Genomic DNA, 72,089 nt, shown 5'->3' on the forward strand with positions numbered 1-72,089 from the left:
GCTCTCCCAGCAGGCCTGGGGATAGGCTCCTAATTACCCGCCCGAGTGTTTGACTGTTGAATGAAAGTTGGGTTTTTATTACTTTTCTGTTGTTCACATATTGTTTTGTTTTGACCTTGCACCTCCCCTTCCTTGTGGTTGTAAGCCGCCCTGAGTCCCCTCAGGGAAAAGGGCGGCATATAAATCCCAATAAATACCTAAATACCTAAATACCTAAACACAGATAAGGCTTGGCAGCAATCCAGCCTGCCAAGCTCACAGTAATGTCCTCCAACATTCAATCCTGCGTTGACTTCTGCAAAGAGGACCGTGTGCACAAGTAGCTTTTTATAGTCTGGAGAGGAGCCTAATGACCACCAGCTGAGCGCAATTACCTCCTGTAATTGGGTAATTGTTCCTGACGCCTAGTAGCTCTTCGATGGCGTGCATCCAGGAACAACTCACTACTGGCCTCCGGCTCACTCTCCCTTGTCTCCTCCCCACTGGTCCAAGGCTCAGGCGCCTCCTAATGGCCAACCAGCCTCTCTGCACCCTGCTCGGAGTCGGAACCCTGTCCAGGGTCCTTCACATCCTCCAGAGACGATTCAGAGGGCCCCTCACTGTTGGAGTCTGGTGGCAGCTCCAACAGCTCCTGCTGGGCCACAACAGTGATTGTTCAAAGTTAGAGCAGCACTGAAAAAAATAGTTTACACTCATGACCGTCGTATTCAAATGCTTGACAACTGATTCATATTTTTGACGGTTGCAGAGTCCCAGGGATCACACAATCCCCTTTTGTGATCTTCTCACAAGCAAAGTCAGATTCGTTCACAATGGGGTTACTAATTTAGCAACTGCAGCGGTTCACTTAACAAATGCGGCATGAAAAATCATAAAATGGGGCAAAACCCACTTCAAAAATTTTCTCACTTAGCAACATAGGTTCTGGGCTCAGTTGTGGGTCGTAAGTGGAGGGCTACCCGTAGTAACTAACAATTGCAGCAATTCACTTAACACCTGTGGCAAGAAAGGTTGCAAACTGGGCCCAAGCTCACTTAACAACTGCCTCGCTCAGCGGCAGAAATTTGGGCCTCAATTGTGGTCGTACGTCCAGAACCGCCTGTATATGTGCTTGGTCTTTCGAAAGCATTTGGCGTTTGGGCAACTGCTTCTTGGGAAGATGTCACATTGACCGAAGAGATGACCTCACAATAACTTCCATCTTCTTTATGACAATGAATAGATTCAGCGTTGTCTCAGGAAATTTCTCCACCACTAAGACCACATCAGATCTGCAACCCAGATTCTCCTTAGGGCAGAATTTCAACTTGCTGCTCTCCAGATGTATATTAAGCTTCAAAACTCCCCGTAGCCTCCAGGCGATCTGGCTTATTCTGAGGATTACGCATTGTCCAAAACATCTGGGGAACACCAGCTTGGAGAAAGGCTGCTTTGAGCAATGCAGGTGCTCCCATCCTGGGAAAATATCCTCTGCCCGATCTGGCCATTCGTCTCTTTCATGGAAAAGGAGAGGGAGGTTTATGTTGAAATTTGGAAATTTGCTGGGACGCATTGAGGTTTCTTTGGCTCTTTCGCTTGGCTTTCCGTAGTCCTTGACTTTACTTCCTGGCTCTGCTTCCTGGCTTGGTCTTCTGGTTCTCAAAACCACCGCCTCAAATTTGGAATTATAGAATTGAAAGGAACTGATCCCTCCATCCAGTCCAAGTTCACGCTCGGTGAGAGAAATCCAGATGAAAGTATTCGTCCTAAATGGTATAGGGCAGGTCTGTCAAACTGGCGCCCCAGTGTGTGGGGGTATGGAGATTTTGCAATATCCTTCCCCCAGGAGTGGGGAGGGAATGGGGATCTTGCAGTATCCTTCCCCTGAAGTGGAGAAGGAATGGAGATTTTACAGTATCCTTCCCCCAGGAGTGGGGATGGGAATGGAGATTTTGCAGTATCCAAAGGGAATGGAGATTTTGCAGTATCCTTCCCCTGGAATGGGGAGGGAATGGAAATTTTGCAGTATCTTCCCCTGGAGTGGATGGGAATGAGATTTTACAGTATCCCTCCCCTGGAGCAGAGAGGGAATGGAGAATTTTGCATATCCAAAGGAATGGAGATTTGCAGTATCTTTCCCCTGGAATGGGGAGGGAATGGAAATTTGCAGTATCCTTCCCCTGGAGTGGGATGGGAATGGAGATTTTACAGTATCTCTCCCCTGGAGCAGAGAGGGAATGGAGATTTTGCAATATCCAAAGGGAATGGAGATTTTGCAGTATCTTTCCCCTGGAATGGGGAGGGAATGGAGATTTGCAGTATCCTTCCCCTGGAGAGGAGAAGGAATGGAAATTTTACAGTATCCTTCCCTGGAGTGGGATGGGAATGGAGATTTACAGTATCCCTCCCCTGGAGCAGAGAGGGAATGGAGATTTTGCAATATCCAAAGGGAATGGAGATTTTGCAGTATCTTTCCCCTGGAGTGGAGAAGGAATGGAAATTTTACAGTATCCTTCCCCTGGAGTGGGATGGGAATGGAGATTTTACAGTATCCCTCCCCTGGAGCAGAGAGGGAATGGAGATTTTGCAATATCCAAAGGGAATGGAGATTTTGCAGTATCTTTCCCCTGGAATGGGGAGGGAATGGAGATTTTGCAGTATCCTTCCCTGGAGTGGGATGGGAATGGAGATTTTACAGTATCCCTCCCCTGGAGCAGAGAGGGAAGGAGATTTTGCAATATCCAAAGGGAATGGAGATTTTGCAGTATCCTTCCCCTGGAGTGGAGAAGGAATGGAAATTTTGCAGTATCCTTCCCCTGGAGTGGGGATGGGAATGGAGATTTTACAGTATCCCTCCCCTGGAGCAGAGAGGGAATGGAGATTTTGCAATATCCAAAGGGAATGGAGATTTTGCAGTATCTTTCCCCTGGAGTGGAGAAGGAATGGAAATTTTACAGTATCCTTCCCCTGGAGTGGGATGGGAATGGAGATTTTACAGTATCCCTCCCCTGGAGCAGAGAGGGAATGGAGATTTTGCAATATCCAAAGGGAATGGAGATTTTGCAGTATCTTTCCCCTGGAGTGGAGAAGGAATGGAAATTTTACAGTATCCTTCCCCTGGAGTGGGATGGGAATGGAGATTTTACAGTATCCCTCCCCTGGAGCAGAGAGGGAATGGAGATTTTGCAATATCCAAAGGGAATGGAGATTTTGCAGTATCTTTCCCCTGGAGTGGAGAAGGAATGGAAATTTTACAGTATCCTTCCCCTGGAGTGGGATGGGAATGGAGATTTTACAGTATCCCTCCCCTGGAGCAGAGAGGGAATGGAGATTTTGCAATATCCAAAGGGAATGGAGATTTTGCAGTATCTTTCCCCTGGAGTGGAGAAGGAATGGAAATTTTACAGTATCCTTCCCCTGGAGTGGGATGGGAATGGAGATTTTACAGTATCCCTCCCCTGGAGCAGAGAGGGAATGGAGATTTTGCAATATCCAAAGGGAATGGAGATTTTGCAGTATCCTTCCCCTGGAGTGGAGAAGGAATGGAAATTTTGCAGTATCCTTCCCTGGAGTGGGATGGGAATGGAGATTTTACAGTATCCCTCCCCTGGAGCAGAGAGGGAATGGAGATTTTGCAATATCCAAAGGGAATGGAGATTTTGCAGTATCTTTCCCCTGGAGTGGAGAAGGAATGGAAATTTTACAGTATCCTTCCCCTGGAGTGGGATGGGAATGGAGATTTTACAGTATCCCTCCCCTGGAGCAGAGAGGGAATGGAGATTTTGCAATATCCAAAGGGAATGGAGATTTTGCAGTATCTTTCCCCTGGAGTGGAGAAGGAATGGAAATTTTACAGTATCCTTCCCCTGGAGTGGGATGGGAATGGAGATTTTACAGTATCCCTCCCCTGGAGCAGAGAGGGAATGGAGATTTTGCAATATCCAAAGGGAATGGAGATTTTGCAGTATCCTTCCCCTGGAGTGGAGAAGGAATGGAAATTTTGCAGTATCCTTCCCCTGGAGTGGGATGGGAATGGAGATTTTACAGTATCCCTCCCCTGGAGCAGAGAGGGAATGGAGATTTTGCAATATCCAAAGGGAATGGAGATTTTGCAGTATCTTTCCCATGGAATGGGGAGGGAATGGAGATTTTGCAGTATCCTTCCCCTGGAGTGGAAAAGGAATGGAGATTTTACAGTATCCTTCCCCTGGAGTGGGATGGGAATGGAGATTTTACAGTATCCCTCCCCTGGAGCAGAGAGGGAATGGAGATTTTGCAATATCCAAAGGGAATGGAGATTTTGCAGTATCTTTCCCCTGGAATGGGGAGGGAATGGAGATTTTGCAGTATCCTTCCCCTGGAGTGGGATGGGAATGGAGATTTTACAGTATCCCTCCCCTGGAGCAGAGAGGGAATGGAGATTTTGCAATATCCAAAGGGAATGGAGATTTTGCAGTATCTTTCCCATGGAATGGGGAGGGAATGGAGATTTTGCAGTATCCTTCCCCTGGAGTGGAAAAGGAATGGAGATTTTACAGTATCCTTCCCCTGGAGTGGGATGGGAATGGAGATTTTACAGTATCCCTCCCCTGGAGCAGAGAGGGAATGGAGATTTTGCAATATCCAAAGGGAATGGAGATTTTGCAGTATCTTTCCCCTGGAATGGGGAGGGAATGGAGATTTTGCAGTATCCTTCCCCTGGAGTGGGATGGGAATGGAGATTTTACAGTATCCCTCCCCTGGAGCAGAGAGGGAATGGAGATTTTGCAATATCCAAAGGGAATGGAGATTTTGCAGTATCTTTCCCCTGGAATGGGGAGGGAATGGAGATTTTGCAGTATCCTTCCCCTGGAGTGGGATGGGAATGGAGATTTTATAGTATCCTTCCCCTGAAATGGGATGGGAATGGAGATTTTACAGTATCCCTCCCCTGGAGCAGAGGGGGAATGGAGATTTTGCAGTATCCTTCACCTGGAGCGGGGAGGGAATGGAGGTTTTGCAGTATCCTTCCCTTGCCACACCCACCAAGCCATGCCCACAGAACCGGTAATACAAAAATTTGAATTTCATCATTGGTGAAGATGCTCACCTCCCATTTGGAAGGTTGAGATTCAATCCTAGTTTGTGGCAGGTATTTCTTTCATAGAGCACAAAGAAAAAAAATATACCGTATCTCCTGCTGCTGACTCCATGTGGTGTCAGGAAGGGCATCTGGCTGGTAAATGCTGAGCTCCATCCAGTCACCTCGACTTTACCCCAAATTAAGGGATTACAGCAGTGGTGGGATTCAAACATTTTTACTACCGGTTCTATGGGCATGGCTTGGTGGGTGTGGCAGGGGAAGGATACTGTAAGATCTCCATTCTCACCCCACTCCAGGGGAAGGATACTGTAAAATCTCCATTCCCTCCTGATCAGCTGGGACTCAGGAGGCAGAGAATAGATGAGGGCGGGGCCAGCCAGAGGTGGTATTTACCTGCTCTCTGAACTACTCAACATTTCCGTTACCGGTTCTCAAGAACTGGTCAGAACCTGCTGAATTCTGCCTCTGTGGCAGACGTTTCTCTCGTGGGGCACAAAAAAAAACAACCTGCTGCAAACTCCACGTGGTGTCAGGAAGGGCATCTGGCCAGTAAAAGCCCAGCTCTATCCAATCGCCCCAACTCTACCCCGATTTAAGGGTCACAAAAAGGGAGTTACGTTCAACTGACATTTCTAATCCATAAAGACTGTTTTTAATTTTGTGCCTTCAAGGGTATTAGCAATCTCATCAAATTTGAGGTCATCTGCAAATTTGTGAAACATTCTTCCATTTCTTCATTGAAGTCATTAGTAAAACCAGACCCGGTCTCTGGCGCTCCACTTGACAGATCATTCCAGACTGATGAAGAACCAGCGATGAGTGTAATTTTTAAGCCTGCGATGTATCCACTTAATTTTTCAACCCACCCAGTCCACGCTTATTTAATTAGCTAAAGGCGGTGGTGCTCTTTACTAAAATCCCTTGATCTTCGGCCTGAAGCATTTGCAAACACACTCAGGACGTGACCCGATCGAAAATGGAGATTCAGTCAATTGAGCGGAAAAAAATTTTCCTTGACAAATCCATGCTTACCTTCTGCTTCCTAAAAAAAAAAAGCAGAAGATGTAAAAACTCCCCTCTTATGTCAAAAGGGCCAGTTTGTTGTTCTCTGCATCTTCTGTAGCTCCCTTTTTGAAGACTGAGATATACCGTATTTTTTGGAGCATAAGATGCACCTTTCCCCCCCCTAAAAGAGAGTGGAAATGTTGGTGTGTCTTATCTACCAAATGCAGCCATTTTTGGCCTCCCAAAGCCCCCCCTCCCACATCCCATTTTTGCAAAAAAAATGGAGATGTTTTTGCCTTCCCCCAGCCCCCAAAACACTCTGCAGGCTTCAGCAGGGATGGAGGGAGGAAAAAATGCCCCCGTTTTTGTGAAAAATAGAACATTTTTGGCAAAAATTGAGGTGTTTTTGCCTTCCCCCAGGCCCCCAAAGCACTCTGCAGGCTTCAGCAGGGGTGGAGGGAGGAAAAAAATGCCCCCGTTTTTGTGAAAAATGGGGGGGAAATGGAACATTTTTGGCAAAAATTGAGGTATTTTTGCCTTCCCCCAGCCCTGCTAAAGCCTGCAGAGTACTGCTGGGTGTTGGGGGAAGGCAAAAACACCTCAATTTTTGCAAAAAAAGAGAAGAAGCCCATTTTCTGCCCATTTTTTGCAAAAATTTGGGCGTTTTGGCTTTCCCCCAGTCCTGTTGAAGCCTGCAGAGTGCTCCTGGGGGCAGAGGAGGACAAAAACTTTTTTTCTTACTTACCTCTTCAAAATCTTGGTGTGTCTTTATAGTCTGAAAAATATGGTATGCCTTTCTCTAATCATTTATTGTTTCATCTTTATTATATATAATCTACTAATATTTACCCTATTATTGTGCCTCTCTTCTATTGACCTATTCCTGATTATCCATCATCTCTTACTCTTTTAAGCATCCCATTTTTAGATGATTTTTTTAAAAAATCTTCCTTTTATCCCGCTCTGTTGAAGTCTTATTTCTCTTTTTTTAATTTGTGTCTGTATGTATAGCACTTTCTCTTCTGTATCCCTTTTATCTTTTTTAGTTGCATTATTTGCACACACCCCTCACCAAAACTCCCACGTGTCTCTGCAAAGTATTTCCCTTGTTCTCAAAGATATATCGAGATACCTCGTAAAAATTCATTGCGAACATTAACAAGTTCATTCAGAGCTCTCAGATGTCATCTGACTTGGATAGGGTAATGATTCTTCTTTTATTGTGAACATTACCAGCTGAACAAGCTCTTTTTTATTATTATTATTATTATCCTTAGTCAATCTCTGCTCATTTCACCTCTGCTAGCAGCAGTTCAGCAGTTCCAATCTCACTGGCTCCAGGTTGACTCAGTCTTCCGTCCTTCCAAGGTCGGTGAAATGAGGACCCAGATTGTTGGGGGGCAAGAGGCTGACTCTGTAAACCACTTAGAGAGGGCTGTAAAAGCACTATGAAACGGTATATAAGTCTAAGTGCTATTGCTGTGCTATTTCACACTCCAAAACTTACTCTATTGTTCTGTTGAAAGAAATGTCCTTCTGGGTTCGGCGCCAAGTGGGGGAAAAGACACTGGAGACATGGAGGCTGCTTGGAAAGATGGTTTATTGTTGGACAGGGCCACATGGCTTGAGCCCTGAACAGAAAAGGTGATCACATCATCAATGTTGGTGGAGAAGAAGAGAAAAAGCTGAGGAAGGGGCTTGCTAGGCTTTTTATACCCTGTTCAGTCCCACCTCTCTGTTTCCTGTTCCTGTGTAAGAAATGTATTCTGATTGGTTGTCAGACTGTGCCATGCAGGGGGCTACTCTCTAGGCTGTTTTGAATCCAGGTACGAGTTCTCAGATGCCATATGGAGAGTTGAGTAAAAGGCCAATATTATCATGCCTTTCTGTAGCTGCTGCTGAAGTCTTTATTATGTAAAGTGGGCTAGCCTGGCTAGTCTTAATAGGCCTATTGACAAAGTGGGGGTGGGCAGGAAGCTACAGGCAATTATTCTGTCTTTTAAACATGCTAGGATATTTCATTTTTCTGGGAGAGGGCTGGATGATAACTTCCCACAGTTCTATACTATCTGTCTGGTTCTTTCTTTTCAACATGGTCCTTTTTTGGGTTGCAACTATTTGGTTAGGGACCATCCAAAATTACAACTGCAGTAAAACAAGTGATTTATAATCTGGGTAAAACCAGGCTTAGCAATAACTGTGAGAGGGATCTTAGAACCTTAAATATGAGCCATTAGTGTGCAGCGGCAGCCAAAAAAGTCAATGCAATCCTAAATTGCATTAACAGAGAGATGCAATCAAGATCAAGTGAGGTACTAATACCCCTCGATAAAGCCTTACTAAGACCACACCTAGAATACTGCATCCAGCTTTGGTCACCACACTATAAAAAAAGATGTTGAGACTCTAGAAAGAGTACAGAGAAGAGCAACCAAGATGATTAGGGGACTGGAGGCTGAAACATACAATGAACAGTTGCAGGAACTGGACATGGCTAGTCTAGTGAAGAGAAGGACCAGGGGAGACATGATAGCAGTATTCCAATATTTGTGGGGCTGCCACAGAGAGGAAGGGGTCAAGCTATTTTCCAAAGCATCCGAAGGTCAGACAAGGAATAACGGATGGAAACTGATCAAGGAGAGATTCAACCTGGAAATAAGGAAGGAGGAATTCTCTGATAGTGAGAGCAACCAACCAATGGAACAGAAGTTGCCTTCAGAAGTTGTGGGAGCTTCATCACTTGAGTCTTTCAAGAAGAGACTGGACTGCCATCTGTCAGAAATGTGTAGGGTCTCCTTTGCTGGGTGGGGAATTGGACTAGTTCACCTCCAAGGTCCTTTCCAACTCTGTTAAATCTGTTAAAAATGTAATCTATTAAAATGATTTGCGACTGGTCTTCATTCCCAAAACCATTTCAGCATCCCCACAATCACATTGCTCTTAATTTTCTTTCTTTTTCTGTCCTTTCTCCGACGGTTTCTACGTGGGAAAGGAGTGTGCTCTTTCCAGGCATCGAATCTTATTGTTTGCTCAAGGGTTTTAAGATTAGGCTAAAGTCCATAAAAGACCCATGCTCTCCGTTTGTCTGTGTTCATGAGAGAGGTTTACGCCTGCTTTTTAAACTCAACTGATGGAAATCATAAGATCCAGTGTCCATGAATTCGTAAAAAAAATATTACTGTATTCTTTCAGACAGACAATTTAATAAACTGGTTTGAAGTTAACAGTTAACTTTACTAACCACAGCAAAACTACTAAGAGCCAAGGTGGCGCAGTGGTTAAAAGCAGCACTGCAGGCTACTGCTAGATCATCAGGTCAGCGGTTCAAATCTCACCGGCTCAGGGTTGACTCAGCCTTCCATCCTTCCGAGGTGGGTAAAATGAGGACCCAGATTGTTGGGGGCAATATGCTGACTCTCTGTAAACTGCTTAGAGAGGCCTGAAAGGCCTATGAAGCGGTATATAAGTCTACTGCTATTGCTATATTAAAAAAAAAAAAAAACTCACATTCCTGAATAAAATATTTTGGAAACCTCTGAAAATCTTCTTAATTCTTCAGGAGCTATTTCAGAAACTCTGCATGTTCATTGGGGGGGGTGGGGACCCACAATTCTTCAAAATCTGAAGTAGTCCGCTTTAAAAATAATGTTTAAAAGTAGATTTTATGGGGATAGATTCCCGGTAAATTCTTGGAGAAGTATGAGATTGATTGAGCAACTTTTCAATTTAACTTGGGCATGTGTAAAATATGTGTGCATTGTATTTTAACTCCATTTTATGGGACATTAGCTTTTAATGGTCATTCTGTTATCTTTGATGCAATGATTTCAAACCATTTCTGCTTTCAATGAATTTACAGATAGGCAGATTAAAATGCTTAAATAAATAAGTGGGACCAATTCAGAGTTAATGATTAAATAACAAAAATGATACAAACATGGATTGTATAAACAGGAATATATTAGAAGTCAGATAAGTTTTTGATGGGCAGCTGGTAGTAGAACTCATATTTTTAGGAAGTCAAGGCTGCAGTGGATATAGCAATGTGATTTGTATTTGTTATTATTGTTTGGAGTGTGTGTTTAAAGTATTCAACAAAAACACTTTAAGTCTAGCTTATTTTTTTCAGTCTTTGTGAGTTTCCAATCTCAAGTACTGGGAAAATTTTCAGCCTTTATGTGTTTTCAACTGTAAATAGTAGGAAAACATACTGTTATTTAAAACATATGGACAGAGTAAAGCTCCGATGATATCTACCAGTGGTGGGTTTCAATTTTTTTTAGACCCTCTTCTGTAGGTGTGGCCTGCTTTGTGGGAGTGGCTTGCCAGCCATGTGACTGGGTGGGCATGGCCAACTTGTAAAATGTGGTGAAACTCACTTAACAGCGCTCTTGCTTAGCAACCAAAATGTTGGCTCAGAAACTCTGGCATTTGAAGCACGCAAGTCTTAAAGCTACCAAGTTACAAGACCCTTGCACCCCTAACCCGTTAGGGAAAAAAAACCTCAGAGGTGTTCAAAGTTGACAGCTTTAAGACTTCTGGACTTCAACTCCCAGAATTCCTCCTCCAGTCATGTTGGCTCAGGAACTCTGGCATTTGAAGCACGCAAGTCTTAAAGCTACCAAGTTACAAGACCCTTGCACCCATAACCCGTTAGGAAAAAAAACCCTCAGAGGTGTTCAAAGTTGACAGCTTTAAGACTTGTGGACTTCAGCTCCCAGAATTCCTCCTCTCGCTCTTCATCTTGATGATGTGCGGACGGGCAGGGGGAGGGAGCTGGAACTGGTTCTAAATGGCACTGTAGATTTGTGGAACCTCTTCTATAGAACTGGCAGGAACTCACCCCTGATATCTACAATAAAGATTTGGGGGCCATGTACAGAAATCCTTTTGTTGTATTGATTGATTAATTGATTTTGTTTTTTGGTATCCTGCCTTTATTGTTTTATCAAATAACAGCAGGCAGACCTATTCCCTTCTTTTATTTTCCTTGCAACAGCAACTCTGTGAGGTGGGTTGGGGCAGAGAGAGAATAACTGGCCCAAGTCACCCAGCTGACATTTATGCCTAAGGCAGGACTAGAACTCAGTGTCTCCTAGTGATTGGCTCAAAGTCATCCAGCCAGCTTTCATGCCTAGAGTGGAACTAGAATTTGCCATCTCCTGGTGATCGGCCAAAAGTTACTAACTGGTTTTCATGACTAAGGCAGGACTAGAACTCACAGTCTCCTGGTTTCTAGCCTGGTGCCTTAACCACTGGACTAATCTGGCTCTCAATTATGTGCTGTTAAGTCATATTTGACACCTAGCAATCACATAAAAAGATTTTCTCCAGAGACTTGAATTTTCTGATCTCAGACTATGGCCTGTATATCAGCTCTGAAAAACCTATAATATAATATTTCAGTCAATTTCTCCATTCTGAGCAATAGCAATAGCACTTAGACTTATATACCGCTTCACAGTGCTTTACAGCCCTCTCTAAGCGGTTTACAGAGTCAGCCTATTGCTCCCAACAATTTGGGTCCTCACTTTACCAACATAGGAAGGATGGAAGGCTGAGTCAACCTGGAGCCTGGTGAGATTCGAACTGCTAAATTGCAGGCAGCTGGCAGTCAGCAGAAGTGGCCCGCAGTACTGCACTCTAACCAACCATGGCTCATATCATCCAATGTTATCATCCAACAATTCCCTTTCAGAATGGTTTTTATTGTTTGGTATTTATGGGTCCTGCAATCTATAACACCAAGAAGGTGTTTGCTTGGCAAATATTGCTCTGGGTATTCAGAGGCCAGTGAGATGGAGCAATATCAGGGGTGAAATTCAGCAGGTTCTGGAAAACCAGTAGCAGAAATTTTGAGTAGTTCGGAGAACCAGCAAATGTCATCTCTGGCTGGCCCCAGAGTGGGGTGGGAATGGAGATTTTGCGGTATTCTTCCCCTGCCACACCTACCAAGCCACACCATGGCCACTAAGCCATGCCCACAGAACCGGTAGTAAAAAAAATTGAATTTCACCACTGAGCAATATGTACTTGGTCTCAGTTCTTAAACAGGTAGCATTCAACATACAACCATTTGTTTCAGCAACTGTTTGAGTTACAACGGAAGTGAAAATTTGTATTTTTGACATTTTGCTGTGCTGAGCCAAATGTTATGCCTACATTTGGCAAGTTAGATTTCTCTGCTATCTTGGTGATTCAACATGCTGCAGCTGGTACCCCAGGAACATAGCAATCCCTGGCATGATCATTTCCTTGAAATAGACGTTAGCTAACCATGGGGTTTTTAAAACCTTCGTCATTGCCACATTCCGTTCCAGGTGGCAAAGATGGGATTTTGTGCCAATACTTTGACTTGGTTTGGCTTTCAAAGTTCTGCGTGCAAAAAAATTCTTTTGAAGTCTTACTTGAGTTCCTGATTTTACCTGGATCTTTGGAAACCACTTTAGAATAGAACAACAGATTTGGAAGGGACCTTGGAGGTCTTCTAGTCCAACCCTCTGCTCAGGCAGGACATCCTATACCATTTCAGACAAATGGTTGTCCAACCTTTTCTTAAAAACTTCCAGTGTTGGGGCATTCACAACTTCTGGAGGCGAGTTGTTCCACTGGTTAATTGTTCTCACTGTCAGGAAATTTCTCCTCAGTGCTAAGTTGCTTCTCTCCTTGATTAGTTTCCACCCATTGCTTCTTGTTCTGCCCTCAGGTGCTTTGGAGAATAGCTTGACTCCCTCTTCTTTATGGCAACCCCTGAGATATTGGAAGTCTGCTATCATGTCTCCCCTAGTCCTTCTTTTCATTAAACTAGACATACCCAGTTCCTGCAACCGTTCTTCCAATATTTTAGCCTCCAGTCTCCTAATCATCTTTGTTGCTCTTCTCTGCACTCTTTCTAGAGTCTCCATATCTTTTCTACATTGTGGCGACCAAAACTGGATGCAGTATCCCAAGTGTGGCCTTACCAAGGCATTATGCAGTGGTATTAACACTTCACGTGATCTTGATTCTATCCCTCTGTTGATGCAGCCTAGAACTGTGTTGGCTTTTTTGGCAGCTACTGCCCACGGCTGGCTCCTATTTAAATGGTTGTCCACTAGGATTCCAAGATCCCTCTCACCGTTACTACTATTGAGCAAGGTACCACCTATACTGTACCTGTGCATTTCGTTTTTCTTGCCTAAATTGATTGATTGATTGATTGATTGATTGATTGATTACATTTATATGCTGCCCTTTTCCCCGAAGGGGACTCAGGGCGGCTCACAATTCAATCAGGGAAGGAGGTACAGACAGGGGGATAAAAAAGACGAGACATAACAATACAAAATTTAAAAACACACAACAACCATACCATTCGAGAAGGGGGATAAAAACTCTTTAGCCCCAGGCCAGTTTTTAAGGGCTTTGCGGAAGGCCTGGAGGGTAGTGAGGGTTCGAATCTCCACGGGGAGTTCGTTCCAGAGGGTCGGAGCAGCCACAGAGAAGGCTCTCCTCCGGGTAGTCGCCAGTCGGCATTGGCCGGCGGATGGAATTCGGAGGAGGCCTAATCTGTGGGATCTGATCGGTCTATTGGAGGTAATTGGCAGCAGGCGGTCTCTCAAGTACCCAGGTCCAATACCATGAAGGGCTTTATAAGTGATGACTAGCACCTTGAAGCGTATCCGAAGACCAATAGGCAGCCAGTGCAGCTCGCGGAGGATAGGTGTTACGTGGGTGTACCGAGATCCACCCACAATCGCTCGCGCGGCTGCATTCTGGACAAGCTGAAGTCTCCGAATGCTCTTCAAGGGCTGCCCCATGTAGAGCATGTTGCAGTAGTCCAGTCTAGAGGTCACAAGGGCACGAGTGACTGTTGTGAGGGCCTCCCGGTTCAGGTAGGGACGCAACTGGTGCACCAGGCGAACCTGGCCAAATGTAGAACTTTACTTTTTCCATGTCTTCTTTCACTTCTGGAGCAAAATGGGGTCATTCCAATGTTTCTGGAGTTGGATTAGTTCAATGACCTGCTCCAAGAAACTTCCCATTGCAAAACAGGCAATAAATATGTGAGTACGATAAGAAAAAACCCGGCATGCCTCTTTATGGCCATAAGTATCACCTCTGTAAAATATGACGGAGTTCTTTCTCAGCCAGCTCCATTCACTGTTCCTTTTTTCCCCCAGTAATTTCAAATCTTTCCACCGCTGGCCATACAGGCCCTCCTCAACTTACAATGGTTCCTTTAGTGAGCGTTCAAAGTTACAATGGCACTGAAAAATGTGACGATCGTGTGATCAAAATTCAGAAGCTTGGCAACTGTCTCGTATTTATGATGGTTGCTGTGTCCCAAGGACTCCCTCCCTCCCTCTTTCTCTTTCTCTACCTCCCTCTGTAATTCCCCCTCCCTCTCCCTGTCCTCTCTCTCTCTCTTTCCCTCCCTCTCTCTCTCTCTTTTCCTCCCTCCTTCTCTTTCCCTGTCCTTTTCTCTTTCCTTCCCTCCCTCCTTCCCTCTCTCTCTTTTCCTCCCTCCCTCTCTTTTCCTGTCCTTTTCTCCCTCCCTCCCTCCCTCCTCCTCTCTTTCCCCAGCTGGGCCGTTGATCCATTGACCTAGTCGTTGATTAAGAGTGTGTGTCTTTCCATTAGTGGTGCTCCCCGCCCCCCTCCGTTTCCATGGGACTTATTTCCCAGCAAACCCGCTGCCAGGCTGCTGGGGACCCTGGTGCCCTCCTTGGGGAAGGAAAGAGACCCGAATGGCATTCCAAGCGCCATTCATTCCTTTCCCTCCTCGACACCCCCCCCCTGCTCCTGGTTGAATGTCCCCTTCCACAATCCTTAAAACGGAAACAGACAGCAAGAGGCTACTTACTGACCACCTCTCTCCCTCCCTCCCTCCTTCTCCCACTCATTCACTCCCTTCGTCTGTCCTTCTCTCCTTTCCTTTCTCTTTCTCTCCCTCCCTATCCCTGTCCTTCTTTCCTTTCTCTCTCTCTCCCTCATTCACTCCCTCCCTCTCCCTGTCCTTCTCTTTTCCTTTCTCTCTCTATCCCTCCCTCCCTCTCTCATTCACTCCCTCTCTGTGTCCTTCTCTCCTTTCCTTTCTCTTTTCCTCCCTCCCTCTGTCCTTCTCCCCCACTCTCTCTCCCTCCCTGTCCTTTTCTCTCTCTCTCTCTTTCTCTCTCTCCCCCTCTCTCTCACTCATTCACTCTCTCCCTCTCTGTCCTTCTCTTTTCATTTCTCTCTCTCCCTCCCTCTCTCTCATTCACTCCCTCCCTCCGTCCTTCTCTCCCTCCCTCCCCCTCTCTCTCACTTATTCACTACCTCTCCATCCTTCTCTTTTCCTTTCTCTCTCCCTCCCTCCCTCCCATACCCTCCCTCTGTTCTTCTCTCTATTCCTCTTCCTCCCTCTCTCTCCCTCTCTCTCTCACTTATTCACTCTCTCCCTCTCCGTCCTTCTCTTTTCCTTTCTCCCTCCCTCTGCCTCTCTCCTTCCCTCCCTCCCTCTGTCCTTCTCTCTATTTCTCTCCCTCCCTCCCTCTTTCTCTCTCATCCCTCCCTACGGCGACCCTCCTGGGGTCGAGACGGAGCAGGGAAGCCTCCCCAAACGTCGCGCGCTCTTTTAAGGCAGCTCAGGCTGTCCATGGAGCGGCGGGAGGTGAAGCAGGCTGGAGAAAGTGAAACGGCAGAGGGCTGGGATGGAGGGAGGGAGAGGAGAAAGTGGGAGAAAGTGGTCGGAGACGGGGAGGGGGGCTTTCCTGGCCTTTGAGCGAGGGACCAGAGTCCTTTCCTCCATTCCTTTCATGCTGCCACCCCAGGCACGCATGGATTAGTTTTGGGGACCCGAGACAAGCGGCGACTCCGAATCCGCCTCGGGATGCGCAGGGAGGGGCGGGCGGGGTGCACCCAGATGGGGAGGGGAGAAGGGTGGGGGAGGAAAACCGTGACAAAAAGGCTGGGTTAGGTCACAAGGCGCCTGCGCCAGGCTGCCGGCTGCCGAGCCGTCCCCAACTTTTCCTCCGCCTGCCCAGCGCCTCCGCCTCCTTCCCCTTGGCAAGCGGGTCTCAGCCCGGAGCTCGCAGAAGGAGCGCGGCGGAGCTCCCAGCTCTCACCTCCGCCGATCGCGCTCCCTTCTTCCCTCCTCCTGCTCTTCCTCCGGCGCTCCCCTCCCTTCCTCCCACCCAGAAAAAAGAAGACCCCCCGCGGGAGAAAGGCGCTCGCCCATCCCCCGCGGACTCCCTCGCGCGTGGGGAAGGGGCTCTCCCTGCGCTCCTGGGGGAGAAACCCCTCCGGGAAAAAAAAACCCTCCGGTTTTTTTGAAAATTTATTTTGGGGAGGGGGCAGCAGTGCGGGGAAACCCCGCGCGGGATGGGCTTTCCGCGCCCACCTGCCTGATTCGTTGATATCGTCACTTTTCAACCCAGACCAAACTTTGCTTTCAGAAGCCCAGAAAACTTTCGGCGCCCTTAAAAGCTGCGGCGGAGGTAAGTGGCGAAGGAGAGAAAGAGAGAGGCATAGGGAAGGAGGGAGGGAGGGTGAAAGAGAGAGGGAGAGGGAGGGAGGGAGGGAGGGAGAGAAAGAGGATGAAAGGGAAGGGAGAGGGAGGGAGATGGAGAGAGGGAGGGGGAGAGGGAGGGAGGGGGAGAGGGAGTCTGAAAGAGAGGGAGGGATGGTGAAAGAAGGGAGAGGGGGAGAGGAGGTGAGAGGGAAGGGGAAAGAGAGGGGGAGAGAGGGCGGGTGAAAGAAGGGAGAGGGAGGGAGGGTGAGAGAGGGAGGATGAAAGAGAGGGAGGGACGGTGAAAGGAGAGGGAGAGAGGGGGTGAGAGGGAAGGAGAGAGGGAGGGTAAAATAAGGGAGGAGGGGGTGAAACAAGGGAGAGAGGGAGGGTGAGAGGGAGAGAGGGAGAAAAAGAGAGAGGGAGGCAGAGAGAGGGGGAGAGGGAGGGAGGATGAAAGAGAAGGGAGAGAGGGAGGGAGGGTGAGGGAGGGACACACACACACACACACACACACACATATACAGAGCGAGCAGGGTGGGCAGTGGGGACCGGCGCCCCCCCCCCACCCGCAGCTGAGGCCCTGGAAAGTCCCATCCCGCGAGGCTCCCGGGCGATATGGCCAGTGATCAGGGATAATGGGAGGTAGGGTCCAACCGCTATGAAAAGAGCCTCTCTCGCCCCCGCAGCCTGAACCACAACTGCAACACCCTCCCCCCCCCCAATTTGGGTTTTGCATCGAAGCCCCTCAGGGCGCCCTGAGACTTCCCACTGGAAGATCCCTCTTTGCATTGAAAAAGCAGCTGGAAGCCGCCAACAAGGAGGAATTTCCAGGGGCTGCATTTGAGGGCAAAATACCCCGATCGAAGGCGGTCCTCGCTTTCGGCCGCTACCATTGATGGTTGCCGGTGAGACTTCTGGCTGAAACAAACTTCGCTTTTCCCGAAGTGGCCATATTCGGTAATTGGAAAGACGGCTACTTGGTGGTATCAATGAAAGGTGACCAACGAATCCAAGGAACTAGACGGGGGTCAAATTTGATAGCACAGCTAATGCTCTAGAAAACAGAAAGGGCACTTCGAAAGTTTTCAGTAGGTTGGACTGAAATTAACGGGGTGAAAATGACTAGAAACAACAACAAAGTTGTTTTATCTCGTAGTTGTGCACTGCCCAGAGTCCCTTTTGGTGAACTGGGTGGGTGGGTGGGTGGGTGGGTGGGTGGATGGATGGATGGATGGATGGATGGATGGATGGATGGATGGATGGATGGATGGATAGATAGATAGATAGATAGATAGATAGAGATGTGATAAATAAGATGATAGATAGATAGGTAGATAGAAGGATAGATAGATAGATAGATATAATGTACATAGATAGATTGTACATAGATGATAGATAGATAGGTAGGTAGGTAGGTAGGTAGGTAGGTAGATAGATAGATAGATAGATAGATAGATAGATAGATAGATAGATATCATAGATAGATAGATATCGTAAGATATTGTAGATAGATAGATAGATAGATAGATAGATAGATAGATAGATAGATAGATATCGTAGATAGATAGATATCGTAGATAGATAGATATCGTAGATAGATAGATAGATAGATATTGTAGATAGATAGATAGATAGATAAATAGATGATAGATAGATAGATATTGTAGATAGATAGATAGATAGATAGATAGATAGATAGATAGATAGATAGATAGATAGATATTGTAGACAGACAGACAGACAGACAGACAGATAGATAGATTGATAGATGATAGATGATAGATGATAGATGATAGATGATAGATGATAGATGATAGATGATAGATGATAGATGATAGATGATAGATGATAGATGATAGATGATAGATGATAGATGATAGATGATAGATGATAGATGATAGATGATAGATGATAGATGATAGATGATAGATGATAGATGATAGATGATAGATGATAGATGATAGATGATAGATGATAGATAGGGATGGATGGATGGATGGATGGATATATAAAGATATAGATGAAAGGGATGATAATGATGAAGATAGCTAGATGATATAGACATAGATGCTACAATGGTGTGAAAAATGATCATGTCATTTTTTTCAATTGATGTAACTTGGAGCAAACTTTTGAACAAACTTTTTGGCAGCAGCTAAAAAAAGCCAACGCAGTCCTAGGCTTTATTAACAGAGGGATAGAATGAAGATCACATAACTGCATTATAAAGCTTTAGTAATACTGATCACCACAGTATAAAAAAGATGTGGAGACTCTGGAAAGAGAGCAGAGAAGAGCAACAAGTATGATTAGAGAGCTAGAGGCAAAAACATACGAAGAACGGTTGCAGGAATTAGGTATGTCTAGTCTAATGAAAAGAAGGGCTAGGGATGACAAGTTAGCAGTGTTCCAATATTTGAGGAGGTGTCACAAAAGATGAGGGAGCATCAGATTATCTTCCAAAGCAAGATGAGAAATGATGGATGGAAAGTTATCAAGGAGAAGAGCGACCTAGAGATAAGGAGAAATTTCCTAACGGTGAGAGTCTTCAGCTAGCCTTCAGAAATTGTGATGCTCCTCCATCACTGGAGGCTTTTAAGAAGAGATGAGACAACCATTTGTCTGAAATTGTATAGGGTCTCCTGCTTGAGCAGTGGGTTGGACTAGAAGACCTCTAAGTTCCTTTCGAACTCTATTATCCTATGTTACACGAACAGTCACTAAAAAAAAATGTTTGTAAGTTGAGAACCACTTGTGCTTTTTTCCTGCCTGTCTGAACTTACGTTCTGTATACATCTTGAATTATCCCTATATGTGGCTGCCAAAGTTAAAAGCAGTTAATCTCATAACACAGCCTTTAGCCTCCCCCGTCTGATTAAGGCAAGCATTCCCAGAATTCCTCATTAGCAGGGCTGGGAATTCTGGAGGCTGCGATGTTTAGACGGTATTGGAGCGGAGAAATCTGCAGAGACATATTTCATCTTGGATAACGTCCTTCTCTTTCCACTTACCTAAAGTTCAGGGACCCGATTTGTAGGAATTTGCATTTTTCCCCCCTTATTGTTCTTTGAATTTGCTAAGGAATTTAAAAAGCTACTTCTGTAAGATCGAAGTTTGTGTCTCTCTAATATTCTTTCATTGTCTTTTGGGCAGGACACGTATTCAGGGGGAAAATTTTTGCAGGCAAAATCTGGATTTTGCTCTTGGTTACCCTCTCTGTGAGAAAGCTACGTTGTTCTGTGCGTTATTCACCTAGCAAGACTTAGTAGGTACACCGGAAATGAAATTAAGAAGCATGGCATTAAAATTAGGAATGCTTCTTATGATTGCTAAGTCTTGAACAAGCATTCTTTCATGCTTTTAAAAACTGGCGCAAAATAAGGCACCTCTTGCCAGACGTCCATCCCTTATCTTGGCAGCTGATTGCTTGCTATTTGGTGGTATCTCTGGAATTTGCTTTTCTCCAACAGCCCTGTAGAGTAGGCCAGCACAATAGCGCAACATTGCAACGAATGTTATTAGACCAAGATGACTAACTGGCAATTATTCAGACAAGAGCATTTGCAACAATTGTCTAATTCATGCTCTTACCGCTCACATTAAATCATGCGGTTTCTTTGACCTTGGCTGAGGCTTCGGATTCTTAAATCAGAATATGTCTAGAAAATTTTGGCTTATTTGGGAATGCTTGTTTTAAATGTGTTTTTAATGAGGTACAACAGCATATTTTTCCTTCCTAGAGATAAGGGCTTTCTCCGGAAACATACGTTCTTTATGTGAACGTTTTTTGTACTTATTTTAGTTTAATTATACTAAGCCAAGACTAAAACATAACACAACACAACACAACACACACACAAACCTCAAGGAAAAACGGGCAAGTTTTACAGCTGACGTGCAATTTTTCTTAATTTCTTTGAAGGAGTGTCTATTAGTTTCCATGCAGACTGGCCTTAATATTTCCCCCTGATTTTGAGATTATTTCCACTTAAGGAGGCATGTCCTGTTTGGCCCACCGGTTTTGAGTTATTATCTGTTTGTTTCCTAATTTGATTTACACCCTGCTTTTCCAATCTGGCAAGTTCCCAAGGCAATTAATTAAATGAGCCCTTTTGGCTGAAGCATGGTGACCGTTTGCCCAGGAAATCGTTCTCTCTCTCTCTCTACTTGGTGTTTTGCTGAAGTTCTCAAAATACAGGTTTGAGAAGAGGTACTTCAAGAGTAAGTAAAGTCTCCTTCCAGTTGAAGTGGAGTTCTTGCGACTTCATGAACAATAAGGATGGTAGTCTGGAGATTAAATTGTATGATGAACAGTTGAGGGAACTAGGTATAGCTAGTCTATCAAAGAGAAGGATCAGATCAACAGGGTTGGAAACAGGGGTGGATTCCTGCCAGTTCTAACCTCTTCTATAGAAGAGGTTCCACAAATCTCCAGGGCCGTTTAGAACCGGTTCCAGCTCCCTCCCACCGCTTGTCTGCACATCATCAAGATGAAGAGTGAGAGGAGGAATTCTGGGAGTTGAAGTCCACAAGTGTTCAAGTTTGAACACCCCTGGGGTTTTCTTTCCTAAAGGGTTAGGTTTGAGGTTTTATTCAACTTGCATGCCGCCCTATTCCCGAAGGACTTAGGGTGGCTAACAAACCGGAAGGGAAGGGAACAATACAAAAGGAAAAAGAAAACAAAGACAGATAACAGTACAAAACCAGTTTAAAAGGTCTCAACAACCACACCAATTCGAGTGGGGATGGAACTCAACAGCCCCAGGCCTGCCGGAACAGCCAGGTCTTAACGGCTTTATGGAAAACCTGAAGAGTGGTGAGGGCGTGGCTTTGTGGCGTACCAGGGGAAGGATCTTGCAAAATCCCCATTCCCTCCTGATCAGCTGGGACTCGGGAGGCAGAGAATTGATGGGGGCGGGGCCAGTCACAGGTGGTGTTTACAGTTCTCCGAACTACTCAAAATTTCTGCTACTGGTTCTCCAGAACTGGTCAGAACCTGCTGAATACCACCTCTGCTGGACAACCATTTGATTGGGTAAGAAACACCTGACTTGAGCAGGAAGTTGGACTGGAAGACTTCTGAAGTTCCTTCCGGCCCTATCACTCTTTGTTCTATGACAACATGGAATATTTCTTCCTTCCAGGGGATTTTCCCAAATTCTCAGGCTAGTCTAAACCCCTGAGAATCCTTCAAGTTCTCCCATTCAAATAGTCTTTAGGTTTCATCCCGCTTATCTCCTTTGGCTGGAGAAGGGCCTTAAAATATCAGCTGCAGCCAGTTTCTTGGTAGTGGAGCAGATAGAATCTACATAGCGATGGTTGGTAGATCCCACCTTCTTCCCATTTAACTATTGGTCTCTTTTATCCAGTTGTGGTTGTTAATTGTAATGTTTTAACTTTTAATACACATATGTTTTTAATGACTCCTTAGAAAAGACCCTGATGTTGGGAAAGACTGAAGGCAAAGGAGAAGGGAGTGGACTAGAATAGAATAGAATAGAATAGAATAGAATAGAATAGATGGCTTTGATCAAAGAAAAAACAAAGACTTTTATTTCTACTTGGAAACCACTTCTGGACTTTGTGCTTGGGATGGAAATTCTAGAATGGGTGGGGCATCACATTTAATCCACTTTTGTTCTTTTCAAGGCCTTTAGGGCCAAATGGGCATCTTAAGCCTCACAACCACTTAAGGTACCCACTTCACCCTTGGTACACACAACACACCCAAACCTCTCAGCCCTGCTAGATTTTGGAGTGCAATCTTTTTGGCCAGCAGAATTCCACACCCTTGAGGTAAGGCCTGAAAAAATGTATACAGGTAGTCCTGGACTTACGACCACAATTGCACCTGTCTGACACCAGTGAAAGAGGTGAGGACTTCTTACTTACTGGATCGGGTCAGCAACCCGCAGCTCTGGAGCCGCATGTGGCTTTTTCATCCCTCTGCTGCAGCTCCCGGTCGGCACCACAATATTGAGAGGATCTTCCGGTTTGGGGAGTGGAGAAACAGGGCTTGCCAGGAGGAGACTCTATGGCAAGAGGCAGGTTTTCTGGTCAGCTCCACAATTGATAGGGCTTTCAGTTAGGAGAGGTAGAAGAAAAAGGACACTGCGCTAGGAGGAGACTCTATGGTGGGGAAACTGGACTTCCGGTGGGCTCCAGAATTGAACGGGGGGCTTCCGGTTAGGACTTTTGTGGCTCTTTGAGTCTTTAAGGTTGCTGATTCCCTGGATTGGATGTATTCAAGTAGAGGTTGGATGTTCATCTGGTTAGACATGCTTTCATTTGGATTTTTGTACCAAAGAAACATTGAATCCTCTCACCCCGGATGTATTCTTCCAATTCTGTAATTACAGTTTTAGATAATTATAGGGGAGACTTTCTTACTGGTTGCATTATAGGTAGTCCTTGACTTACATCCACAATTGAAACCAAAGTTTTTTGTTTCGAATGTGAGATAGTTGTTAAGTGAGTTTTGCCCCATTTGACAACCTTCCTGTTAAATGAATCCCATGCAGCTGTTAACTTAGTAACCTGACTGCAAAGTGGCTTCCCCATTGAAATTTGTGTGCCAGACGGTCGCAAAAGGTGACCGATTCCATGGACCCTGTAACCGTCATAAATATGAGTCAGTTGCCAAGTCAGAGAGCTCCTGGGGGCTGGGGAGGGCAGAAATGAGCGAAAAAAGACCTGTTTTTTGCCCAATTTTTGCCCCCCCAGCCCCCAGGATCACTCTACAAGCCTCCTAAAGGCTATGCATGCCTTTTAAAAAACAAAAAAACAAAATGGGCCCGTTTTTGCAAAAAATGGGCCGTATTTGGGAGTTCTGCAGAATGCAAAAACTTTTTTTTTTTAATTTGCCTCTTCAAAACCTTGGTGCATCTTATTCTCCGATGCGTCTTATACTTCGAAAAATACGGTACCTGGAGGGTCTGTGGTGCTCAAACATATCCAGGTGTTCCATTGGAGATCAAGCAAGAGGTGTGAAGGGGCAGGCAACCCAAGGGCTGGTTAAGCTTCCTCTGTGCTTCCCACAGTGTTGCGGGAAGCAACTTTTTAATCCTGATTTTCACTAGAACAATGTCCAGAGCAGTGTTTGGCAAACATGCCAACTCTTAAGAGGTGTGGATTTCATATTATTGCATTCTATAGAGCTTATGCAAACATGAATGATATTAAGGCTGCCAATACAGGAACGCTGTCATGAGTGGAAATTTGTGTTTTGTTTTCAATGTTTACATAAGTTTAATAAAAAATATTTTTTTAAAAAAGAGGTGTGGTTTTTACCTTTTAGAGTCTGTCTCTCCCCTTCTTAGCCAGCATGGTCTAGAACAGTGTTTCTCAACCTTGGCAACTTGAAGATGTCTGGACTTCAACTCCCAGAATTCCCCAGCATTCGCTGGCTGGGGAATTCTGGGACTTGAAGTCCAGACATCTTCAAGTTGCCAAGGTTGAGAAACACTGGTTTAGAACAATGTCTATGGGGGATTCTCAGTCATCCAGGTCATGGTTGTCCCAAAAATGATTTTTCGGAAAGACTTCCAGAAAAATCTTTCTGGAAAAAGCACCTTTGGGACTAATTTTTCAATGTTTAGCAGATTAAAACAGCAGCCTCCCCAAACCTTTTGGGCCTCAGGGACCGTTTCCATGGAGAAAGGTTTTTTAACCCTGGACCGGAGGGGGCATGGCTTTGCATGGTGCTTGCATCTCATGGTTAGAACTTCGCTTGTTCCTGTGGACCGGTGGCTAGCATGCCACGGATGGGTAGCCCAGTTGTCATGCCCCCATCAGAGCCTGAATCTGCAGAGGAAGACGAGCAGGAGCTGGAGCGACGGAGATCGAGGGGGGCAGAATTCTTGGCTTCAGAGGAACGTGGGGAGGAGCAGGCCAAGGCAGCCCAGGCCCCCTCAGGATTGGGACAGCTTGGGATGAGGCAGGCAAGGGCCCCTCAGGGAGGAACGGGGGCAGGATGACCGAGAGAGGGAAAGCAGTGGACATGAGGTGCAACGGAGCTCAGGCGATGAGCAAGGACTGCCGTCTCCTGATCCAAGAGCACAGAGGGTGAAGAGAAGGCAGAAACAGCACAGGCTGACCCAATGACTCAGGAGGAAAGCGCCCCACCCCTCTTTATAAGGCACACCTGGGGACTGAGATTTAAGGACATTCTGTGGGGAAGGGCGTTTGTTGGGAACAAATGCTGAATTGGTAAGAGTTTGGTGTGCCGATAAAGACATTTGGAGTTTGTAGAGCTGCTTGATTCTTCCTGATTTTGTGGAATCAGTGCCTTGTTCCTTCCTTCGTGGACTCATTATTTGTTCCTTGTTTGGTGGACTCATTTCCCTGTTCCTTTACTGGGCGCTGTGTGTGTGGGCGTTGTGTATGTGTGTGCACCAGTGGTGGGTTTCAAAATTTTTTAGAACCTCTTCTGTAGGTATGGCCTGCTTTGCGGGAGTGGCTTGCTGGCCATGTGACTGGGTGGGAGTGGCTTGCCGGCCATGTGACTGAGTGGGAGTGGCTTGGCAGTCATGTGACTGGGTGGGCATGGCCAACTTGTAAAATGTGGTGAAACTCACTTAACAACGCTCTTGCTTAGCAACCAAAATGTTGGCTCAGGAACTCTGGTATTTGAAGCACGCAAGTCTTAAAGCTGTCAAGTTACAAGACCCTTTCACCCCTAACCCTTTAGGAAAACAAAACCCCAGGGGTGTTCAAACTTGACAGCTTTAAGACTTGTGGACTTCAACTCCCAGAATTCTTCCTCTCTTCATCTTGATGATGTGCGGACGGGCGGGGGGGAGGGAGACGGAACCAGTTGTAAACGGCACTGTAGATTTGAAGAGGTTAGAACTGGTAGGAACCCACCCCTGGTGCATGCTTTGTTCTGGGACTTGCCTGGGAGTGTTTGAGGGGAAATTTGGAGCATTAAAGGGGAGTTTGAATTCTCAGCTGGCTGTGTGACTTTCATGTAGTGGTGCAATTAATTTTTTTACTACCGGTTCTGTGGGCGTGGCAGTGGAAGGATAATCCCCATTGCCTTCTCACTCCAGGGAGGGGGAGGATACTGCAAAATCTGTATTTCCACCACAATCCAGGGGAAGGATACTGCAAAATCTCCACTCCCACCTCACTCTGGGGCCAGCCAGAAGTAGTATTTGCCAGTTCTCCAAACTACTCAAAATTTCCGCTACCGATTCTCCAGAACCTGCTGAATTTCACTCCTACCTTCAAGTCTTATCCCAGATAATCACACCAATCCACGGATCGGGGCTTGGCGATCACTGGCTTAGAAAACAGGCTGCAGAAAAAACCTTTCCTTACTCCTTCCTATCAATCATTCCCTTCGCCTAAACTAACTGCCTGAGATCATACATCACACTTATCCATAATATATGATATGCTTGATTTTTGCCTAAGTGGATTTTGTCAACTCAATTTTTCGGGTCTGCAGAAGGGCCCAAAGGAGGGGGAAAGAGTGAAACCTACTTGAAGTGCTTTGTTGCCAACTCTGCTCACAACAATGGCCTTGTGGCAAACATTGCATGCGTATGCACATAGTCCTTAACTTAAAACAGTTCATTTAGCGACCATTTGAAGTGAGAACGGCAATTTTTTTAAAAATTACTTGGAGCTCTTTTTCGCATAGCATCCCCCTGGTCATGTGATCAAAATTCAGACGCTTGGCAGCTGATCCATATTTATGACGGTTGCAGTGTCCTGGGTTAGAGGCCAAACCATTAGAAAACACCCACTCTAAAAATTGTGAAACTCCTTGGAAGAATAGACAATATAATAATAACACAACTAGTCCTTAACTTATAGCCATTCATTTAGTGATTGTCTGAAATTCCAGTGGCACTAAAAAAGTAACTTATGACTGCTTTTCACACTTATGACCATTGCAGCATCCCCACGGTCATATGATCAAAATGTGGACATTTGGCAACTGACTCATATTTATGACAATTACAGTGTCCCAGGGTCATGTGGTTTCCTTTTGCGAACTTCGGACAAGCAAAGTCAGTGTGGAAACCAGATTTACTCAACAACCGTGCTTCTAACTTAATCCCTGCAGTGATTCGTTTAACCACTGTGGCAAGAAAGGTCATTAAAATGTGGCAAAAGCTCACTGAAGCACCATTTTGTTTAGCAACAGAAATTTGGGGCTCGGTTGCGGTTGTAAGCCCAGGACTGCCTCTTCGTAAAGGACGGTTGTGTCACGATGTCATAGTGCAATCTCATCATTTTGACGAGATTATAGCTCGTTGCTGATGCTCCTCAATGCAACTCTTGTCGTTTGTAAATTATGGCTTAGACGAGGGGTCGGCAAACTTAAAGACTCATGGTATTGGACCTGGGTACTTGAAAGACCACCTGCTGCCAATTACCTCCAATAGACCGATTAGATCCCACAGATTAGGCCTCCTCCGAATCCCATCTGCCGGCCAGTGTCAACTGGCGACTACCCGGAGGAGAGCCTTCTCTGTGGCTGCTCCGAACCTCTGGAACAAGCTCCCCGTGGAGATTCGAACCCTCACCACCCTCCAGGCTTTCCGCAAAGCCCTTAAAACCTGGTTGTTCCGACAGGCCTGGGGCTAAAGAGCTGTTGCCCCCGTCTCGAATGGTATGACTGTTGTGAGTTTTAAATTATATATTGTTATGTTGTTTTTTTTTAAATCTTTTGTCTGTATCCCCCTCCCCGGTTCGGGTTGTGAGCCGCCCTGAGTCCCCTTCGGGGGAAAAGGGTGACATAGAAATTTAATAATAATAAACTGAAACTGACTCAAAGAGCCACAAAGGTCCTAACTGGAAGCCCCCCGTTCAGTTCTGGAGCCAACTGGAAGTCTGGTTGCCCCACTATAAAGTCTCCTCCCAGCACGGTGTCCTTTCCCCCCTGCCAACCGGAGGTTCGGTTCCTCCACCATAGAGTCTCCTCCTGGTGCAGCATCCTTTTTCCTCTACCTGTCCTAACTGAAAGCCCTATCAATTGTGGAGATGACCATAGAGTCTCCTCCTGGTGCGCTGTGCTTCCCCTTACTCCCAAACGGAAGCTCTTCTCAATATTGTGGTGCCAATCAAACCATCGACAGGGAGCCGCAGCAGAGGGATGAAAGAGCCACATGCGGCTCCAGATCCTGGGGTTGCCAGTAAGTAGGAGGTCTCCTCACCTCTTTCAATGGTGTCAGAAAGGCTCAATTGCGGTCATGTCCAGGACTATCAGTATACATTTTTGCAAGCCTTACCTCAAGGGTGTGGAGTTCTGCTGGCCAAAAAGATTGCACTCCAAAATCTGGCAGGGTAGGAAGGTTTGGGTGTGTTGTGTGTTCCAAAGGTGAAGTGGTTGTGAGGCTTAAGATGCCCATTTGGCCCTAAAGGCCTCCAAAAGAACAAAAGTGGCTTCTCTCAAAACTGTGGCACTGATCGGCGACACGGAGCCACAGCAGAGGGATGAAAGAGCCACATGCAGCTCCAGAGCCGCCGGTTGCTGACCCCTGGCTTAGAGCAATATGCAGACCCAGGCATTTGTGGCTTACATAACTCATGGTTAAACCCTCCTGACAGGGTGGTTGTGGGAATCGGTCCATTGTTAACAGGCTTGGATTTTTGCCTGGTCTTTCTGACGTGCCAAATATCTGTCGAGTGATTTTTCTTTTCCTACTGGGCACCGAAGTAGTTCGCGATGTAACTATCACCACTGCTCCAAAACAACAATTTTACAACTGTATTCATTCAAATGGGGCCCAAGCTTCCAAGGTATACACTAGATGTGTGATCGAATCAGTTTGGTCTTTGGTTATAAATGTGGACATTTCTTTGGCAGGGCTGCATTTGGTGTCGGTGGGAAATGTATCCTTGTGGTTTGAGAATTTGAGGGTGGAACTCGGTTTATAGGTCTAATTTCGCTGGGTCTGTTTTTCATTTAGATATTTCCAGAGCGTTACATTAAATGGTACCTTTGGAGAAAAATTAATGTTTAACTTCTTATCTGAAAGACTGTAAACAGACCCAAATTCGTTCTCCAATCCATTCTCCCCCAAAAGCCTTTTTGGTTTGGCAAATAGCATGTTTTCCTTCTTTTTGGTTGCTGACTGAGGTATGCTGAAGCAATAGAACATGACAGAGTAACAGAGTTAGAAGGGGCCTTGGAGGTCTTCTAGTCCAACCCCCTGCTTAAGTAGGAAACTCTATAGCATTTCAGAGAAATGGTTGTCCAATCTCGTCTTAAAAACCTCCAGTGTTGGCTGCTCCAACAACTTCTGGAGGCAAGACATTCCACTGATTAATTGCTCTTAACAATCAGGAACCTTCTCCTTAGTTCTAGGTCACTTCTCTCCTTGATTAATTTCCATCCATTACATCTTCAGGTGCTTCAAAGAATAGTTTAACACACACACACACCCCTCTTTTGGGGGGCAGACTCTTAGATATTGGAACACTGCTATCTGTCACCCCTAAATTTCCTTTTCACTAAACTAGACATACCCAATTCCTGCAATCATTCTTCATATGTTTTAGTCTTCTAATCAGAGGTGGTATTCAGCCAGTTCGGACCGGTTCAGGTGATAGAATCATAGGGCTGGAAGGGACCTCAAAGGTCTTCTAGTCGAACCTCCTGCTCAAGGCGGGAATCTAATACCATTCCCAGTCAAACGGTTGTCCAATCTACTTTTGAAAACCTCCAGTGATGGAGGACCCACGACTGCAGGAGGCAAGCTGTTCCACTGATTAATTGTGCTCGCTGTCGGGAAAAAATTCTCCTTGTTTCTAGGTTAGATAAGAGATGAGGAACAAATGTCAAGAGGTAAAATTTGCTCTTTGAATGAGATAACAAACTATGTACTTAAAGCTGAGTGGGAAAGGAGGAATGGGATGGGATGGGACAGAAGAGGGCTAGAATAGAATAGAATAGAATAGAATAGAATAGAATAGAATAGAATAGAATAGAATAAGGAACAGATCAGAACAAAATAGAATATAGAACAGAATAAAATAAGGAATAGAATAGAATAAAATAAGGAACAGAATAGAATAGAATATAGAACAGAATAGAATAAGGAACAGAACAGAATAGAACAGAATAGAATAAGGAATAGAATAAAATAGAATAAAATAAGGAACAGAAGATAATAGAATAGAATAGAATATAGAACAGAACAGAATAAGGAATAGAATAGAAGAAGGAATAGGATAGAATAGAGTAGAACAAAATAAGGAACAGAACAGAATAGAATAGAATATAGAACAGAATAGAATAAGGAATAGAACAGAATAGAATATAGAACAGAACAGAATATAGAATATAGAATGGAATAAGGAATAGAACAGAATAAAATAAGGAACAGAACAGAATAGAATAGAAATAGAACAGAATAGAATAAGGAATAGAATAGAATATAGAACAGAATATAGAATATAGAATAGAATAAGGAATAGAATAGAATAAAATAAGGAACAGAACAGAATAGTATAGAATATAGAACAGAATAGAATAAGGAATTTTCATGCTTTTCACACTTATGACCTTTGCAACATCCCCTTGGTTTCAGGATCAAAATTCAGACCGTTGGCAGCTGGTTCCTATTTATGTCGATTGCAACGTCCCTGAAGTCGTGTGATCCCCTTTTGCGACTTTCTGACAATCGAAGTCAATGGGAAAGCCAGATTCACTTAACAACCTGCGTTACTAACGTAACAACTGCCGTGATTCACTTAACCACTGTGCAACGTTCACTTAACAAGGGACTTGGACTAGAAGACCTCCAAGGTCCCTTCCAACTCTGCTATTCTGTTATTCTGTTAAGTTGACGAGTTTGGGGCATGTGCCGTATTTTTCAGAGTATAAGACGCACCTTTTACCCCCCCAAAAAGAGGATGAAAATCTGGGTGCATCTTATACACTGAATAGAAGCATTTTTGGCCTCCCGAAACTCCACCCCCTTTGCAAAAATGGCACTGGATAGCCTTTAGGAGGCTTCCAGAGTGCTCCTGGGGGCTGGGGAGAGCAAAAATGAGCGGAAAACGGGCTGTCTTTTGCTCGTTCCCCCCCCCAGTCCCCAGGAACAATCTACAAGTTTCCTAAAGGCTATGCATGCCCCCCCCTTTTTTTTTTTTACAAAAAACGGGCTATTTTTGGGAGGTCTGCAGAGTGCAAAAACTTTTTTAAAAAATGTGCCTCTTCAAAATCATGGTGCATCTTATACTCCAACAAATACGGTATATCCATTCAGAGGATGCTGGAGAACATTCTCCACTTCGATTCAATCCCAGCATCTGGTAGGAGATCTATTACAGTTGACAAGCAAACATCACTGTCATCCATCTCATAAGATGTGAAGGTTGGTTTCTTCATTGTTAAATGTTTCCAGCTTCTATATTATATCCAATTCTTTTCCAGCTCGTATGCAAGGTCTTTTTTCAAAGAGAAGGAAGAGGAGGGGGGGGGGATCAAGCCAGACTAAGTCATTCAACTTGCCCTGCCAGCTGCTAACCCAATAATATCACAATCCTATTATGTTTGCGTGTGGGGTGTGTGTGTGCAGTTGAGCCCCATATATCTGATATGCAACTACTGTATTTGCTGGCACATAGCCCATACGCTTCCAGATAGCTTTGGGTGTTTTGCCCCCTGGCACATCTCCTCTTGTAACCCTCAAAGCAGTCGAGCTTTGGGGTAAAAGGGATCCATGAGCCAGCTGCAGTTTTGTAGAATCATTCCCATGGATCGGTTGTAATTGATATAGCTTATGTTTTTAAAAATCCCCCGTACTCCCAGGTTTTAGAAGGGGGAATTTGGCTCCCTTGGTTGCACCCTTAACTAGCCGCAGAAAAGGCTTGCTTCACTTGGCAAAGGTAGAAGAGAGTTGGGGGGTCGGTTTACACCAGTGGTGGGTTTCAAATTTTTTTAGAACCCCTTCTGTACGTGTGGCCTGCTTTGTGGGAGTGGCTTGCCGGCCATGTGACCGGGTGGGACCGGCTTGGCAGCCATGTGACTGAGTGGGCGTGGCCAACTTGTAAAATGTGGTGAAACTCACTTAACAACACTCTTGCTTAGCAACCAAAATGTTGGCTCAGAAACTCTGGCATTTGAAGCACGCAAGTCTTAAAGCTGTCAAGTTACAAGACCCTTGCACCCCTAGCCCTTTAGAAAAAAAACCCAGGGGTGTTCAAACTTGACAGCTTTAAGACTTGTGGACTTCAACTTCCAGAATTCCTCCTTTCGCTTTTCATCTTGATGATGTGAGGACGGGCAGGGGGAGGGAGCTGGAACCGGTGCTAAACAGCACTGTAGATTTGTGGAACCTCTTCTACAGAAGAGGTTAGAACTGGCAGGAACCCACCCCTGGTTTACACTCTACCGTTGGTTTTAGGAATCTCTTTCTCATCCCCATCGTGATCCATTTCCCACTACCATCTACTGTCTTCCGTGGAAAAACTGCTTCAGTTGCGAGCTGTAATGGAGATTATGGCTTTCAGACTCCGTTGCCCTCTTAGGAATTCTATCCAGGGAGTTGGTTTGGAAAAGGACCTCCTAAATAATGGCTTAAAAAGAAAGAAAACAGGACGCACAACATGCTGTCCCTTGTTGAAAATCGATTCATGGCATGATTGAGGTAGGTATATACATAGACAGACAGACAGACAGATGAATATGAGAGAGAGAGAGATGATGATGATGATGAGAGATAGATAATGATAGATAGATAGATAGATAGATAGATAGATAGATAGATAGATAGATAGATAGATAGATAGATAGGATAGGATAGGATAGGATAGGATAGGATAGGTAGGATAGATGATAGAGATAAATAGATGACAGATATCAAGATAAATGATAGATGATAGATGATATGGATAGATAGATGATAGATAATGATAGAGATAGATAGATAGAGATCGATCGATCAATCGATTGATCGATAGATAGAGATAGATAGAGATAGATAGATAGATAGATAAGAGAGACAGAGAGAGAGAGAGAGATGCGTTTCACAAAACTCAGTTCCATTGTATGCACACATCTTTTGAATTCTTCCTTTGTGCCTTCACTGATTTGTAGCGAGGTCCTGCTTTTAGGGTATTTTAGGGTGTCAGGCTCTGGAAAACCAAAAGGAGTTGTTGAAATTCTTCTAAGCAGTTTCTTTTACTGTTCCTCACCTACAGACAGAGATCTTGCCAAACTAAAGTAGAACTTCCTTCATCCTTTAACACATACTCTTGGAACTATTAGGGAGGAACCATCTTCACCAGTGGTGGGTTCCAGATCCTGTTGCAACCAGTATGGTGCAACAGAGCCCGGTGTCCACCACATGAATGTGTGCAGCACACGCTTACCTCCTGCGATGCCTCCGCGATGCTCCAGCTGCTCAGCGGAGTGTTGTGCAGGCGCCGTATGCTCCGTGTGCTGAAGCTCTGAAGAGCTCAAATACAGGTAAGGAGGGCGGGCGGGTGGACCCTCCGGAGCACCGTACAGGAACGGTACCCGGTGCTCCCGGCAGGCACTGGTATGCCCATACCGGGACCTACTGCCTGCAACCCGCCACTGATCTTCACTCTCTTTCTCCCACACAGGATATTTAAGTTGCATTGTCTCTTGCTCCTCCAGAAGGCCCTCCCTCCCTCCCTCCCTCCCTCCCTCCTAGGAATCCAGACTACATTCCGCCACAGTGAGTTATCAATGCTGGCTATACCACAGTGATAGCGAACCTTTTCGGCACCAAGTGCAGAAAAGGGAGCAGCCGCGTGTTCATCAGGGCCTCAACCCAGAAGAGGAGCTGCCCAGGGCGCATGCGCGCGCCAGAAAATGAATTTCTGGTTTCCGGCGTATGCAGGCCCGCTAGCCAGCTATCTTCCAGTTACTGGCGGGATGATCAGCTGGCTGGCACGCACTCTCACAATGGAAAACGGAAGACCAGCTCTTCCAGTTTCTGGCACGGCCGCATGCACAAAGACAGCTGATCGTTGCGCACGCATGTACACCAGAAACTTGGAAAAGGAACGAGAAATGCCATGTATGCCTGGCGACATGGCTCTGCATGCCACTTTGGGTATACATGCCATAGGTTTGCCATCACAGCTGTGTCATAACCCCCAAATAACAAATTAATGAACATAGGCCTTATTGATTGTATGAGCTTTTCACTCTGGGATGCTCCTGACCCACAGTTGGGAACTTATGCTTGGACCTGGTGGGTTCTGACATATGCCGATAGATCCCTCCCTGGACTGCAGGTCTTTCCGTTTTGTCTACTCCTAAGCCTTGACACCAGAGGTGGGTTCCTACCAGTTCGCACCTATTCGGTAGAACCGGTTCGTCAAATCTACCGAACCGGTTAGAAGAGGTTCCACCAGTGGACCCGGAAAGCAAGCCACACCTACAGAAGAGGTTCCAAAAATTTTTGAAACCCACCACTGCCACAGAGAGAGAGAGAGAGAGACAGAGAGAGAGAGACAGACAGACAGACAGACTGACACAGAGAGAGAGAGAAAGAGAAAGAAAGGAAGAAATAAATAAATAAAAAAAGAAAAAAGAAAGAAAAAGAGTGAGAGATAGATGAAAGAAAAAAAGAAAAAAGAACAAAGAGACAAAAGGAAGGAAAGAGAGAGAGAGAGAAAGAAAGAAAGAAAGAAAAAAGAAAGAAAGAAAGAAAACACATGGCTGGCAAGCCACTCCCACCAGGTCACATAGCCGGCAAGCCACTCCCACAAAGGAGGCCACACCCACAGAGTAGGTTCCAAAATTTTTTGAAACCCACCACTGCGTGACACCCACAGCTAAACTTCAGAAGTGATAATAATAAGCGATGATATGAAGAGAAGCTGGAGAGTGCCAATTTTCTTATGATCAAAATATACACTCAATCCCCCATCCCTGCCTGGGCGGGGATGGGGGAAAAGAAGATTTAAAACCTTACATTGTTTAGGGCACTTATCCAACATTAGCTGGCTGAAAATAATGGTGGGTTTAAGAATGAAAATGTACTTCTTCTTTTTCTTTTTTTTGCTGAATTGGAAAAACATCCATTTGATATTATTCATTCTGTAAATTGCGTTCTCCGTCAAGGCAATAGATGCCTGGGGGCAATGCAGAAATAATCATAAGAACTTTTATCATAACTTCGGGAAGTATTGAAGCAAAACCACAGATAAGGTCAAGGGGAGGCCAATGAATAAAGCAACACGGTGCCTTTCTTATGCAAATTCAACTCTTTAGTACATGGAGCATGTCAGGCCTATAGAAAGTGTGCAGACCTTACATCACAAAGGGAGGATGCTGTCATCATTTGGAACACTGCGGGTAATTCGCTCTGTGGCAAGCCACACATTTTACAGCAGTATCCCCCCCCCCCCCCCAAATCACATCACAATGAAAGCTACGGCATTGCGTAAAACAGTGTTTCTCAACCTTGGCAACTTGAAGATGTCTGGACTTCAACTCCCAGAATTCCCCAGCCAGAATTCTGGGAGTTGAAGTCCAGACATCTTCAAGTTGCCAAGGTTGAGAAACACTGGCATAAAACATATTGGTAGTCCTCAACTTACAACATTTAGTGACAGTTTCTTTTTTTTTTAAAGTTTTTTTTATTGAATACAAATTAAAACATTGGACGCTGTGTAACCGTCCTGGCGAAATCTATGCCATACGCGCTAGGATATAAAGTTATACATTGTAACCACCCGGCTTTTTAACATTTGATCTATTCCGTGTTTACAAATATAGAAATATCATATTTCCAACCATGTGGCTTTGTGTTTCTCTTATGCATTTTCTCTATTATAGTTTCATACATAATTCTAGTCTCCATTTGATGAATCTTAGCCATTGCCTATTTTGGGTCTTTCCTTTATTGCCCCAACTATCGATAAAATTTATTCCAGATGTGATAATATCCTGATTCATCTTTTTTCTTCAATTCCCATGTCAGTTTATCCATATACATACATACATACATACATACATACATACATACATACATACATACATGTATGTAATGTTACATTTGTGCTGATAAATAAATAAAGGGAGACTAGTATAGATCTATTTCAAGCTATTTAGCTCTCATCAGCTAGCCATACCCTTACTGGGATTTGAATCTATGCTGTATTACATATTAAGCAGTTGTGTTAACCACTAAGCCACAAGGTTCTCCTTCTTTATCAGCTGAGCCAGGGAAATAGGTATGTATTTAGTGTCACAACCCCTGGTGTGCCCAAATATGGGAGGAAGCATACTGCTTCCTTTCTCTGTCTATCGGCTCGTCACAAGAGACCATCACGACAGAAAGCCATTATTTTTACTGTTTCCTTTGTTACATTTGTATTGCATTTGTGCTGATAAATATGTTTGTGTGTGTGTGTGTGTGTGTGTGTGTGTTATTATCATTATCCCTCCTTTATTTGACTATATCCTGCATTATATCAAAGAGATGTCCAATCTAGAACTAAGGAGAAATTTCCTGACAGTGAGGACAATTAATCTGGAATGGGTTGCCTCCAGAAGCTGTGGGCGCTCCATCAATGGAGGTTTAGTCTCTCCTGCTTGAGCAGGGGTTGGACTAGAAGACCTCCAAGGTGCCTTCCCACCCTATTATTCTACGTTCCCTGATTAGGAGACTGGAGACTAAAACATACAATGAATGGTTCCAGGAACTGGGCATGGCTACTCTAGTGAAGAGAAGGACCAGGGGAGACATGAGAGCAGCCTTCCAATATTTGAGGGGCTGCCACAGAGAGGAAGGGGTCAAGCTATTTTCCAGGGCACCTGAAGGCCGGATGGATGGAAACAATGGATGGAAATTGAACAAGGAGAGATTCAACCTAGAAATAAGGAGGAAGTTTCTGACAGTGAGAGCAACCAACCAATGGAACAGAAGTTGCCTTCGGAAGTTGTGGGAGCTTTACAATGGAAGCTTTCAAGAAGAGACTGGACTGCCATCTGTCAGAAATGGTGTAGGGTCGCCAGCTTGGGTGGGGGGGGGTTGGACTAGATGACCTACAAGGTCTCTTCCAACTCTGTTCATTTGTAATATGTAGTGATGCATTATATACCTTACCACATTCCAATGAATTTTTTCGTTCTTCCCCTAGTGCCAGGGACCATTTCTGTATGTTCCATTCATTTGCGGCATTTCAAGAATTAAGCTAAGCCGCTCCAACTATTTTTGATTTAACTCCAGCTGGTTTAAATATGCATAAGATGCATCTAATGGCGATGGGTTGTTTGAATAAGCCTGACCAGGGAGTGGGCGAGATTCCCCCCCCCCCGCTTTGCTGTGGGAATTCGGATGCCTGTGGTGCTTTAGCTGCCTGGCTAATTTTCAAATTAAATTTTCATTCCCCACTCCTCTCTCTCAATCCTGCTGTTTTCATGCATTTTTTGTTCATTGCTACTGAGCAGTTGTCTTTCCTCTTGGGTATTCACAATGCTTTGACTCATGTGGCATTGATTCCACACACACACACACACACACACACACATCGCTCCATGATGAGTAGAAATGTGGGTAGCGGTTTTGAATTTCACGATGTTTGGGCAGCCTCTTGGAAATGGGCAACCCAATCGTGTGGAGGTTCTCAAATTGTGGCTTGAGACACCTCCAGGGGGGTTGCGGGCAATTTAAAAGGGTGGGACTGGGTGGGTTGCAAAAAAAAGTTTAAACATTGCCTTGAGCATCATGCGGCATTTCGGACGTCTGATTATTAATAATTTACTGCTCCGTTTTCAATAGAATAGAAGAGAAGGGAATAGGAGAAGAGAATACAGAATAGAATAGACTAGACTAGACTAGAATAGACTAGACTAGACTAGAATAGAATAGAATGGCTAGAATAGAGAATAGAATAGGTAGAATAGAGAATAGAATAAAATAGAATAGAATAGGAGAAGAGATAGAGGATAGACTAGAATAGAATAGAATAAAATACAGAATAGAATAAAGAATAGAATAGAATAGGTAGAATAGAGGATAGAATAGGTAGAATAGCGAATAGAATATAAGAGAAGAGAAGAGATAAGAGGAATAGAATAGGAGAAGAGAATAGAGAATAGAATAGAATAGAATAAGAAATAGATTAAAGAATAGACTAGAATAAAATATGAGGCTGGAATAGAATAGAGATTAGACTAGACCAGAATAGAATAGAATACAGAATAGAATATAGAATATAGAATAGAATAGAATGGATAGAATAGAGAATAGAATAGAATAGAATGGGTAGAATAGAGAATAGAATAGATTAGAATAGGTAAAATAGAGAATAGAATAGAATAGAATAGAATAGAATAGAATAGAATAGAATAGAATAGAATAGAATGGGTAGAATAGGAGAATAGAATAGAATTGGTAGAATAGAGAATAGAATAGAATAGAATAGAATAGAATAGAATGGGTAGAATAGGAGAATAGAATAGAATGGGTAGAATAGAGAATAGAATAGAATAGGTAGAATAGAGAATAGAATAGAATGGGTAGAATAGAGAATAGAATAGAATGGGTAGAATAGAGAATAGAGTAGAATAGAATAGAATGGGTAGGATAGAGAATAGAATAGGAGAAGAGAATAGAGTAGAGAATAGAATAGAATACAGAATAGAATAAAGAATAGAATAGAATAGGTAGAATAGAGAATAGAATAGAATAGAGAATAAACTAGACTAGACTAGAGAATAGAATAGAATAAAATAGAATAGAATAGATAGAGTTGGAGGGAATCTTGGAGGTCTTCTAGTCCAGCCCCCTGCTCAAGCAGGAGATCCTATACCATTTCAGACAAATGTTTATCCAATCTCTTCTTAAAAACCCCTAATGATGGAACATCCACAATTTCTGGAGGCAATTGTCTTTACTGTTAGAAAGTTTCTCCTAATTCCAAGTTGCTTCTCTCTTTGATTGGTTTTCAACCATTATTTCTTGTCTCGCCTTCTGCCACTTTGGAGAATAGCTTGACTCCCTCTTCTTTGGGGCAGCCCCTCAAATATTGGAATACTGCTATCATGTCACCCCTAGTCTTTCTTTTCTTTAGACTAGCCAAACCCCAAACCTGGAACGCAATGCAATGCAATACAATACGTGTGATTAGACACCTAGAATTTGTCTCTGGTTCAGAAACTCTCAGTGTACATGGAAAACAAGGCAATAATAATCATAATTTCAAAATAATCATAATCACAATAATGATACCAATAGAAAAGATAGTGAAACAAGAGAAACATGAATTCTGTGAAAATCAGCCCACAGCTGGATTCTCGGATTATTACCAAGCTACAGAGGGTTACTTTCAGATGAACTTCTATCTGTGAATTTTATGAAACGTTTACGTTTATCTGCCGAAATACCCTGCTGTGTCCAGAATGTTTACAGTTTTGAATTTTGCTGTGTTTAAAGCAAAATATTTTGTGGCTGGGGAGGTGTATGTGAGTGTGTGTTTGTTTGTGTGGGGTGGAGCTGGAATGCGCGATGTATGCCCTGATCCACTGAAACAGAGTGCAAGCTACACATGAATTTTCAGAGGAGGATTTCGAATGGTTTCTGATTCTTTTAGCAGTAGCTGTACTTCTGGAAGGCTGGTACACGTTACAGGTGGTCTCAGCTAACGAGCATACTTGAGTTCACAGTCTCAGTTGCAAGTTGTGAGTGTTGTTAAGCAGTGTTAGGTAAGCTCCCCATTGGGAGAGCGAGTACGTTCAGCGAAGCGTTGTGAGAGGTGTGTTGGAAAACACACAAACCAGCATACAGAGACACTGCAGTTTAAATAGACTTTTACTTTCGTGGAAATAGAGGTATCAGAGTCCATCAAACAGTCCAAGTCATACACGGATAATTCAGTCAGTCATCAATGTCTTTCAGTTAAGGGATAATCCAAATAACATAGTCCATAATCATACAAACAGTCTGGTACTCAAAGTTTGCTAGCAGTTGCAAAACTTACAATACCTCACGGCACTTTCTAACAGCCCACTTCCAAAACACTCAGATCAGATCAGCTCAGCATCTAACAAACAGAGAGCTAACAGTCGTTCTGGCTCCCTCTTATGGCTGATTGAGGAAAAACAGCAACCAATCACATTTTACAGTATGATTTAAAGAAACAGGTACAACATTGTTACATGATTTATATATTGCCAACCCAACCGTTAGATTATATTCCTAACAATACCTTCACTTAATAGTGGTTAAGTGAAGACTCTGGTCATAAAGTGAACACTTTGGTCGTTAAGCAGGCAGTGTAATCATTAAGCGAATCCATTGTTGACTATCCCTCTGCTGATGCAGCCTGAGACTGCATTGGCTTCTTTGACAGAGCAGCACACTGCTGTCTCCTATTTAAGCGATTATCCATTATGAGTTTGAGTCCCTCATTCTCGGGCCCTTGAATTTAAAGTCTCTACCTTCATTAAGTCCCAGCTCCAGGTTGTAATAACTGAAGTGGGAAGCAAGTACGGATCTATTCTGTTGCTGGTCAACCAAAACTTTATTTCTTCAGGACTGAAGTAGAATAGTTGTTAATTCTTTACTCGTTAATCGTAACACTCTTCTTCTTTCTCTCCAGATCCTTGCTCATCATGGTCGCCTTACCAGGCTTTCTCCTACTCCTATGGATAGTAAAAGGAGTTATGCCCTCGCATCCTCATGGGAAGCCAACTTGGCCAACCTACAAGGTGCCCGTCATTCTGCCCCAATTAACCATCCCTTTAGACAAGCCGCACTTTGACGCCAAAGCCCAGCTGGAAGTGGTCTCCCCTTGCGGCCCCTCTTGCCACAAGCGTTCCCCACTCCCAACGTACGAAGAAGTGAAAGATTATTTGTCTTATGAGACGTTGTACTCCAACGGATCCCGCACCGAAACCGAGGTCGGCATCTACATTGTTAGCAGGACCAGCACAGGGGGGCAGAGCCGATCGCGGACAAAGAGGCAAATCTACAGCTATGACACCAGGTTTAGTATTTTTGGCAAGGAATTCTTGCTGAATTACCCATTTTCTACTTCCGTGAAGTTGTCCACGGGGTGCACCGGAACGTTAGTGGCAGAAAAACACGTCTTGACGGCTGCTCATTGTATCCACGATGGGAAGAGTTACGTCAAGGGAGCCAAGAAGCTACGGGTTGGGTTCCTGAGACCCAAGCCGAAAGATGGCGTCAAAAGGACCAACAACAGTAGCGCTCCCGAGCCCGAGAAAATGAAGTTCCAGTGGATTCGGGTGAAACGGACACATGTTCCTAAAGGATGGATCAAAGGGAACGCTAACGACATTGGCATGGATTACGACTACGCCCTGCTGGAGCTCAAGAAACCTCACAAGCGGAAGTTCATGAAGATTGGAGTGAGCCCAACAGCACGCCAGCTGCCCAAAGGAAGGATTCACTTCTCGGGCTACGACAACGATCGGCCTGGGAATTTGGTTTACCGGTTCTGTGACGTCAAAGACGAAACCTACGATCTCTTGTATCAGCAGTGCGATGCCCAGCCGGGAGCCAGCGGTTCCGGAGTCTACGTGAGGATGTGGAAGAAACAGAATCACAAATGGGAGCGTAAAATTATAGGGATATTCTCTGGCCACCAGTGGGTGGACAACAATGGATCCCCCCAGGACTTCAACGTGGCCGTTCGTATCACACCCCTCAAATACGCACAGATTTGCTTCTGGATCACGGGGAACTACCAACAGTGTAGAGATGGATAGAGCCAATTGAGGTCCCAAAGAGGCTTCGGCGGCTTGCTGGGGAGGGGGCAGGAAAAAGGGGGAGGCACGGTGGAAAGTGTACGCTTAACTGCTCTGTGGGCACAGTTCTGTTTTTAGAAATGCCAGGCGGCAGAAGTTGACCAAGAGTTCAACCAGGTTAGTGTTTGCAAATAAGCACAGTGTCCACGCCATGACACAGATCCTGGACCTTTGCATAGTTTTCGCCTTAGGGTAAGCAATAGGTGAGATATACAAGGTTTGAGGCTCAAGCAAAGTATCTGCGTCTCTCTTCTGCACCCTCTTTTAGGATGGGCCATCGTTCACCAACGGGGATGCTGATTGTCTGGCTTTTACATCATTCATGTAGCACAGGATTGGCTAGGCCTGATGGGAGGATAACTGGACAGACACACAGGCATCTGTTCTTAAATCCAGTGACGCCAAAAAAGCAAATAGTAGATTGTGACATCACAGTGCGAGCTCTGTGCTTCTGGATGTGTAGGCATTAATTTACTTTGGGATGTCATGACACACTTTTCACCAGTCCCCCTTCCTCTGTGGTTGGAGATTTTCCAACAGTGGTGCTTCTTCTCCTTCTCTTCCTTCTCTCTCTCCTCCTCCTCCTCCTCCTCCTCCTCCTCCTCCTCCTCCTCCTCCTCCTCCTCCTCCTCCTTTCACCATTCCCCCTTCCTCTGTGGTTGGAGATTTTTCACAGTGGTCCTCCTCCTCCTCCTCCTCCTCCTCCTCCTCCTCCTCCTCCTCCTCCTCCTCCTCCTCCTCCTTTCACTATTCCCCCTTCCTCTGTGGTTGGAGATTTTTCACAGTGGTGCTTCCTCTTTTCCTCCTCCTCCTTCTTCTCCTTTCACCATTCTCCCTTCCTCTGTGGTTGGAGATTTTTCACAGTGGTGCTTCTTCTTTTCCTCCTCCTCCTCCTCCTCCTCCTCCTCCTCCTCCTCCTCGTCCTCCTTTCACCATTCCCCCTTCCTCTGTGGTTGGAGATTTTTCACAGTGGTCCTCCTCCTCCTCCTCCTCCTCCTCCTCCTCCTCCTCCTCCTCCTCCTCCTCCTCCTCCTCTCACTATTCCCTCTTCCTCTGTGGTTGGAGATTTTTCACAGTGGTGCTCCTCCTTCTCCTCCTCCTTCTCCTCCTCCTCCTCCTCTCACTATTCCCTCTTCCTCTGTGGTTGGAGATTTTTCACAGTGGTGCTTCTCCTTTCTCTTCTCCTCCTCCTCCTCCTCCTCCCTCTGTGGTTGGTGATTTAGCAATAGCAATAGCAGTGGACTTATATACCACTTCATAGGCCTTTCAGGCCTCTCTAAGCGGTTTACAGAGAGTCAGCATATTGCCCCCAACAATCTGGGTCCTCATTTTACCCACCTCGGAAGGATGGAAGGCTGAGTCAACCCTGAGCCGGTGGGATTTGAACCACTGACCTGCTGATCTAGCAGTAGCCTGCAGTGCTGCATTTAACCACTGCGCCACCTTGGCTCATTCCCACATTCCTCCTCCTCCTCCCCTATCCCATTCTTCAATTCCCAATAAGAATCAATGAGAGGTAGAAATGGGACACCAGAAGTGCTTGAAAAGCAAAAGACAAGAGGAACTTCAGCTAGTATCTAAAAAAAAAGTGGTCAACAAAATATGAACCTTTCCCTGAAAATAAGACTGGATCTTATATTATTATTTTTTTGCTCCAAAAGGTGGGTTAGGGCTTATTTTGTGGTTAGGTCTTATTTTCGGGGAAACAGGGTGTTTTAAGGCAGAATGCCATTACTTTCTCTGCTTTCTTTTTTAAGGGTCTATCAAAATATGAGATCCAAATGTGCCTTAGCTTTCTCTTAAGGGTCATGTTAGCAATAAGTCCAGTACGGTATACAAACACATATTTAATCACTGGACTCTGGGGATTCTGCAATGGTTGTAAGTGTGAAAAACAGCCATAAGTCACTATTTTCAGTGCCGTTGTGACGCCGAACAGTCACTAAATGAACATGTTGTAAGTCAAGCATGAGAACGGAACACTCTGTAATACCCTTAGAATGGAACACATGAATACTCCCAGGAAGCCTCTCTGTATTCCATGAAATCTTTTTCCTTTATTCCTAAGCATTTAGAAATGTATTGAGCTCTTCCCTGAAGCCCTCCTGCTTGGAAAGGTGTCACAGAGGGTCAGAGACAACTTGGCCAACATGAGGATCTTGTAAATATTTATAAGCCCTTGGCTAGAAATGGAAACTTGCATTGTAATTCTACTTATTTTGTAAGGATGTTCAAATACAGCACGTGTTTAACACCTTGTGTGTTTCTTGTTGTGTTTCTTGGTTCATTTCCTCATTTCCTCCTTGTGAGAAAAGTGCAGGCTGTTAAGAAGATAAGAAGAACCCGGCTACATCAAAGCAAGACCAATCTAGGGTCTTCAAGGTAGGTAGCCCACTATAACAATGGTCCCCAATCTTCCCGGCTCTGTAAACTTGCAGTGAAGGCAGCCATTGGCAACGGTGGCAGCTGTGGGAGGGGGGAGAAGGGGATGGTTTTGTACACACAACCCCATCTCAGACATGCACAAGCAAAGCTTTGTGTGCTCACTTGCCGCTTGCGGTTGTGGCCCACCAGTGGCCAGCGGAGCTGGTGGCAGATTCAGAGAGTGAGGAGGTTGGGAAGGAACGTGGCACGACAAAACCGCGCTCGACTAAAGCGCGCCCGATTAAACCGCGTCGCTGACGTCATCAACAGGGTGACAACAGCGAGCGCGGAGAAAGAAGGGCGCTTTAAATAGCGCTTTGAAAGCAAGCCGATTCAAGTTAAGGTAAGGGTTAGCTTTAGGGTTAGGTTTAGGGTTAGGTTTAGGGTTAGGTTTAGGGTTAGGTTAAGGGTTAGGGTTAGGGTTAGGGTTAGGGTTAGGTTTAGGGTTAGGTTAAGGGTTAGGTTTAGGGTTAGGTTTAGGGTTAGGTTTAGGGTTAGGTTAAGGGTTAGGGTTAGGGTTAGGGTTAGGGTTAGGGTTAGGTTTAGGGTTAGGTTAAGGGTTAGGGTTAGGGTTAGGGTTAGGGTTAGGTTAAGGGTTAGGGTTAGGGTTAGGGTTAGGTTAAGGGTTAGGGTTAGGTTTAGGGTTAGGTTAAGGGTTAGGGTTAGGGTTAGGGTTAGGGTTAGGGTTAGGGTTAGGGTTAGGGTTAGGGTTAGGTTAAGGGTTAGGGTTAGGGTTAGGTTAAGGGTTAGGGTTAGGTTTAGGGTTAGGTTAAGGGTTAGGGTTAGGTTTAGCGTTAGGTTAAGGGTTAGGTTTAGGGTTAGGTTAAGGGTGATGACGTCAGCTACGCGGTTTCATCGAGCGCCCTTTAGTCGAACACGGTTTTGTGGTGGAACCGGGAAGGAACATGGGCCAGTCCTGGAGTCTGGGGACGGCTCTGATGAGGGCTCTGCATCGGAGGCAGAGATGGGACCAGGGCCATCTGACAGTTATCAGCTGCCTTCAGAGTCAGACATCAGTGAGGCAGACGGACAGCTGGAGTCTCTTCCCAATGTGCACATGTGCAGAGCTGCCAGGAAAAGGGAACCGCTAAGGAACAAGGGCCGACTTGGGAGGAAAGGCACAGGTGGACGGTGAATGGCCCCTCCCATAGGGAATAAAGAGAGGCGAAAGGGGAGTGGAGTTTGCAGGAGACCATTCGTTCAATTCATTAGGGTGAAGCTCTGTTCCTGACTTCTTGCCAAGTAATTGCTCTCTACAGAGTGACGTTTGGCAGCTCTCCAAGCCTGATAAAGGTCTGTAGTTGTGAAATATCATGAAAGACTGTTTGCAAGGAATTTGCTGGAGAGAAATCCACTTTAATCTAAATAAAAGAGGTTTTATCGGGACAAGGAGTCTGCTTCATGATCTTGGGAAGCCTCGGCAGGAAATACATGCATAACTGGTTCCCAACAGGGTATGGACCAGTACTGATCTGTGCACCAGGGGTTGGGAATCCCTGCTCTATCACTTTGCCTTCATTTGTCCAAAATTCTTTCAAAGGCAACCAAATTAGTGGCCATCACCAGATCTCGTGGGAAGGCATGACACAGTTGAGTGAGTGATGCAATGGGCGAAGAAATGCCTCCTTTTATTTACATGCTGCCAATTTTTTGGTGACCTTTAACTGGGCGAAATGGTACATCAAAGAGCAATAGGTTTTGAACCAAGGTACCTGAAGTGGTCTAACCTATAGGAGGTGTAAAAAATTGGGGACCCCTGACTTGGGGAATTATGGCTGCTTCGGTGATTGTTGTGGCTGCTCATGATCTCCATTTTCAATGTTCTGTGACAGTGGACACAGATACTTGAACCTGGGTACTGCTGCCAATTACCTCCAATAGACCGATTAGATCCCACAGATTAGGCCTCCTCCGAATTCCATCCGCCAGCCAATGCCGGCTGGCGACTACCCGGAGGATAGCCTTCTCTGTGGCTGCTCCGACCCTCTGGAACGAGCTCCCCGTGGAGATTCGAACCCTCACCACCCTCCAGGCCTTCCGCAAAGCCCTTAAAACCTGGCTGTTCCGACAGACCTGGGGCTAAAGAGCTTTTGCCCCCCCCCCGAATGGTATGGTTGTTGTGCGCTTTTAAATTGTGTATTGTTTTGTTTGTCTTTTTATCCCTTATCTGTATCCCCTTCCCTGACTTGGATTGTGAGCCGCCCTGAGTCCCCTCTGGGGAAAAGGGCGGCATATAAGTGCAATAAATTCAATTCAATTCAGTTTCCCAGCCAATCTCACAATCCCTTGCTCCTTCCCCACCCAGCAGCAGCCACTTGGGAAGAGAATGGAAGGAGAGGAAAAAAAGGGAGGGAGGGAGGAGGTATGTAAATAAGTTAGCAAATTGATAGGTTAGTAAGTTAGTTTCCTGATGCTCTCTACTATATTCCGACAAGGAAAGTCAATGGGGAAGCCAGCAGGAAATCAGATATCGCTTCTAATCCTATTGCTTTTGGGTCACTTTGCTTCTCTGTTTAGGCAAGGAAATCCTTGTGAAATGATGATCTGATGGGACATAGGTTGTCTAATCTTCTCAACATTAAAATGTAGTCAGATTCACTGGTTCTAGTTTTGGGGGAAATGAAAACTTTCTCCTTGCCCACTTTCCCCAGGCTGCGTCTAATTTTATACGGCTCCATTCGTTTCCCACCATTCACTGTTTTTCCCTAAAAAAGAACCTAAGCTCTCTCATTCTTTTTTCTTTTGCACCTTTCCGTGAACTTTTCACCTCTATTAGTTGGCTTTTGAGGTTGTCCTTCCCAAAAAGAGCGCGTTCTGCCAAGAGGAAGATGGGCCATCAGTTGTACGATCAGAAATTCCCCACCTCCAATCCTCTTATTATAATAACATGAATGCATAATGCCTCTATTTATTGCTCCAGAGGTCCTTGGAAATTGTCCAGCTTGCATTTCTCTGGCTGGCAAACACGTCCTACTCGAAATTCTTCCCTGCCGTTGCCTTTTGTATGGCATCCCTTGATGGAGAGGCATTAAAAACCGCTCAGGCTGTCCTCGAGGAGGGAAGCATTGGAGGAGTGGGGAAACATAAGGAAGACTGACAGCAAGGCAATCGGCACAAGGATGAGGTTGACATTTCCGTAGAGCCTGAAGGAAAATCCGAGGTTTTGTGTCACAAAGAAGAATGACTAGGAACAACATACAGTCTTCCTCTAACTCAGCAGCGGAGAACCACGAGAACTTTATGACCTATGACAGTGATGATTAACCTTTTTGTCATTGCGTGCTGAAAGCATAATAGCAATAGCAATAGCAGTTAGACTTATATACCGCTTCATAGGGCTTTCAACCCCCTCTAAGCGGTTTACAGAGTCAGCATATCGCCCCCACAGTCTGGGTCCTCATTTCACCCACCTCGGAAGGATGGAAGGCTGAGTCAACCTTGAGCTGGTGAGATTAGAACCGCTGAACTGCAGATCACAGTCAGCTGAAGTGGCCTGCAGTACTGCACCCTAACCACTGCGCCACCTCGGCTCTTGTACAACACACACACCCGTGCACCCTGCCACCCTGTGCACTCCCTGGGCTCCCTTGCCCCCTGCACATGTGACTCCCTCCCCCCTGCACATGTGCGCGCACATCTACTTTTGACACTAGTACACCTCCCTGCAGCCTCCTGGGAGCAAAAACGGGCCGTGCGCAGGGGGGAGGAACATTGCACCCCTCACCCCAGCGCCATGTTTTGGACCCAGTAGGCCTCTCTGCAGCCTCTTGGGAGCAAAAATGCCCCCTCTGTGCATGCGCGCATGACCCCCACACATGCATGGCAGAGACCCGAAAATTAGCTGACTGACAGGAGGCGTGCGCACATGCGTGGAGTAGCTCAGCTGGGGTGACGGCTGGCATGCCCGCAGAGAAGGCTCCGCGTGCCACCTGTGGCATGCGTCCCATGGGTTCGCCATCATGGACCTATGGACTTCAACTCCCCAAATCCCTGGCTTCCTGAACATGGCTGCCTCAGGAATTCTGGGAGTTGAAGTCCACAGATCGTAAAGTTGCTATAATTTCCATCCCGATCAAACTGGGTGTTGTTGTTCATAGTGTGTGTGAGAGAGAGTGTGTGTGAGTGTGTGTGGTCTGGCCATTTCACATGTGGTCATTTGGAACCTTTGTTGATGGGGATGATGAGGAACGCCATATGGGATTTGTTATTTCTCACTTTTTAAGGGACACGGTGGCTCAGTGGCTAAGATGCTGAGCTTGTCGATCAGAAGGTCGGCAGTTCGAATCCCTAGCGTCGCGTAATGACGTGAGCTCCCGTGACTTGTCCCAGCTTCTGCCAACCTAGCAGTTCGAAAGCACATAAAAAACTGCAAATAGAAAAATAGGAACCACCTTTGGTGGGAAGGTAACAGCGTTCTTTGCACCTTCGGCATTTAGTCATGCCGGCCACATGACCACTGAGACGTCTTTGGACAGCGCTGGCTCTTTGGCTTTGAAACGGAGATGAGCACCGCCCCCTAGAGCTGGGAACGACTAGCATGCAATTGCGGGGGGACTTTTATGTTTATTTCTCACTTTTGTCAAATCTACTTGTTGAGCTGGGCAGTTATGCTGGTGATTTCTATGTCCTTTTGGTTGTATTTCCCAAACATGCCCATTTTTATTTGCAATCTTACTTACAACTTAAGTATCAAGTTTTGATTTCGCCCCTTTTTTCATTGTTGGGATCCTGTCATGTTCAGTTCTTCAGTTCCTCAATAACTGTACATTTGTGAAACCTGGAATGCCAAGCTTGAATTTTCTAATTATATGCATTTGGGTGCACGTTTCCCCAAATGTATGCCAATGTGTTTTATAATTTTGCCAACATTTTCCTTGCATACAAGGCATAATCTTCAAGAACATATGCCCTTTTACATAAACAGGACTATCATCAAATGGCAGACTGCGCTGGAATTTGGAAAAGTGCAAATTTCAAACGAGAACTACATTTTCATGGTTTGAGCAGGAATGAAGTTTGCACTCAGTGCCAACAACCCACATTTTTGTCCCTCATCACTTGTTCTGTCCTCACCAGTGGTGGGATTCAAATAATTTAACAACTGGTTCACTGCCCTAATGACCATCTGGGTAGGTGGGGCTCGGTGGTCATGTGACTGGGTGGGTGTGGCCAACTCAGCATCACTCACTTCGATGGGCACTTCGCCTTAGCTGTTACAATGCAATAAGGGTTAACCGGAGAGGCGGTTTCTGTAAGCAGGGCAATAAAGATTAGGCTAGAAACAACACCAGAATGTTTCCTTCCTGCCTTCCTTACAGGATTAGCCCTGCAAAATGGAAAAAAACAAAAGGAGATTTCTTTCATCAACCGTTTTTCTGAACTGCTCAGAAAGTTAACAACCAGTTCTCCCGGATAGGTGCGAACCGGCTGAATCCCACCACTGGTCCTCACTACACGTTCATCTGGATGCAGCTTGACATGGAGCAAAACCCACCTATCCTCCAATAAAACAGACCTCATGCATAGATGTGAATGCTTTATTGAAAGAACAAGATGTGGCGAACCTGGGGGAAATAGGGATACATGCGATGAGAACCAAATACAAGATAGGTTAAGATTAAGATGGATTATTCTTTGTGCTTCTGCCTTCTCCAAATGCTAAAAGAAATGGAGTCCGGCTTCCCAGCATGTGTTTGGTTTGAGAGTGAGGGCTGATGGGCAATGGGGTGGGGTCAAGATCATGTCAAGTGTTAATACCACTTTATAATGCCTTGGTAAGGCCACACTTGGAATACGGCATCCAGTTTTGGTCGCCACGATATAAAAAAGATGTGGAGACTCTAGAAAGAGTGCAGAGAAGAGCAACAAAGAGGATTAGGGGACTGGAGGCTAAAACATATGAAGAACGGTTGCAGAAACTGGGTATGTCTAGTTTAATGAAAAGAAGGACTAGGGGAGACATGATAGCAGTCTTCCAATATCTCAGGGGCTGCCACAAAGAAGAGGGAGTCAAACTATTCTCCAAGGCACCTGAGGGCGGAACAAGAAGCAATGGGTGGAAACTAATCAAGGAGAGAAGCAACTTAGAACTAAGGAGACATTTCTTCACAGTTAGAACAATTAATCAGTGGAACAACGTTGCCTCCAGAAGTGGTGAATGCCCCATCACTGGAAGTCTTTAAGAAGATGTTGGATAGCCATTTGACTGAAGTAGTGTAGGGTATCCTGCCTAGGCAGCGAGTTGGACTAGAAGACCTCCAAGGTCCCTCCCAATTATCTTGTTTTGTTATATACTTGGTATTTGTCCCGCCACCCACCAGATGGGGCTAGGGAGCAACAACAGTATATAAAGACACATATACTAAGGAATATTTGTTCCACCAGCCACTAGATGGGGATAGAGAGCCTCCCACTGGCGGGTGATGCTGGGGTTTCTGCTGCACGAGCCAAGGTGGCGCAGTGGTTAAATGCAGCACTGCAGGCTACTGCTAGATCAGCAGGTCAGCGGTTCAAATCTCACCGGCTCAGGGTTGACTCAGCCTTCCATCCTTCCGAGGTGGGTAAAATGAGGACCCAGATTGTTGGGGGCAATATGCTGACTCTCTGTAAACCGCTTAGAGAGGCCTGAAAGGCCTATGAAGCGGTATATAAGTCTACTGCTATTGCTATTGCACATGCGCAGGTGCGGGGCGCATGTGGGAGATGCGCATGCATGCATAAGTCACATGGCGCCTCCCTGCGGCCTGTTTTTGGTCCCAGGAGGCTGCAGGGAGGCCTACTAGGCCCAAAACAGGGCGCAGGGGTTCACATGTGCAAGCACGGGGGGCGGGGGGGTGACACACACATGCACAGGGGGGCAAGGCATGCAGGGGGGGAGGTTGTGCGCACATTGCATTATGGGTGTGTGTGTGTGCCATAATAACCCAATAAAAATGTACCCATACAGGAGAATATTTGTAGCTGAGGGTTGAAATACAGGGTCCTTGGTGCTCTTTGATCTGGATTGTTTTCTTGCGGACATTTCATTACCAAACTAGGTAACGTCATCAGGTAGAAAGAAGCCCTGGTGTCAAACATTGTCCATCTTTTTTCTTTAAATAATATTGTTCTATTTGAAACTATAGATGTATTCATCTCTTTTATTTTCTACTTCAGAGGTATTCCCCATCTGGTGCCAAGGCCTCTTAGCAAAGCTCTTCAGTTGGCGAGATAAAAGGCAGGGGTGGGTGGGTGGGTGGAAAACACTTGACCTCCGAAATCTTTCCGTATTCATCTTATCTTAAGCTTCTCTATCCTTTTGAACTCTTCTATTCTCGGGGCACTTCGCATTTATCAGCTCCTGATAAAGATGTCTGGTTAGGAAAGGATTTTATAGTAATGTATTTAAACACAATGACTTTAAATGGTCATTAGTTTTCACGCATTCAACATCCTTTGATGATTAGGATCATTCTTTTTTATGTTTTTCTTCTTTCCCTTTTTCCCCTTCCTTCCTCCCTTCTTTTCTCTCTTTTTCCCCTTTTCCTTCCTTTCCTTCCTTCCTTCCTTCCTTCCTTCCTTCCTTCCTTCCCTCTCCCTTCTTTCCCTCTCTCTCTCTCCCTTCATTCCATCTTCCTTTCTCTCTTTCTCCCTTCCCTTCCTTCCTTCCCTCCCTCCCCCTTCTTTTCCTTCCTCTCTCCTCCCTTCCTTCTGTCTTCCTGTCCCTCTTTCTCCTTCCTTTCTTCTTTCCCCTCCTTCCTTCCCTCCCCTCCCCCTTCATTCCCTCCATCTCTCCTTCCTTCCCTTTTCCTGTTCCTCTTCCTCCCTTTTTCCTTCCCTTCCTTCCCTCCCTCTTCTTTCCCTTTCTCTCCTTCCTGTCTTCCTTTCTCTCTCCCTTTTTCCTCCCTTTCCTCCCCTTCTTTCCCTCCCTCTCTTCTTCCTTCCTTCCTTCCTTCTGTCTTCCAGTCTCTCTTCTCCCTTCCTTCCTTCTCCTTCTTTCTTTCCTTCCCTCACCTTCTTTCCCTCCCTCCTCCCTTCCTCCCACCCTCCCTCCCTCTCTACCCTTCTTTCCCTCCCTCCTTTCTTCCTCTTTTCTCTCTTTCTCCCTTCCTTCAATCCTTCCTTCCCTTATTTTTGATAATTCAAAGCAGTGGCTCTCAACCTCAGCAACTTTAAGAGAAATGGCTTTCATCTTCCGGCAGCATTCCCAGCATTCCCCAGCCAGCATTTCATTTCTTGGAATTTCTGGGACCTGAAGTCCACACCTCTTAAAGTCTCTGTGGTTGAGAAATGCTGGTTGGAAACACTAATTTCCCTGCATTTCCTGCCACATACTGTCAACACAATAAACTCATTTTCCACAATAGGATTGCTTGTTGAAAAGGATGTAATCTAAAATCTATTGAAATCTTCGGTTTTCATAAACACTTATCTTCCTTTGCATTCAGCTGTTAATAACAGTTCTGGAAGCCAGCATGCCAAGGACTGTTGTGGATTATATGCATTTGAGATGTTTTGCTTTCCAACTTGCTTGGAATCAGTACGGTACTATTTAATAAGGACTTAGCCAGTTGGTGGTAATCAGAGTTCAGAACCTGGTCCAACTGTTGACCAGCAAGCATTTCTCCCCTTCCCATGGGTTTTCCCGACCTCGGTTGGACAACGCAAGGCGTTCAGCCAAGAGCTTTCTAAATCTGAAGCAGATGTTCCACAGAACACAGAATAAGGGAAGGGACCTTGGAGGTCTTCTAGTCCAGGGGTCCCCAACCTTTTGGATCTCAGGGACAACTAAATTCATAATTTTAAATCCCGCGGACCACTAATATGATCTGCCTAATGACTGGTTGGGTAGGGGTGGCTAGGTGGTCATGTGTCTACGTCGGCACCTTGATGTCACTCATGTCCAGGGGTGCCTCGCTGGCCTCCACTCGCCCCTTCCCTCCCAGCCCTTCCTCGCCTCTCTGCCCGGGCTCCTTAGGGCCCCAACAGGAAGCAGTTGCTGGAGCTAAGCAGCCACCAGGAGAAAGAGTTGGCAAAACAGCTCCGTTCAAATTGGATCTGACCGAGAAGGAGGTTCAGCAGAAGCACCTCAATGAGGACTACGAGCATAGGCTTTCCAAGCAGAAGGAAGACCTGTGGGAGTGCAGGGCCAGGTACCGGCGCCTGGAGGTTCAGTGGGCTGAGACAGTCAGCTAGTTCCAGGCCATGATGCAGTCCCACTGGAATAAAGCCCTCCGGCTCTTCGCCACCAGTGGTGCTTCCCTCCAGCCTTCACTCAAAGCCCTGCACCAGGAGGCTGAACCAGATCCCAAATTGGAATTTCTGCCCCGCTCCGACCCACACAAAAAGACCCCAAAGGGGGGGACTCTCTGCAGCAACACAAGCGTTCATTGCATGTATCCGGCCCAGGGGGCGTAGTTTGAGGACCCCTGATTTAGTGCAATATTAAAAATGGAAATAATTTTTCTGCAGACCACCAAAATTTTCTTGCAGACCACCAAGTTGTCCATGGACTGCCACTTGGTGGCCACTGTTCTAGTCCATCCCCCTGCTCAAGCATGGATCTCTGCCCACTGATCCCTGATTTCATGGCCCTGATTGCACGGAGATGAACTCTGCAAACTGAGAAATGGCGTTCAATGCAATTGAGTACAGGAAGGTCTCAATTTACATCACGCAGCAAACAAAAGGTTTGCTTAATGACCTCGCCATTTGCCTTACGACCATGGCACTTGCTTTCTGACTGCGGCCTTCCCTTAAGGAACTGCAACAGGAAAAGGTCATAAAATCAGGTGGCTAGAATTAGAAAGACTAATTTTAGTGTTAGATTGTCCTGGAGAAAATCGACCTTTGCAGTTGATAGGAGTGAAAACAACTCAATAGCACAGCATCAACCCTCAGACAGCATGACCAACAATCAATCTGTGCCAGAGGTGGGTTGCTCCCAGTTTGGACTGGTTCGGGAGAATCGATAGTGGTAATTGGGTGTGGGTTGCTGAACCGGTAGTGATGGCTGGCTGGCTGGCCACGCCCCTGAACCGGTACCCTTGGACACTCGTCCTGCCTCCTCGTGCCTACACACATAGGTAAGCAGCATTCGTGCTAGCCTAGCCCCCCCTCCCCACCCGCCAGTGTCTCCTGAAGTCGCCGCTGTTGCAACGTCATTTTACCAGGGGGAAGAGGGGCAGTTGTTTCAGCTCCCCTGGGCTGTCTGTCTCCGCTTGGAGCACCCGTGTTAATATTCACAAATGAGCCCCACACCAGTGGTGGGTTTCAAAAAATTTTTGAACCTACTCTGTGGGTGTGGCCTCCTTTGTGGGAGTGACTTGCCAGCCATGTGACCTGGTGGGAGTGGCTTGCCGGCCATGTGTTCTCTCTCTCTCTCTCTCTCTCTCTCCTTTCTTTTGTCTCTCTGTCCCTTTTTTCTTTTTTTCTTTCATCTCTCACTCTTTTTCTTTCTTTTTTCTTTTTTTATTTATTTCTTCCTTTCTTTCTCTTTCTCTCTCTCTCTCTGTCAATGTGTGTGTGTGTGTGTGTGTGTGGCAGTGGTGGCTTTCAAAAAAAATTAGAACCTCTTCTGTAGGTGTGGCTTGCTTTCCGGGTCCACTGGTGGAACCTCTTCTAACCGGTTCGGAAGATTTGATGAACCGGTTCTACCGAATAGGTGCAAACTGGTAGGAACCCACCTCTGCCTTCAGCCCTCCCTCCCTCCTCCTGGCCTTTCTCTCTCACTCTCTCTCCCTTTCCTGGTCGTCTTCTCCCTCTCCTACGCGTCTCCCTCTTCTTTCCCTTCACCCAGAGGAGCTCCGGAGCAGGCCAGCAGACAGGCATAGTGCTCCTCTTGCGTTCTCTTGGGTTGTTTGTTCAACCTAGCCCGGGCGCCGTAGCTGCGGAAGAAAAACAGCCTCCGTCGCTCTTTGGGGCGAGACGCAACCATGAGCTCCATGTCTGCCTCCTGCCAGCCAGCTGGTCTTTGGGTCTCTGCCGCACATGCGCGGGGGTATGTGGGGAATGCATGCGTGCATGCACGGGAGGCGGGGTGCATGTGCTGGGGTGATCACATTGCATTTTGGGCAGTGCAGTGCCATCCCGTGCCCCATTTTAGGCCTGGAAAACCTCCTGAATCAACCTGGAAGTCAAAAATGGTTGAGGGGGGCGGTGCACACACAGAGCAGCGGGGTGTGTGTGTGCGTGCATTGCATTATGGGTGTGACCATGTGCACGCGCTGACGCACACTTGCACTTTCAACATGTAATGGCAAAAAGGTTAGCCATCACTGCCTTATACCATTTCAGACAAATGGTTATCCAATCTCTTCTTTAAAACTTCCAGTGTTGGAGCATTCATAACATTTGGAGGGAAGCTGTTCCACTAATTAATTGTTCTCACTGTCAGGAAATTTCTCCTCAATTCTAAGTTGCTTCTGTCCTTGATTAGTTTCCACCCATTGCTTCTTGTTCTACCCTCAGGTGCCTTGGAGAATAGCTTGACTCCCTCTTCTTTGTGGCAACCCCTGAGATATTGGAAGACTGCTGTCATGTCATCCCTAGTGAAGAAGGCAGCTTCTCCTTGAACTAATGAATAACATTTGATCTGAGGACTTCCTGGTTCCTGCACTTACTTACTATGTTCCTTCTCTCCTTGTTTAGTTTCCACCCATTGCTTCTTGTTCTGCTTCTTGTTCTGCCCTCAGGTGCTTTGGAGAATAGCTTGACTCCCTCTTCTTTGTGGCAACCCCTGAGATATTGGAAGACTGCTATCATGTCTCCCCTAGTTCTTTTCATTAAACTAGACATACACAATTCCTGCAACTGTTCTTCATATGTTTTAGTCTCCAGTCCCCTAATCCTCTTTGTTGCTCTTCTCTGCACTCTTTCCAGAGTCTCCACAACTTTTTTACATCGTGGCGACCAAAACTGGATGCCGTATTCCAAGTGTGGCCTTACCAAGGCATTATAAAGTGGTATTAACTTTGGTTAAGTGGTATGATCTTGATTCGCATGTTAGTTTTAAACTTTGGCCTTACCAAAGCATTGCTGTGCCAGACAGTCTTGTTTTCTATACTGAAAGGGGCCCCCACTTGTCCACACTCCCTTTTCTTTTATCTTTGTTAGGCAGGCCTTGCAAACCTCCCTCCCTCCCTTCTGAGTTTATGCCGTAATCTTGCTACCTGTAGTAATGACTAAAGCTCATTTAATGAATGGGAACACTTCTTTTGCTGTCTCCAAAGGGAAGATTTCAGCGGGGGCTCTTGGCTGTTCTGCCAAGGGTCGCAGAAACAGGCAAACACGGAAGGCTGACTGTTATCTTCCTCTCTTCACGGATCTCCTGGTTCACCGCCAACTTAGCTGGTATCTTTTCAGTGTAACGGCGCTGTTTCAAATAGCCATAGCTGGAGACCGTAAACATTGGTGCTTCATAAAGAAGAACATAGCGAAGGACATCATGACGACATTCAAAGTTGGCAGTCCGTCAACTAGCTTTAGAACAATCCCTCGATCAGTGATGGCTAAACGTTTTGTCCTCGGGTGCCCACACCCATAATGCAATGCACACATGTCTCCCCCCCCCCGCGCATGTGTACATGCTCCCACCCCACCCCGTTTTGGGCGTAGCAAGCCTCCCTGCAGCCTCCTAGGACCAGAAATTAACCACAGGGAGTTCACACACACCCCGGAAGCCTGTTTTGAGCCTATCAGTCCTCCCTGAAGCCCCTTGGGATGAAAAACAGGCCGGGGGGTATGCATTCCCCCCACATGCATGTATGACCCCCCCACCCCGTATGCATGGCAGAGACCCAAAAATCAGCTGGCTGGTGGGAGGCACGTCCATGTGCAATGCACAATGCACATTGGAGCTGAGCTGGGACAATGGCTCATGTCGTCTATTCTATTCTATTCTATTCACAGAGAGGGCTCTGTGTGCCACCTCTGGCATAGGTTTGCCATCACTGCCCTAGATATTTCAGTCATCCCAAATATAGAGAAGTTTCCCAAAAACGGGAATCACAAAAACCATGAAAGAAGACAATGTAAAACGAACCGCCAACAGAATGGTATGGGGTTCACCTGCTTGAGCAAGGGGTTGGACTGGAAGACCTCCAAGGTCCCTTCCAACCCTATTATTCTACCAGTGGTGGGATTCAGATAATTTACCAACCAGTTCTCTGCCCTAATGTCCAGCTGGGTAGGCGGGGCTCGGTGGTCATGTGATCATGTGGGTGTGGCCAACTCAACGTCACTCACGTTGATGGGCGCTTCCCCTTAGCAGTTACAATGGTAATAAGGGTTAACTGGAGAGGCAGTTTCTGTAAGCAGGGCAATAAAGATTAGGCTAGAAACAACACCAGAATGTTTCCTTCCTGCCTTCCTTATAGGATTAGCCCTGTAAAGTGGGGAAAAAAGAAAAGATTTCTTCCAAAAACCGGTTCTCCCCACTGCTTAGAAAGTTACCAACCGGTTCTCCCCAATAGGTCCGAACTGGCTGAATCCCACCACTGTATTGAGCCGAGGTGGCGCAGTGGTTAGAGTGCAGTACTGCAGGCTACTTCAGCTGACTGCTAGTTCGGCAATTCAGCTGTTCGGCTCAGGGTTGACTCAGCCTTCCATCCTTCCGAGGTGGGTAAAATGAGGACCCGGATTGTTGTTGGGGGCGATATGCTGACTCTGTAAACCGCTTCGAGAGGGCTGAAAGCCCTATGAAGCGGTATATAAGTCTAACTGCTATTGCTATTGCTATTCTACGCTTCCTGGTTGAACAGTGAAAAGCTCAACTGAGACTTCATTGGATTTCTCCCGAATAAGAATAGAGATGATTGCACTGAATACTGAAATTTTTGAATACCAATAGATGGCTAGACAGTTGATTCTGTAACGCCTGAGTATTACAATAGAGGAAGGGGGAGGACAAATTTACAAAAGAAATTTACCGAAAGATCCATAATGAATTTATTATATCTCTAGTTCGCCCTCTGGTGGTTACTGTAATTTCACTTACAGGAAAGAAGTGGGCTTAGACTTGTTTAAAGGGCACCTAAGGATGCTACACTTTATGTATCTTGTTCTTAAATATTAACTATATTTAGGCAGGAATAACAGAACGAGTTTCTATTTTGTGAATGCCTCAAAAGTGGTTTTCCAGCCTATTACTCAATAATAAAGATGGATTTGGTTCCTTATGTCCAGATTACAGATTCAGAGTTGGAAGGGACCTTGTAGGTCATCTAGTCCAACCTTCCACCCAAGCAGGAGACCCTACACCATTTCAGACAGATGGCAGTCCAGTCTCTTCTTGAAAGCCTCCAGGGAATGAAGCTCCCACAACTTCTGAAGGCAACTTCTGTTCCATTGGTTGATTGCTCTCACGGTCAGAAAATTTCTCCTTATTTCCAGGTTGAATCTCTCCTTGTTCAGTTTCCCAAAATAATTTTGTTCTCAAAAAGTTTATGGGGCATCAGAGAGATGTCGCCAGGATGAATGGCACAGAACCTTAACATAATTACATGAGAGGCATACTATAAATGAAACCAATGTAATAAAGAAAATATTTAAAGATTGGAAGGAAAGCCAACGAGAAATTAATTGATAGGAGGAGAGGAGAGGCTTCTCTAGTACAAGGAGAATAAATCTGAAATGTGAAAAGTTTGTCATTGGAAGCTTTTTTTTTTAAAATGGCTAAAACCCTGGAATAATTTTACCTCGTTCCAAAAAGTTCTCATTTTTAAATTACTCATTTGTGAGTGAAAAAGCTCATGAATTTTTATGAAGCACTTAAAAAGAGCTGCCAGCTCACCTGGAATATGGAGTGAATCACTATTATTATTCTCCGGTTCCATTAATCTGGAACAGCTAATGCTAGTCGGGTTTTGTATTCATGTTTTGATCTTGATTAAAAAGGCTTTGAATCATAAAAATAGCGGCAAATTATATATGAGTTGCTCAACAATGTTTTTTTTCCGCCCCAACAGGACTACTCATAATTTGTTTCAAATTTTGGCAGCCAATATTCTTTCTAAATTTTCCCTCCAATTTAAACATTGATTTGGCAATGTTTAAATTGGAGGGAATTTGGCAGCCAATATTCTTTCTAAATTGGCCCTCCTATTTAAACATTGATGTAGTGGTTAAGGCACCAAGCTAGAAACCAGGAGACTCTGTGTTCTAGTGCTGCCTTAGGCATAAAAGTCAGTTGAGGGACTCTAAGTCAATCACCGGGGGGACTGTGAGTTCTAGTCTTGCTTTAGGCATGAAAGCCAGCTGGGGAATTTTGAGTCAATCACCAGGAGACTGTGAGTTCTAGTGCTGCCTTAGGCATGAAAGTCAGTTGAGGGACTCTGATTCAATCACCAGGAGACTGTGAATTCTAGTCTCCTGCCTTAGGCATGAAAGCCAGCTGGGGGATTTTGAGTCAATCGCAAGAGACTGAAACACCACATAGAGCAAGCAAAGAGTACAGTCACCATGTGTTTTACTGCTCAACTATATTACTGAAACAGGAAACTCTACTCAGAACAAAAGAGCATAGAGAACACATCATTACAAACCTGTAAATACTGCCATCTACTGGCTGAATACTATGTAGTTGTTGAATAGAAATACATTCCAACAATGAATTCCAACACTTAACAATTGCCTGGCTTGGCCATTGAAATGTTGGGCTCAAATGTGGTTGCAAGTGAAGGACTACCTATAAGATACATTTGGTTAGCTTGGCAGTACCTGTGATAATGGCCAATGACCCCTCTGGAAGGGAACACTGGATGAAAAATCATTAAGCCAAGAAAGAGGAAAGCTCTTCAAAAGGATGTGGTATCACAGGGATGGGGAGTCAGCCTTCAAGTATGGTATGTGTGTACCAGTAATGGGTTATGAATGGTACACCCCAGTACAGGCGTACCGGTGCCTACCAGGAGCACCAGGTACCGTTCTGGTACGGTGCTCCGGAGGCCCCACCTGCCCACCCATGCTCCTTAATGGTATTGGAGGTTTTCGGGGCTTCTGCGCGCACACACACAGAGCGAATGGCACCTGCGCGACGCTTTGCTGAGCAGCTGGAGGATCGCGGGTGGTAAGTATGTAGGCACGTGCTGTGTGCATGTGCAAGCGCACTGCGTGTGATCATGTAGTAGACGCCTAGCTCTGTTGCACCGCGCCGGTTGCACCGGGATTTGGAACCCACCACTGGTGTGTACTCATAAATTTGGGCGTAATCTCTGTTGCAGATTTTCAATGCAAGACTCTGCATCCTTAATAACATCGGAAGCCAAAGAGAAATGTGCAGATAAAATTAAAAACAGAACAAAAGATCTGAACCTATCAGAGAAGAATTCAGGCCATTCAAAATGTAGTTGTGAACTCAGAAAGGAAGTTTATTTACTGATGCTAAAGATGACAAGAACATAGTGAGATGCCACCAAAGACAATGGTCCACCTAAATAAGAAATGAGCTTACAGGTCAATACAAAATTCTCCATCATTAATAGCATCTGAACCCACCAAGAAAGCATCTAGACCAGTGTTGGCTAACCTTTTTGTCATTGCAGGCCAAAAGCGCGCACACGCACTTATAATGCAATGTCCGTGTGACCACCTGAGCACGCTGCACCACGTGCATGTGTGCATGACCCCCCTGTGTCTGCCCCGCTCCCTGTGCATGAGTGCGTGATCCCCCAGGCTTCCCCAACCCTCTACCCATGCATGCGTGGGGCCCCTGCACTCCCCTCACTCCCACACATGCGTGCATGACCCCCGCATGCACACCCACGCCTGCATGCACATGTGCATACAACCCACCCCCGTCCCCCTGTACATCCACATGCCTCTCCCACATGCACCCCCAACCCCCACGCGTGCGCGACAGAGACCCAGAAACCATCTTGCCGGTAGGAGGCATGCACATGTGTGGTGGAGCTGAGCTGGAGCGACGGCTCGCGTGCCTGCAGAGAGGGCTCTGCCTGCCGCCTGCGCACGCCTGCCATAAATTTGCCTTCACGGATCTAGGGCATTCAAAACAGAGGTGGGTTGCAGAGCTGGGTTCCTACCAGTTTGCACCTATTCGGTAGAACTGGTTCGTCAAATCTACCGAACCGGTTAGAAGTGGTTCCACCAGTGGACCCGGAAATCAGGCCACACCTACAGAAGAGGTTCCAAAAATTTTTGAAACCCACCACTGGTCCTTGGATATGATTATTCTACACTATCATGCTCATATTTATAAAACTCAGTGCCTCTGTGAAAGGTAAGGATGACTACTGTGTTTGTGGTGCAATCAGAACATTGCGTGTGTTGAAGTTGTTTTAACGCAAACCAAAGATGCCTTTTAAAAAACAAGTTGACATCATATTCTTATGCATGCCAGTGCTGTGTGTGAGGTAATTTAAGGTGGTTCTGACAAGTGTCGTCGGCATCTTCATATCTGGTCACATGGGTGGCAAGCCACTCCCATCTGATCACATGGGTGGCAAGCCACTCCCACAAAGGAGGCCACACCCATAGGGTAGGTTCGAACAATTTTTGAAACCCACCACTGGTGGGTTGCTACTGGTTCGCACCGGTTTGGGTGAACCAGTAGTGGAAATTAAGACTGGGTCACTGAACCGGTAGGGACATCAGGCTGGCCACGCCCCAGAACCGTTTCCCCGTTTCTCTGGTCGCCGCTGCCATTGCTGACTGGGTTTTTAATCATTTTTTTCATGTTCTGCGCATGCGCAAAACAATTTACACTCAACTGCACGCGCAAAGTATAGTTGTGGTCTCAGAAAGCATGTGTATTTACTGATGTTAAGGTTGACAAGATACCACCAAAGACGACAGTCCACCAAAACAAGACATGAGAGTGAAAGACTCGGATTTAGAGACTAGAGCATTCTAAATCCACTGGACTGTTTTCAGAAACGGTTTTCTTCTTCCACCAGCATCCTTGAGCTTGGATTCCTCAACCCTACTTTGAATCCTACCTCTCCTTCTCCTTGGTCATTAAAGCAATGTATGCTTGGCAGACTGAAAGAGCCAAATGCACACCCTTTTGACCTTCCAAGGGTGACCGAGAAAGCCTCCCCACCATTTCTAAATATTGCACATTTGGAGACTCTCCCAATTCCCACTGAAGAGCAAAACCATGTTTCAGTCAAGAAGCTTCCAAGTCCCACCTTCAGGATCAAACTTCAGGACATTCTTTTTCTTCAACTGTCTAGGTATCCATTCTTCTTGACCGGATCCTCATCTGTTGATGGTCCACCAAGTCATACTTGTTCTTCAGACTTGCTCCTTTCCGGCCTCCTTAACGGCACCACCTGGAAGGATTTACAACATCCGGTGCAGATGTACTTCAAAAAACATAAGTAGGCGCTTCCGGAAATGATCACGGTGACGATAATGATCACCGTGGCACTAAAGGCTGGCGAGACCGTCCCTTCCAGGACCGAGTGAAATCCTCCGGTGGCTGAGAAAGTTGGTAATTCGGTGTTCTCTCCTAAGGACAAGAAAAACACAATTTTGTGAGTGTAGATATATTCATGAACTGGAATAGGGCTTAGTAACAAGGTCAGCCAATGGGAGCTGAAACAGTTTGGAGCCTGGGTGTGGCTTAGCTCTGTAGCTCTGAGTCTGTGCTGAGCTCTAAAGTAGCATGCTGCTCTGAATTAAAACTGTTCTCTCCTCTGCCTGTGTTTGTACCTACTTACAATCTCTTCACTCTACCACATTGGAAGAACCAGCATGGGTATTGTATATATATATTGCTTTATGTGTTATTACAGTATTTTTCAGCATATAAGACGCACCTTCCCCCCCCAAAAGAGGGTGAAAATTTGGGTACGTCTTATAGACTGAATGTAGCCCCACCCTCTCACCGGCCCCAACCTCTGCCTCCCAGCAATTTACCTCTTTGCAGCAAATGGGGGTTTGCGGAGGCTTCAATAAGCTATAGCAATCCCTGCAGCCTTAACAGCTGATGATCAGGAGAAACTGAAAGTGAAACTTGCTATTTGCTCCATGTGACAAATTGCTGGCAGGCAGATTTTTTTTCTTGTGCTGTTTGCTGCAAGGAGGTAAGTCAACAACTATAAATGCCTATAGAATGTTTAAATTATATTAGACTTATTTTAATAATAAAGGCTACTTTATTATTATTCTAGACAACTTAACAAAATGAAGGAGGTTTTTAAAATAAATGCTTGATCTGAAGAGGCCCAGTGCTATTGTTTAAAACAGTGCTATTCTTTTAAATAGCAGAGAATAACTATACTTCCAGAAAGCACATCAATTTTAACAGCATCTGTACAAATATAGTCTGAAATATAACACCAACAGTGTATATTGTCTGTACTGTTTGTTGCAAGGAGGCAAGAGCCAAGGTGGCGCAGTGGTTAAATGCAGCACTGCAGGCTACTGCTAGATCAGCAGGTCAGCGGTTCAAATCTCACCGGCTCAGGGTTGACTCAGCCTTCCATCCTTCCGAGGTGGGTAAAATGAGGACCCGGATTGTTGGGGGCAATATGCTGACTCTCTGTAAACCGCTTAGAGAGGGCTGAAAGGCCTATGAAGCGGTATATAAGTCTACTGCTATTAACCTATTCCCCAAAGCACCAAAAAGCAAGACAAGAAGCAATGGATGGAAACTAATCAACCAACCTAGAACTTTAAAAAAAATTGTCACTAATTTCCTCATAGTGAGAACAATTAATCAGTGGAACGACTTTTGCCTCCAGAAGTTGTAGATGCTCCATCACTGGAGGTTTTTAAGAAAAGATTGGACAAGCAATTGGAGTGATGCAGGAGTGGGTTCCTGGACCAGTTGGTACCGGTTCACTTCGCGCTTGCTTTGTGCGTGCCGCACGTTGCTCGTGCATGCTCAGTTGACTGTAAATTATTCTGCGCTTGCGCAGAAACATGCTGGCAACCACAGAAGAGAGCGGGGAACTGGTTTGGCAGCATGGCCAGTGTGGATTGCTGCTGGTTCTGCGGACCCAGGGCAAATCACCACTACCAGTTTGGCAGAACTGGGCTGAACTGGGAGCAACCCACCTCTGGAGTGGTGCGGTGCAGCTCTCGCCTGACAATCAAGAGGCTGTGAGTTCGATCCTAGGTAGAGACAGATATTTCTCTCTCTGGACACATTGAGGATATATCTGCTGAACAAAACTCCACATTGGCAACAGGAAGGGCATCTGGCCATTCAAACACTCTGCTAGCTCCATTCAGTTGTCCAGACTTCCCCCCCCCCCCCCGATTATGGGGTTGTTAAATGAAGATTGTTAGGTGAGCTCTCCATTGGGAGAGCAAGTACATTCAGAGAAGCGTTGTGAGAGTTGTGTTGGAGAACACACAAACCAGCATAGAGAGACACTGCAGTTTAAATAGGCCTTTACTTTCGTGGAAATAGAGGTATCAGAGTCCATCAAACAGTCCAAGTCATACACGTATAAGACAGTCAGTCATCAATGTCTTTCAGTTAAGGGATAATCCAAATAACATAGTCCAGTATCATCAGTCTGGTACTCAAAGTTTTCTAACAGTTGCAAAACTTACAATAGCTCACGGCACTTTCTAACAGCCAGCTGCCTAAACACTCAGATCAGATCAGCCCAGCATCTAACGAAACAGGGAACTAACAGTCATTCTGACTCCCTCTTATGGCCATCACATTTTACAGTATGATTTAAAGAAACAGGTATAGCATTGTTACATGATTTATATATTGCCAACCCAACCGTTAGATTATATTCCTAACAAAGATGATTGGACAAGCAATGGTCTGAAATGATATAGAGTCTCCTGCTTGAGCAGGGGATTGGACTAGAAGACCTCCAAGGTCCCTTCCAACTCTGTTATTCTGTTATTCAGTTGCAATATGACCTTGGTCTCTCCCATGTCATCTTTACAATTCTAGTAGTCCTCAATTTATGACTGCAATGGAACCCAGACCTTTGGTCATAAGTCATTGTGATGCTAAGTTGAGGCACCATGTGACCGATTTTGAGTTTATGACCATTTTTACAATGGTTGCAAAGTGAATCACTGCAGTTATGAAGCGAGTTACATGGTTGTAAGCAAACCACAGGCTCCTTCCCCAGAGTCAGACATCAGCGAGGCAGACGAACAGCTGGAGCCTGTTCCCAGTGTGCGCATGCGCAGAGTTGCCAGACGAAGGGAACAGCTAACGAACAAGGGTCGACTTGGGAGTAAGGCCAGAGGTGGATGATGAATGGCCCCTCCCAGAGGAAATAAAAGGGGAGCGAAAGGGGAGTGGAGTTTGAAGGAGACAATTAGTTCGCTTAATTGGTTCGTGACTCTCCGAGACTCTTTGCCATGTTTTGCAGATATTGGCCTGTCAGCTCTCCAGGCCAGATAAGGTCTGTGACTATAAATCCTCCTTTGAAAGACTTTGCTGGATGTGAATGAGCAGAACTCACAGTAAATTAATAAAAGGGGTTTTTGTCGAGACAAGGAGTTTGCTTCATGCTCTTGGGAAGCCTCGGTCAGAACAATAGATCATTAAAAGAAAAAAGACATGCCATACTTTTCACACTTGCAGCATCCCTACGATCATGTGATCAAAATTCAGACAAAATTCAGGCAACTGGCTCATATTTATGATGATTCCAGTGTCCCGGGATCATGTGATCCTCTTTGGCGATCTTTTGACAAGCAAGGTCCACGGGGAAGCCACATTTACTAAATCACCGGGCTATTAATTTAACAACGGCGACAAGAACGTTGTAAAACAGGATACTGCTCCCTTAACAACTGTCTTGCTTAACAATAGAAATTCTGGGCTCAATTGCAGCCATAAGTTGAGGACTACCTGTAGCCTGAAAGGATCTTTTCAGACTAACCCATTTTATTAAAAATGGATTGGGTTTTTTTTTTAAATTAAAAGTGTGAGAATCAAGAAATATAGCCTAGTGATCTATTAGATCCAATAAGTCCTATGGATAATAGAAGGCCCCAGAAGAAAGAGATATGAACCAAAGTTTTCAGCTAGGATGAGTTCAGAAATATTTGTAATCCTACTGAACCATTGCTAACTGTGAAATATGTTTTTTTGCAAAATATGCACTTATATGGATTCGTTTAAAACAGGAAGAATGAAACGGTTGGAAAAGAGGAATTGTTTGTTTGTTTATTGGATTTATATACTGCCCTTCTCCCAAAGGACTCAGGGCGGCATACAACATTAAAAAAAACACATATTACAAAAGTTAAAAAGAAAATTAGATAGAGTATCCAAAAACAAACCCAATTAATATTAACAATAACATTTTAAAAAATTAGATTAAAATTAACAATAATCAATCATTTATTTTATTTTGTTCAGGCCAGGCCGGCTTGCTGGAAAAGCCAACTTTTTAGGGCGCGTCGGAAGGACCGGAGGTCGGGGATTATACGAAGCTCCGGGGGCAGCTCATTCCAGAGGGAAGGCGCTCCCACAGAGAAGGCTCTCCCCCTGAGGGTCACTAGCCAACACTGTCTGGCCGACGGCACCCCGAGGAGGCCAACTCTGTGGGATCGCCCTGGACGGTGGGAGGCTACCGGTGGCAGTAGGTGGTCTCGCAGGTATCCTGGGCCTAAGCTATGGAGCGCTTTAAAGGTCGTAATTAGTACCTTGAATCGCACCCGGAAGACAACCGGCAACCAGTGCAGGCCGCCTAAAAGGGGCGTAACATGGGAGCACCTGGGTGCCCCCATGACAACCCGCGCAGCCGCATTCCGGACCAGTTGAAGCCTCCGGATGCTCTTCAAGGGCAGCCCCATGTAGAAAGCGTTACAGTAGTCCAGGCGAGAAAGGACGAGGGCATGAGTGAAAGTAATGAAAGTAATGTTACACAGGTGTTCACAGAAAGTGACACTTAGTGAGGTTGGTATTGGTATTGGTATTTTATTATTTGTATGCCGCCCTTCTCCGGGAGGACTCAGGGCGGCAAACAATTCAAAGGGAAAAAAAAGGGGGAACATAAAAGACAAAATACAAATAATAAAAGTAGGCAACAGTCGCACAACCATACATGTCGAGAGGGGAGGGAACTCATCACCCCCAGGCCTGCCGACAAAGCCAGGTTTTGACGGCTTTTCGGAAGGCCTGGAGAGAAGTGAGGGTCCGAATCCCTGCGGGGAGTTCATTCCAGAGGGCCGGAGCTGCCACAGAGAAGGCCCTCCCCCGGGTAATAGCCAGGTGGCATTGGCTGGTAGATGGCACCCGGAGGAGGCCAACCCTGTGAGATCTAATGGGTCTGTGGGAGGTAATTGGCAGCAGGCGGTCTCTCAAGTACCCAGATCCAATACCATGAAGGGCTTTATAAGTTACGACTAGCACCTTGAAGTGTATTCGGAGGTTGTGAAGCAAGTATGTGGTTAGAAGAACAGTATAAAAAATAAGGTTCAAGATCGGCTCGGGACTCTTTGATTTATAGCAGGATTTGCTATTTCTCATTGGCCCTCTGCATTAATATGTTAATGCAGTGTGTTATTGCTACTATGTCTTTTATATCTATTCATTTCTAACATGTTCCAAATAAACCTCTGATCTGAAAGTAAGAATTTTTCCTTGTCTTGTTGCCTTTCGTTTCCTATTGGAATTTTCCTATGACGAAAGGTGTGCTTCGTTTCGGAAGCAAACGTATCCGACGCTCAGAGCTAGAGTTTGCAAAAGCTTACACCTTTTAATAAAACCTCTTCGCTGAGCAGCTGCTCCCGGACGCTCCCTGGTTTTTTGATCAGCACAAATCACTATGGTTATCTGGGCTTTGATAGGCTCCCTGCATGAAGCAGCAACTTCCATTACTTTCACATCTGGGGTTGCTTTTAAATAAGAAAAAAAACACCCAATTTTTCCTGAATTTTTGCAACTCCAGGGTCTTGCTAAACCCCGGACTGTTTTCAAATGCGGCCTCAGATCTGAATGGTCCTTGGCTCTCACTGAGCTGGGTTGTTTTCTTGTTCCATGATCAGAAATGCCCAGCATTTCTGTTGGTAAGTGAGACATTTATTAATAGCAAGAGCACTTAGATAGATATATATTTGTGCTTCCCCAGCAGCACAAAACCAAGTCCTCGTCCCGATAAAATTCTTTTATTTAATGTACAGTGAATTCCTCTCCAACAAAGTCTTTCCTCTCCCACAGTCTTTCAAAACAGTTCACAATTACCGACCTTTATCAGGCCTGGAGAGTGGCCAGGCCGATATCTTTCAGATGCCGCCATACTTGGCAAGATTGCAGGAATGAATTAATTGTCTCCTGCAAACTCCACTCCCCTTTCGCTCCTCTTTTATTCCCTATGGGAGGGGCCATTCACCGTCCACCTGTCGCCTTACTTCCAAATCCTTAGCTGTTCTTTCCTTCTGGCAGCTCTGTGCATGCGCACATTGGAAACAGGCTCCAGCTATTCTTCCCTCTGGAACGATCTCCCCGTGGAGATCCAGACCCTCACTACCCTTCCAGCTTTCCGCAAAGCCATTAAGACCTGGCTGTTCCGGCAGGCCTGGGGCTGATGAGTTCCCGGCCCCACTTAATCTGATGTGACTGTTGCGTTGTTTTTAACTTGCTTGTTTATCTCTTGTTTGTATTCACCTTCCCCCCCTGCTTGTTAGTGCCCTGAGTCCCTCGGGATAGGGCGGCATACAAATATAATAAATGAAATGAAATGAATTCTGCCCCACTGATCTCCAACTCCAAAGGCAGCTGAGAACTGGCATACGGCCCTGGCCCCCTCTCTGCCTCCGACACAGAGCCCTCATCAGAGCCTTCCCCAGACTCCAGGACTGGCCCATGTCCCTCCCAACCTCCTCACTGTCCGAATCTGCTGTCACTCTGCTGGCCACTGGTGGGACACAACAATATACCGCTTTACAGTGCTTTTACAGCCCTCTCTAAGCGGTCTACAGAGTCCGCTTAGTAAGTGAATCTGGCTTCCCCCGAAGTTTGCAAAAGGGGATCACATGAACCTTCCCCCCAGGACACTTGCAACCGTCATAAATACGAGTCAGTTACCAAACATCTGAATTTTGTTCACCCGACCATGGGGATGTTGCAACGGTTGTTAGTGTGAAAAATGGTCATAAGTCATTTTTTTTCAGGGCTGAACTGTTGTAAGTCAAGGGGCTACCTGTAACATCATCATTGTTGGTTGGTTGATGTTACCTAATGTGGATAATGAAACATCTGTAAGAAAACAGCCAAGCTCAGTGTTGTGCAGCCAGCGGAGCTAATAGCAGAGTCGGACAGTGAGGAGGTTGGGGAGGAACCTGGGCCAGCTCTGGAGGCTGGGGAAGGCACGGAGGAGGGCTCTGCGTCGGAGGCAAAGATGGGGCCAAGGCCGTCTGGCAGTGATCAGGTGCCTACAGAGCTAGACAGCAGTGAGGCAGAGGAACAGCTGGAGCCTGTCCCCAGTGTGCGCATGCGCAGAGCCGCCAGAAGACAAGAACTCGGGGTTGACATGGGAGTAAAGCCACAGGTGGACGATGATTGGCCCCTCTCATAGGAAATAAAAGAGGAGTGAAATGGGAGGGGGCTTTTGCAGGAAACAATTCGTTCCTTTGTTCGTTCGTTTCAGGAGTGTAAAGATCTGTCCGTGAATCTCAGAGACTCTGTGCCCAGTCTTTCCTTGCACAGTAGTACTGTGTTTGGAAAATATTTACATGGCAGCTTTCCAAGCTAGATATGGTCTGTGGTTTGAAAGACTGTTTGCCAGGCCTTTGCTGAATGGGAAGGAGAGGAGTTCACATTCATTTAATAAAAGGGGTTTTGTCGGGACCAGGAATCTGCTTGGTGCTTTTTTGGAGAAGACTAAGTCAGAACACTCAGAGACCACCAAAAACCCCTCATTTCAGCCCTGAGCTACAAATATTCTCCTTTATTAGGCTCAGATCTTTCCACCAGTCAATTTCTTCTCCCCTTCCTCCTTCACCATTCCTGCTGTGTGTCAGATTCCTCCCAGGAGTTCTTTCCAACTGTGCCTAGATTCACAAAGTATTTACTTTCTCTCCGGCACACAACACACCCACTTTTCTTTATATAGATTTTCACCAGAAGGCCACTGTGGCTGTTATCTCTGGTGTCCTAATTAGGTACGATATTTCTTGATGTCTTTGTAACCTTTTGCATGGAATTTGCAAATAGACAAAAAAATACCAACAACCTAACTTTGATCTTGAGAACAGTGTCCTTTATTGACTAGCTGATAACATATAAATCCAATAAACAAACAAACATCACCCAGCATTGCCTGGGTATTTATTGATCCTAATCCTGTGTTAGACAGGAAAAGCCCTGATTTCATGTCAATTCAATTAGTTACAAATGTGCCCCCAGAAGCATCAAGAAAAGTGATACAGCCTTGTTGTTTTGCTAGCTGATCCATAATCATTGGATATGTTTTTTTCTGATCTTGATTTAGATGTGGCTTCTTGTCATTGATATTTGCACTACATTGTTCGACGTTGTCATTCTTTTCTGGTATGTAATCTGCATGAAGTCCTTCATGTCGGTCTCGTAGTGGTGCAGGCAGGCCAAGTTGCAGTAATGTTTTATTGATCATGGCCATACATTTGTCTTCAAAAAGAATTGTTAGGAATATAATTCTAACAGTTGGGTTGGCAATATATAAATCATGTAACAATGCTGTACCAGTTTTTTTTTAATCAGTGGTAGTCAACCTGGTCCCTACCGCCCACTAGTGGGCGTTCCAGCTTTCATGGTGGGCGGTAGGGGTTTGCTGTAACTCTGCTTTATAAATTTTATAAAGTAAAGTTACTTCCCTACTTTATAAATCACCATTACTGTGGAACAGGTGGGCGGTTAGAAAGTTTTACTACTAACAGAGATACAAAAGTGGGCGGTAGGTATAAAAAGGTTGACTACCCCTGCTTTAAATCATACTGTAAAATGTGATTGGTTGCTGTTTCCCTCAATCGGCTTAAGAGGGAGCCAGAACGACTGTTAGTTCTCTGTTTGTTAGATGCTGGGCTGATCTGGAAGTGCCATGAGCTATTGTAAGTTTTGCAACTGTTAGCAAACTTTGTGTACCGAACTGATTATATGATACTGGACTATGTTATTTGGATTATCCCTTAACTGAAAGACATTGATGACTGACTGTCTTATCAGTGTAAAAGCCTATTTAAACTGCAGTGTCTCTGTATGCTGGTTTGTGTGTTCTCCAACACAACTCTCACAACGCTTCACTGAACCTACTCGCTCTCCCGACTGAGAGCTGGAATATGAGAGACTAAGGAAAAGGAGTAGGGTAGTGATGGGAAAGCAAATTGTGTCCCACTAATGTAACCCCAACTTGACAATAAAAAAGGCAATATTTAAGTAAAGCCAAAGGGACGCGGTGGCTCAGTGGCTAAGATGCTGAGCTTGTTGATCAGAAAGGTCAGCAGTTTTGTGGTTTGAATCCCTAGCACCGCGTAATAGAGTGAGCTCCCATTACTTGTCCCAGCTTCTGCCACCCTAGCAGTTCGAAAGCAGGTAAAAATACAGGTAGGAAAATAGGGACCACCTTTGGTGGGAAGTTAACAGCGTTCCGTGCGCCTTTGGCATTTAGTCATGCCGGCCACATGACCACGGAGACGTCCTTCCAACCTTCATATTATGTGTCTGATTATCCTGTGGGTCAGAGGTGGGTTCCTACCAGTTCGCACCTATTCGGTAGAATCGGTTCGTCAAATCTACCGAACTGGTTAGAAGAGGTTCCACCAGTGGACCCGGAAAGCAGGCCACACCTACAGAAGAGGTTCCAAATTTTTTTGAAACCCACCACTGGTCCTTGGATATGATTATTCTACACTATCATGCTCCTATTTATAAAACTCAGGGCCTCTGTGAAAGGTGAGGATGACTACTGTGTTTGTGGTGCAATCAGAACATTGCGTGTGTTGAAGTTGTTTTAACGCAAACCAAAGATGCCTTTTAAAAAACAAGTTTACATCATATTCTTATGCAGGCCAGTGCTGTGTGTGAGGTAATTTAAGGTGGTTCTGACAAGTGTCGTCGGCATCTTCATATCCGGTCACATGGGCGGCAAGCCACTCCCATCCGGTCACATGGGCGGCAAGCCACTCCCACAAAGGAGGCCACACCCACAGAGTAGGTTCGAACAATTTTTGAAACCCACCACTGCTGTGGGTTCTGACTTATAAGAAGTAGATTTTGGTTGGACAATCAGGAAGATTTTCCTAAGAAGAAGAACTGGTAGTCCGTTGAGATGTGATGCTTCCTCCTACACTGGATATGTTTAGAAGCTAGATTGTTGTCTTTTGGGGATGCTGTTGTTCTAGATGACATTGGTTGACCAGCTGATCTTCAAGGATCCTTCTAACATTCATATTATGTGTCTCATTATCCTATGGGTTCTGTATATTGTACTTGTTTCCTTCCTAAGAAATAAAAAAGTCTCTTTCTATCCTCAAGCACTCTGTCCTCTGAAGAA

The 72,089-nt window shown here is 45.4% G+C and overlaps 1 protein-coding gene across 1 annotated transcript; it reads left to right on the forward strand.

Moving 5' to 3' along the window:
- Positions 1-16,042: 16,042 nt before the first annotated feature.
- PRSS23 (serine protease 23) lies at positions 16,043-41,714 on the forward strand. Its single transcript, XM_087721066.1, has 2 exons — positions 16,043-16,524; positions 40,089-41,714. Exon 2 carries the CDS (start codon positions 40,102-40,104, stop codon positions 41,218-41,220), a length of 1,119 nt encoding a protein of 372 aa, XP_087577192.1. The 5' UTR covers positions 16,043-16,524; positions 40,089-40,101; the 3' UTR covers positions 41,221-41,714.
- Positions 41,715-72,089: the final 30,375 nt, after the last annotated feature.

Source organism: Thamnophis sirtalis, unplaced genomic scaffold, assembly GCF_051295495.1.
Source record: "Thamnophis sirtalis isolate CommonGarterSnake01/CBP01778 unplaced genomic scaffold, rThaSir2_p1.2 scaffold_8, whole genome shotgun sequence".
NCBI classification, from domain to species: Eukaryota; Metazoa; Chordata; class Lepidosauria; order Squamata; family Natricidae; genus Thamnophis; species Thamnophis sirtalis.

Excerpts from the sequence above, each read along its gene's own strand:
- PRSS23 (XM_087721066.1), top strand. The coding sequence starts at position 40,102 with ATGGTCGCCTTACCAGGCTTTCTCCTACTCCTATGGATAGTAAAAGGA.